General features: G+C 34.9%; 3 protein-coding genes across 4 annotated transcripts; 2 read left to right on the top strand and 1 right to left on the bottom strand.

Moving 5' to 3' along the window:
• Positions 1-13,588: 13,588 nt before the first annotated feature.
• LOC132274061 (sialyltransferase-like protein 2) lies at positions 13,589-24,117 on the top strand. 2 transcript variants are annotated; one of them, XM_059775217.1, is made up of 12 exons: positions 13,589-13,964; positions 14,096-14,166; positions 15,318-15,407; positions 15,839-15,916; positions 16,195-16,295; positions 16,822-17,014; positions 17,582-17,672; positions 17,743-17,807; positions 21,014-21,168; positions 21,275-21,356; positions 21,778-21,887; positions 23,482-24,117. In XM_059775217.1, exons 1-12 carry the CDS (start codon positions 13,877-13,879, stop codon positions 23,675-23,677), a joined length of 1,320 nt encoding a protein of 439 aa, XP_059631200.1. In that variant the 5' UTR covers positions 13,589-13,876; the 3' UTR covers positions 23,678-24,117. The 2 variants fall into 2 exon arrangements, with proteins under 2 accessions (XP_059631200.1, XP_059631201.1); XM_059775218.1 differs by lacking the exons at positions 13,589-13,964; positions 14,096-14,166 and having other exon boundaries at positions 15,855-15,916.
• A 22,396-nt stretch (positions 24,118-46,513) lies between these two features.
• LOC132274060 (amino acid permease 6-like) lies at positions 46,514-51,606 on the top strand. Its single transcript, XM_059775216.1, has 7 exons — positions 46,514-46,696; positions 46,802-47,035; positions 47,404-47,497; positions 47,646-47,860; positions 48,006-48,148; positions 50,296-50,523; positions 51,096-51,606. The coding sequence occupies exons 1-7, from the start codon at positions 46,594-46,596 to the stop codon at positions 51,516-51,518; spliced, it is 1,440 nt and encodes a 479-aa protein (XP_059631199.1). The 5' UTR covers positions 46,514-46,593; the 3' UTR covers positions 51,519-51,606.
• Positions 51,607-53,840: 2,234 nt separating this feature from the next.
• LOC132274059 (KH domain-containing protein HEN4-like) lies at positions 53,841-71,889 on the bottom strand. Its single transcript, XM_059775215.1, has 9 exons — positions 71,800-71,889; positions 68,037-68,782; positions 66,937-67,404; positions 66,554-66,805; positions 65,972-66,319; positions 65,630-65,706; positions 65,395-65,506; positions 54,319-54,476; positions 53,841-54,169 (listed from the first exon to the last, which is right to left on the bottom strand). The coding sequence occupies exons 2-8, from the start codon at positions 68,739-68,741 to the stop codon at positions 54,333-54,335; spliced, it is 2,106 nt and encodes a 701-aa protein (XP_059631198.1). The 5' UTR covers positions 68,742-68,782; positions 71,800-71,889; the 3' UTR covers positions 53,841-54,169; positions 54,319-54,332.
• Between the last annotated feature and the right edge of the window lie 200 nt (positions 71,890-72,089).

Raw genomic sequence — 72,089 nt, 5'->3', positions numbered from 1 at the left:
CCCCCAGTCATTTACCCTAAGGCCTACCTCAAAAACACCCAGTGACTACATTGAAAAACCAGTTCATGCCTTGTTTTACATTGAGCCCTCTCTTAGTCATATACAGGACCCCATTGAACTAGCCCGGTCCTTTTTTCCTCCTAATATTCATTACCTTTCCCGTCATCCCTTCAAGTCACTTCTATATTACAGAAATATTCTGTATTCCACCAAGTTCATCCGTATTAACAAAATTTTTGATAAAATTGATAAGACAAAGGTCCTCTACCATTCTCTCTATATACAAAAAATCATGTCCTTAGAAGAATGGGGTAGTCATCCTGCTCTCTGCAAACCCTTACCTGATAATGATTATGTGTTTAATTACCATGACTACATGAATGTCTGGTTCATCATCCTGCTTCACCAAAATGAGTCATTTTCACATTCTTGGTTTCTCAATTTTGATAACCAATTCAATTACAAAACTCCACTTCTAACCTGGTTTTTGAAATGGTGGTCTCAGTATGGCTCCATTCCAGAAATCTTACCCCTAACTCTTGCCAACCAAATTAAATATTTCCACACTGTGTACAAAGTCAGCAAACACAATTCTCAGTTCCCTATCCTCCTCCTGTTCTCCTGCAAATACAAAATTCCATGGATTTTCAAATGGCAATATGATATCCAAGGCACACTAGTTATCCGTCGTCATTACGTTAAATGGTGGGACGCATTCCAAATTGACAGAATCATTGGTTACATTGAGGGAGAATTTCCCCAGCAGTCACCAACACTAGTCACAGTGGTTTCACAACCACAACCAGTAACTCAACACAAACAGACCACCTGTTCTGCAACTAACTCCAAATCCAAGAAAACTCCCAAATCGGAGATTGAAGAACTCAAGAAAATGGCTGCTTCCTTAACTGATCGCCTCCAAGAGCTCTCCTTAGAAGAGGAAGAAGCTGATGATGTATCTTTTGAAGTTGAGTCTAGTCACCCAGTTAATTTATATGATGACTCAGTCTTCCAAGATAGTCAAAATCCCTATGATGATCCTTATTAAGGATTTTCAGGAAAAGTCAACGATACTACAGTAACAGGTCAAAATCACTATTTCTACAGTAACTGTCGGCAAAATCACTATTTCAACAGTGCTCCCGACAAAGAACTATTCATCTACAGTAACCGTCGGCATAAACGACAAGAACAGTAACTCACTATTCACCAACAGTTACAAGCAGTCCGAAAAGTCAAAAGTTACTTTTTGAAAGCCGGGAATCATGCCTCAGATGTCTCTAGCCTCACCTATAAATGCAGTGGTCAGTCCCATTGTAATCCAGACCATTATAAATGCAGGGGTTATTGAGATAGGAATATAAAGTGTTGAATTCTCAAGAATATTAATGTCATCTCTTTCGAAATGAAATTGTTCTAAGCATGCAACATATTACAGAATGGTGGTATACATGAGTTTACTTCTAAAATGAAATGGTAACTATAAAATGAAAAATTAGTTGCATAGTGTCCCCAATTTCAATTTAAGCACTGCTTTATATTGTTATTGTTATTATTATGCAAATGTTATCCTTTTGGCACTAGCTTTAATATTTCCTTTTTATCATGTAGGGCTTGACATACTTATGAATGGCTTGGAGAGAGGTTGGGAAAATGGTATGTTTGATATCAACTTATAGATGTGAATGCTATTTTGCTTTTCTTGTGAATTTTTATTGTGTTTATTTCCGATATCTAGAGCCTTAAAACGATTCATACACTTTTCATAGAGATACCACAAAGAAGTGGTTTTAGTTTTTCCAAAAGCCGCACATTCTTTATTACCTGGGTCTTTTAGATTTTAACCCGGTCGTGCTATCGTCTGCTATTAACTTAGAATGTGAATTTTTGAAATGGGGTGTGTTGTAGTATTGTTGGTGTATGATTTTAATGACATTGTTTTTAGTATTAAGATTTTATGGGTTTTATCATCTTTTTCTTTGAAAGATTTCTTTCTAGACGTGGGTGTCACTCGGTACCTGTGTTTGTAATTGTGATGTGTTAAGTAAAACCGAATACAATTTAAACATAATTTTGAAGTACCTTTCTATCAAATCTATCCCATAATACTTGTATTGTACACGGATCATTTTTTTTAGGGTATTATTAGTCTTGTAAAAGTATCAAGTTTAACATCATCAACTCATCAAGAGATTTTGTTGTGTCAGTTTCTTTATCTACCCTTGAAGATGCAGTGAAATCGCTCTCTGCTTCCGTCAGATACATATGAGGTAATGAGAATTTTACATATTTTGCAAGTTTTCCTTTAGTATTTTTAAACCACCCTCCACACTTACTTCCCTTTTTTTTTTCCTTCTTTATTCTTCTTTTATTTTATTTCTTTCTCCAATTTCTCTCTTTCAAGTATCAAACAAAAGAACACAAATTATTATCTTCCTTTCTTCTTTTGGCTTCTATCTTATCGCTATAAATTATATAAAATAGAACAAAAAATTGTTGGATCCGGCAAACTGAAACACGAACGTTTAACTACCGAAAGAAAACACATGAATTTTTCTGTTAGTAGCTTACTTAAACAAAATAGCACTAAATTTCCTAATTACTTTGTATCTTGAACAAACAAGGGAGTTGCATTCATGACAAACCCTAAACCCCCAAGTAGAGCAGTCACATATAAGAAGTTTGTATCCACAATCCATTTTCATGAATCTAAAAGCAAAAGATCTGAGAAGATAAGAGAGCTACGAAATACCTACCAAACTGAGACTGGAAGCCGAATATCTGAGAAGGCAGATACTGATCCGACCGAATTCATGAATCCATGAATTAGAGTCAGCGCAACGAGAGTCGCGAGACTGTGATTTAAGGCGAGTTCGAAGAGATTTCTGAGTTCTGAGAAGAATCAAAGATAGAGAGTAGTGACTTGAGATAGAAAGAGACTGAGAGGGAAAGGCTGAGAGGAGAGGAGGGGAGGCAAAGCCGCGGAGTAAGTTTGAGAGGTTATGTAAAGTGGTAAACTTAAGTTTAGGTTTGAGTTTTGAGTTTTGTGATTTTAATTTTTTATATTTTATCTAATATCTGTCTAGTGTCTGTCTGTTAAATTAATAATCTAAAATCTGAAAAAGCATAGCCTACATTCCTAACTCCACAGCCCAGCCCACAGCCCAGTATTAGTAGCCCACAAGTGTAATTATATAATATATATATATATATATATATATATATATATATATATATAGATATTGGTTCCGGTTTCAGAACTGAACCGTGAGCCAAGAACCGAAACCAGAACCAGTCTCAACGGTTCCTTATTTTAGGAACCGGAACGGAATACCGAAAATTCGGTTTCGGTTCCACAGTTCTTTTGTGCACCCCTACCCATCACCACACTCTTAATTTTTTCTTCACTCACTATTCTGTCAAAAGCCTCAACTTCTTCAGTCTGCAGCTTTTTAGTGGTGGTAATAACCTCTGGAAGCTCTTCAGTTTTCTTAGCAAAAAGATTCTGATAAAAGTCAATGAACTAGCTTCTGATCAAACTAAGGTCTCTAGTTTTCATTCATCGATGGTAAATTGGTAGTGTGTGTATTGATGCATGTATCACTTGCCTTTCGCGAAGCTAATATGACGTCACGTTCCTATATTTATACCCCTTATAAAAGTGTGTTTAATTTTTAATATTTTTTGTGAAGACCGCGTCTTCTTTTTCTTTTTTCCCTTCTTCCACATTCATTTTTTCTATTATTTATTTTATTTTATTTATTTATTTGTTTTATTTTTTTTTCAAGTTGCCTTAGGGTTTTGTCAAACCCGAGGTAGGGTTTGGTGTCCGGAACCGATTTTCGGCACGATGCGCATTACAATATTTTATTTTTTACAGTCAATGCATGATTTAATTTCAAAGAAGTATGCTCATTTAATTTTAAATTCTGGAGTTACGAATGCATAGTTTCTTCGAAAATATTTTCATTTTTCGGGGTTATTTGCGTAATTAAGTTTTTGAGATATTTTGTCTTGAGGATTTTTTTGCAATTATTCATTGAGATATTTAGAAGAGGGATTAACTTACAATTTTGAGAAAGCGTGACAAGTCATTGGCTCATTTGTTGACTTTCTTTTGGAACACTTGTTAGCCTAGGATTTTGATAAGTGTAAGATTGTGATTAAAGCCTTGTGAGGAGGCCTAGGATGGTGACAAGTGAAGGGTGGATGTGTATGTGTGTGTGTGAGGTAGTGTTAACGTAGTATATGTGACTTACAATGTGTTTAGTTAGTAGAAAAGTTAAAGAAAAGTTGTTGTCTTCTTTATCAAAACTCCATTGATGACATAAAACCTAGACCTCGTAGCTCATTTTCAAGCCTCTTCCCTTTGGCTTTTGGTCTTCCACTTTGAAGACAAAAGCTTCCTCACATCCATCTCTACCACAGCTCTGCTTGGTTTCCTATTTTGCATCCATTTCCTTGAGGTTTCTAGAGATACAATTCTCTAGTGAGGTAGGGGTTGCCTTATGTTTATATTCTTTGTGTATCTTGTGTTTTTTGAGGTTGATATACATTATGCTTGTTATATGAAGTTCCAAGATTGTATTTAGATGAATGTTGTTATATCTAACCTAAGGTTTCATTTTGTGCAGGATTTGTATATGATTAATCTCTTGTGTAGTTGTTGTTTCACTTAGTAGATAATTAAATTCTCTAGTGATTCTTGTGGGTTAAAAGTCCGAAACAACTACTTGTCTTGCGTTGTGAAGTTTATAACCGGACGCCGTTTCTAAGTTTTCCCTATTGTTTGATTTCGCGTTCAATCTATAAGTTGACATTACTTTGGATTTGTAACTTGTTGTATTTCATTGGAGATTCCAATATTGTTAAGTACATAATCTATCGTGGATTGCTTTCAAAATGTTTCAAATATAGCTTAAGATGATCCCTTACCTTTCTCCTTGAAACTAGACGTTAGGAGGCATGATCCACATGTGTTTGGTTTATATTACACTTACAAAAACCATTAAAACTTTAGGGTATACGCATACTTCATCCTACTGAGTAACTCTTTTACTTACCTTAGTTGATATTTGTTCTTCAGGCAGGGAGACTCTCTTTTTGGATGCTCAACATCCCTAGCTTGGCTTGAGTTTCATTTGGACTTCTTATATATTTTTGACATGCAAGTGTTGAGAAAAAGTTTTGTTGAAACCATTGAGACATTTTGTTTAGTCTTAAACAGTGGATTTTATTTAAATTATTTTAAACTCTTTAAATTTCTTCAATTTCTCTCAATTTGATTTTATTTCAAAACTTTATGTTAATGATTTTTCATTTAAGTTTGATAATGATGTTTATTAAAAAAATTCTAATTTGTGAGTTATGGTATTATTGTTGATGATTTCTGTAAATTCAAACTTGATAGTTTATTTATTAAAACCCTTTTGACCTTACATCATAATGTTAGAATTAAGCGTAACTCAATTAATCAAAATTCATTTATCTTGTGGCATAAAAGACTGGATAATATTCAGTGAAAGGTTAGGAAAATTAGTAAAAGATGTGATTCTTCTATATCTAAACTTTACTGATTTTGGTGTGTGTGTAGATTTTATTAAGGGTAGACAAACCAAACACACAAATAAATAAGTCACAAGAAGTATAGAGTTTCTTGAAATTATTCATACAGACATTTGTAAACCTTCTGATGTTCCATCTTTTGGTGGAGAAAAGTCTTTTATTGTCTTTGTAGTTGATTTTTCCACGTTCATGATATATATATTTGTTGCATGAAAAATTTCAAGCAGTGGGTACTCTTGAAGTATACATAAATGAGGTTGAAAAACAACTAGATAGAAAAGTGAAAATCATAAGATCATATAGAGGTGATGAATATTATGGAAAGTATGATGAAACGGGTTAATACTCTAACCGTTTGCTAAACTCCTTGAAATATATGGCATTTGTGCTCAAAACACTTTGCTATACATGCCATAGCAGAAGCGTGTAGCTAAAAGGCGTAATCGTACTCTTATGGTTATGGTTAGGAGTATGTTAAGTAATTCCTCGTTACCCATAATGTTGTTGATGTTAAGTAATTTAAAGTGTACAAATTTTACTATCCTAAACATAGTACGATAATTATTGAAACCGATAATGTCAGATTCATGAAGAATGGTGAAATCAGCGGGAGTGATAAAAATAAGAATATGATCATTCCAGAAGTTAGGGTACAAATCTCTTTACCCATAACTTCTAAGGAAATAATTGTTCCTTTAGTTGTTGAACCGTATAACAACAAAGAACAATTGAATGATCAACAACTCCATAATGAGATTGTCATCAATGAATAAATTGTAGAAAAATCATAAGGAATAACACTAAGATAATCTCAAAGAGAAAGGAGATCTGCTATTTCGGATGACTATGTCATATATCTGCAATAATCTGATTTTGATATATAATGAGATACATACGGATCTGGTTACATATTCACAAGCCATTAACAATAATGATTTTATTAAATGGATTAGTGTCATGAATGAAGAGATTATAAAGAAACATTCTCTACAGTATCTAAGAAGGAATCTTTTAAAATATCATGTCATTAGTAACTTATTATGATTTAGAGTTACATCAAATGAATGTGAATACAATTTTTATGAATAGGAGTTTATAAGAGGAAGTCAATATAGAACAACCTAAAGGCTTCACATTAGAGAGTAAAGAATTCATGGTCTATAAACTTAAGATGTCAATATATAGATTTAAATAAGCTTCCTAACAATGGTATATTAAGTTTAATGATACTAGTATTTCTTTTGGTTTTAAGGAAAACACTGTTGAACAGTATATCTACTAGAAGGTTAGTGGGAGTAAGTTTATATTTATGATTTTATATATTGAAGATATTTGGTTTGCTAGTAGTGATCTTAGTTTATTATATGAAACTAAAAGTTATCTATAAGAACTTTGAAATGAAATATATGAATTATGCATCCTACGTGATAGGAATAGAAATATTCCATGATAGATCACGTGAATTTTTAGGATTATCTCATAAAGCATATATTGAAAGAGTTCTAGAAAGATTTGATATGGACCATTGTTCAACCAGTATTGCTTCATACATAAAAGGGGATAAATTCAGCCTAATGCAATCCCAAATAATGAGTTAGCTAGAAGGTAAAGAAACGAAAAATATTCTTTATGCATATATTGTGGAGTTTGATGTATATATAAGTTGGTAGGAGATAAAAGATTATATGCTCACACTTAGAAGACATTTTTATGAATATGTGGATAATAATTAATTTACAATTGGTTATTTGTTCCTTTTGGCTAGAAGAACAATATTATGAAAAAATGCAAAGTAATTTATTTTTACTTTGACTATTATGAATTTTTTAATTTATAGTATGCTTTGAGGCTACAATTTATGATTGCAGAATTTATTTCAGGACTTGGAGTTTTGGGTACCATTTTCAAATTGCTGAAAATTTATTCTGCAATTGTTGATCTTCTTGTAAGAAAAATGATAAGTTTTCTAAAGTTAAAATACTTTATCATTAAAGAAGATGTTTAGAAACAACAAATGTATGTTAAACATATATGCACACAACTTATGATTGTAATCTATTAACGAATGGACTACCACCTAAGACATTTATGGAACATGTTGAAAGAATGGGTCTTAAATGTAGTCAATGTTGATTATTTTCTAATTGTGGATTGCTTAACAGTGCTTATATATATTTGACATTTTGCTCTTATTAAACGTGTTTATGATATTTCCTATTAATTAATGTACATGTACATATTGCTTTAATAAGTAGTAATAGGAATAGTCTTGGAAAAGACATTATTGTTAGATCATTATTGATACTTCTCCTTTATAGACTATGTTGAATAGGTTACTAGTGTTGTGGTACATGGAAGAGACTGTGTCATTTAGTAATATATAACTGCCATGACCTGCATTGGTAATTTATTTACCATTGTATTTATGATGACCAATTTAAGGACTCAATCTAATTTATGGTGCACACTAATAACTATTTTACTAAACCACTATAGAAGTTATCATATGGGCCAAGTGGGAGAATGTAAGATTATTTATTAATTGTGTGGCCCACATGTTTTGGACATGTGATATATTTCATTAATTAGTCGTTAAGTAAATAGGTATCAGATTAATATTATATTATTTGGTCAACTTATAAATTACCTTTATGGTAATTAATTATTGGAGAATTGTTTTCCTATTTATTCATTACTTTAATGGAAAGTGGAATTAAGGTTACTAAAAAGGAAAACTGGTCATCTCTCTGCCTTTATAAAAGTGCATATATCCCATCAATTATGTACGATAATGATACAACACGTAAAAGTTTTATGCGTGCAAAAAGTCAAGAGAGAGAAATCAGTTTCCACACTTTGACTTGCAGTTTATCACGTTGTTCGTTCTACAGAAAGGATCGTGACATTTGCCTTGATATCTACGATATTTGTAATCACAGATCGATCGAGGTATTTATATCTAACTATATTTATTTATGCATTATAGGTATGTGAGAATAATGAAGTTCTAAGATTTGGGATTCATGTTTATTTGTGATAAATAGTTTGCATGTATAAATTATAATTCACAAATGGTATTGTGATGTAAACGAGTCCGGATCCTCTTGTCGCAATTCCTCCGACTGTAGTCCATTTTAATACAGTGATTTTCAACAAGTACATGTAAAAGTGTTAGCTAATGGGTGGGCACTTGTCCATGAGCCTAAAAACTCAAGTTATTGGGGCAGTACTGTATATTCACCCATTTATATCTAATCACTTTCCCATTCGGATCCGATGTGGGACAAATGACCCTTATTATATTCTCCCCCACCCGAACCTATGCAATGCCCTTATTGCTGTCGGATCACCCTGCCTACCTGAGGTGAAAACCCGGACGCCTTTCGGGCCGGGCACTTGGCGCGACACTAGATCAAGGACCGGTTTGACTCTGATACTAACTGTAACGGGTGGGAACTTGCTCATTTACCTAAAAGCTCAAGTTATTGGGTAATGCTGCATACCCAACCATTTATACCCAATTACTTTCCCATCCGGATCTAATGTGGGACAAATGATCCTTGTTACATGTGAAACCCCTCTAATCCGAGACACGGGTTGATCAGGCCCAGGCCCGAACCCGAGGGAATATCAAATAATTAAAGTATTTAAAACGAACACAGATGACAAAATGAATTTAAAAAATAAAGTTTAAGCTGAAAGGAACTAAAATAAAATCCTTAAATAATAAAGATTAAATAATCCAACTCCAAAACCTCCAAGGGTACAACTCGGGAATCCATCTCTAGTGGACCCCTAATAATAATCCAAACAGTAATAAAACAACTGATAAGACATCCAGAAGTAAGCTACGAAGAGAAGTCCTACATCGTCAGTAGAGTGAATAAAATCTCTGCTCAGCACGAACACGTCTAAGTCTGGAACTGTTGTGTACCTGAAAAATAGAAGTGGGTCAGGCCCACGAACAAGTTCTATCCTACTACAATCCAAGCAGAGACTCGATACGCATGTACATTCTAACCAACTCAACAATAGCTAATAGTCCGTATGTATATATATAATCACACTAAAGGACTCTCACTGGACTACAGGCCGGTCTCAACCTGAATAGAGGCAACATGCAAAACACACACGAAGTGGGCATGTGTACCTAAACCTAAACAGGGTACACCTCTAACCATCGTAGCCAGCTATGCATCCCAATGCATATACGCTCCCTAACCAACGACTCTAAGACTCAGGCTCATATCGTGGTGCCATAAAAATATATTTAAAATCCTATCCTATCCATCCATAAGAAATCCAGTTGGTCATTCAGCTTGTGCAGCTTCTTTGACTCAACACAGTTAACAAGTAATCCAGCTAGTCATTCAGTTCGTGCAACTTCTTTGACGTAGTATAAATATAAGTAGGATTTATTTATAATCCATTCCCTTATTCCAATACAGGTTGGATTTAGTATTTTTGAAACTAAACCATCCCTGGTATGTCATCGTCTCATACCGGTGCATACAATCCAATCCATCCAGCAGTTGATAGAATAAATACGAATGATAACTACCAACTAATCCATAAAATCCACAATTGATAATAAAACATAGTAATTTAAACATCAATTGTTCCACAAGTGAGCACAATAAAGTTACGTATTTTAACATACTGGTATTACACTACTCAACCAAATAATCCAGCAATTGATAGTACAACAGTATATGCAAATATCAACTTATTCCCAGAATCCTTATAATTGAAAGAACATGATTGAAAGTCTATATCAATTAACTCCACAGCAAGTGTATTAAATCTTGACCAGTTATTGTGCTAATAATTTCAGTCCAACAATTGATGCGATAAATAAGACAATTTAAACACCAATCATTCCATAGCAAGCATAGGAAAAATATATCAATTTTAACATGCTTAATTTATATCACAAAAACATGATTAATAACTGATAATTATCCACAGAAAGTTTCTGCAACAATTTAAGCAATTTAATCCACCTGCATTCAAGAACAGTTTGCATATCTTGCTATAAACTGTTTACGGTTCAATCCTATGAACCCTAAGTAAACTGTTATTCCTTCCCACACCCTCTGGAGTCTTTATATGATCACAGAATTTATTTAATCTCTCATGTACAATCCCTGAATGTCCCAAACGGACCAAAAACTCAGCCCAGAAGCAAAATTCGTCGAAAATTGCATCAAAAGGGGAAGGAGCTGCCTCCACACACCCTAGAGCCGGCTCCACCTTGTGTGGAGCCGCCTCTTCCTCCTTTCTCCCTCTCTGCTTGTTTTCCTTTATCGTTTTCATCTTCGGCGACTTCCACCACCTCCGTCCTCCATGATTAGGGTTCCTAGATGTCTAAACTAGGTTCTAGAATGTCCATGGGACAACTTAACTCTTAATACAACTCCTAACATCAACATAAACATGCACTGTGTAAAAAGAATTTAATCCGAGAAATCTAGCATTACCGTAATCCCACTGTTTCAAACAACTCAACTATGCACCCAGATTTAATCTAGTGTTCTCCTAAGGTGTTCCAGAATAATAAATCTCCTTACACATCAATGGACATGAAATAGAACAAGAATTACGCAAGAAAGCATTTAAATCAATAATACAGAACTTGAAAACATGTCCTAGTTACAGTATCTTAAACATGCAACTTAGTTTAATTTTAATCCTTATATGTTCCTGGAGTTGTATTAGACCTGTAAAGAACATGAGCAAATGGGAGAGAGTTAGGTATAGAACTTGCCTTTAGCCTTGCACAGTCGTCTTCCTACGTTCTTCGGCAACGTCCTACTGAAATCCTCATCTGTTCTCTCTCTGCCTCCACTATCGTGAATAGTTTTTTTTCTAAAAACCCTAAGCAGACTTAATACTTATATTTATAGGTTTATGCAGAACCTAAAATCAAGCCAAACCCTACAATGAATCCTAACCGGCCCATAGAGAATCCTAATTAAAATCTACGTCGGCTACCAAGACTTAACTTCTAAAACAAAACCCTAAATTAAACCAATCAAGCATTTAAAAGAATTAAAATACCAAAAATACCATTAACTAAACAATTAAATTAATTAAAATACAATTCACTAAATAACAAGCAAATAAACCAATGATGTCAAATAAATTCAAATATTCAAATACACAAGCAAAATAAACAATTTAAATTATTAAAAATGAAATTAAATATTAACCAAAATATTAGGACTATCTTTTTAAAATTAGGAGTATTACATTACACCTAGTGTAACAGGTCGGCGCTTACCCATTTACCCTAAAATTTAAGTTGTTGAGTAGTGCTGCATACCCACCCATTTATACCCAATCACTCTTCCATCCGGATCCGATGTGGACAACTCTCCCCTTGTAACATTCTCCTCGACTCGAACTCGCAATGCCCTCGTTGCAGTCGGGCCACCCTGCCTACCCGAGTGACTCACCCGGACTCACCCAGACGCCTTCCCGGTCGGGTGCTTGCCGTGGCACCGAATTAAGGACTATGTTTGGCTCTGATACCAAATGTAACGGGTAAGCGCTTGCTCATTTATCCAAAAGTTTAAGCTGTTAAGTAATGATGTATACCCACTCATTTATACCCAATCACTCTTCCATTCGGATCCGATGTGGGACAAATCTCCCCTTGTAACATCTAATTGGTAGAGTACCTAGCTCCTTGACTGGGTGTGCTCATTTGCCAAAAAAAGAAAAAAAAAAAAAAAAATGTAAATGTGTTGAAAATAGGTGTAATGGTGTTAAAAAACCCAAAACACAAAAATTTATCATAAATAATCATTTTTCCCTAATTAGAGCAATTTTAACTCGGCTCGAAGATGCTTAGGGAGTTGGGGCGCTCTACCAACTAGACTATTGAGTGATGTCCATTAATCAAGTCATTAACAAATCTAAAAAGCAATATAATTTTGGGTGGTCCGCTGAGTAAGAGGGTACCCACTTCTTACCTGTCACCCAAACAACCTTGTGCTCCTTATCTTACACAAGAAAGGATACTGGATAAGGATAAATTTTTAAATGTGGTGGACTAATTCAGTTAAGACTCTCAGATTGATAAAATGACCATACATAAGTGTACATAAAGAAATATGAACAACGATCTGGATTGAATTGGTCCACCATGTGTCAAATGCTAGCACCATCTAATAATTTCTCATTGGATAAGTCACACATGCTCGTTTCACTTAATCAGAATACATCATTCAGATTAGAATTAGGGCTGCAAACGAACCGAGTCGAGCCGAGCCGAGCCGAGCTTTAGGCTGTTCAAGCTCGGGCTCGTGACTAGCTCAAAAATCTCAGCTTGGGCTCGGGCTCATCATTGTATTAAAGAGGAGTTCGGGCTCAACTCGGCTAGTTTAATAAATTAAATTAAACTAATGTTCAAAATTTGCCCAGGCTCATTTGCAAGCTCGCCGAGCTCATTTAGTAAATCATTACATTTTTATTTTATACTTCCAAAAATTAAAAATTTCCAACAAAAAATAAAAAAACAAATATAAACGAGCTTATTGTTCACGAACATATATAAACCTTATTATATGAACATATGTTTGCGAATATAAACGAACCTACACGAGCTCGTGTTTATGAGCCGAGCCTAACACTGATCGAACTCGGCTTATTTGTTTACCGAACAAGCCCGAGCATTCATTTGGAGCCCTAATTAGAGTACATATTCAAGTCGGTTGAAGAAATTATTTATTTAAATGGATCCATTTCATTGAATGGTACATTCTAATTAGGTGAGATGCTTGGTTCGGATGGTTTACACCGATGTTTGTATGAATCTGTTATATCAATTATGCCGTGAACTATGATACGATGTCGTATGAATCTGTTTGTATGAATCGTAATTTTAAAATACTTACGATTTTGTACGAATTTGAATATCAGCTCATCATCTTTGGAGTCGTTGAATTCTAAAATTTGGTAGCTCCATTGGCCCGTCACACGGTACAGGCGTTTTATGGAGCTGGAATTTAGAAGAAATTCGATGCTTTTGTGATGATGTCAACATGGGCCCACTGTCACTCTCCACCTACGCCGCCACGTTGTGTCGGTGAATGTAATCGGCTGATGAGTTCGGCTCAAAAAGCATTACTCGTCTGTAGATCGATGATTTGAAGATTCAGAAGACGATCACAATGGGCTTGTTTTCTCCAGATCCGTTGTGAGAGAAATTAGGGTTCTTAGTCCCTCCAGAACTTCCTGGTTGAAGAACTACCTCACGAAATAGGCTTTTCTGTATTGGATTCTCAACTTTTTGAATCACCATTAGATGAGGCTCTTACAGTTGGCTTTTCTAGTTGCGTTAGCATCTGGGGTAATGGCGATTCTCATCTACATTACTGGTGTATCTAGACTGTGTAAGTATATATCTACATATATATATGCATACATCTACAAATATATGAATCTATGTAGGGGCATCTCTTTATGTATAAATTGGTATTCTGTTGCTCACTTTCGGTTGATTTGATTATGATTTAACAAACAGATGGTACCCATATTTCGGATGAGGATTTTGAAGCATTGAAATCTCTGCAGAGTGATTTTCAGAAGTGTGTGGTGAGTTTAAGTAGGGAAATAATTCCATCCTTTGCTTACTATTATTAATTTTTTTATCAAATTGTTTCTTTTTTTCTGAAATGCAGTGATGGATATTTTAGTCATCTTAATCTATCAGCATGAGTACACTTCCATTCCTGATTTTGTAAGATTTGGATTCTTGGGCTTTTTGTTGCTTGACTGAAATCTCCACTCAATCAATTGTAATACAATTACCAGGCTTGGTTGCGGCCATTCTTTCAATTTTAAAAAACCAAAGAAATATAGAAGGAACATTATGTACTCTCTGCAACCGAATGCGGGATTAAGGCAATGCTATTGACAATGGTGAAACACTAAAGGGAGCTATGAAATGGTTGAAGAGTAAATTGAGTGATTCTGAATGTATCTATGCTTCTTATGCAAATCTAACTTCAGTTCACCCTACAGCTTTAGTATTCAGAAAGTCCTCTTCTGAATCTTTCTCTATATATTTAACTAAAATTTCTATAAACAAGCCCCAAAGGGAACTTAATTCATGTACTTGCAGGGTAGGATCGATCCTAAGCTCCCTTTGTACATCTCAAATATGATTTTTTTTTTTCAGATATCCCATGCTGAAGAGAATCTAGAAACAAATGCTTTAATTTGTAGCTTGACATATCCTCATCCTCAAAGTGCAACTATTCCTTTCAATTTGTAATCACCAATTGATACAATGGGAGCAGCCTGCCAAGCCTCCTGCACTTTCTTCCAAATACATCTCCAAAGTCAAGAAGCCAATAAGTCCCAAGTGACAATGAACATAACCCGGCAAACTCCAGAGAGAGAAAATAACATGCACCACATACTGAAGCCATTTCACAGTCATCGTCTGAATTTAATTAAATCAAATCCTCTTCATCTGAGTGATTGGTTATAGGAACATAATTACTATTTTTTTTGGTGGCTTTCTTGTTTATTATATTGTTTACCCAGAGCAGGCAGCATTTCTTATGATTAGTTATCCAAAAATTTAGTCATGTGGGTTTTCATATATGTTGTTGGACTCTTTAACGTGTTTGAATATGCAACATGCCACTATAACTTCAAACTTCAAAACTTTAGTACTGAAAAACATTGCTCTTTGTCTTAACAATTTAATGTGTTTGCTTTATTTTATAATGATGCAGGGAGCAAATGGGTTAGGTTTACAAGCTTTAAGTGGTAAAGATTATTGTGAAGTTACATTACAGTTTTCTAGCGACACAGACGCCAAATGGGTAGGTTACATATTCGGCAGTTTACATCTGATATATGATGATATTTGCATCCCTCCTTGTTTTTGGACAGTAACAATGTTGGATGGTGTTAGGAGATATACATAAGGTGTCATATATATATATATATATATATATATATATTTATTTATATAAAATCCTATAGAGTTCAATATGCATATTTCGTACACATATTTCTATGTTTTGCCATATAGAGTAAGGCTATCAAGAGTGCCCTCTCATGTCAAGAGTCATGAGTTTGTGGGTTCACAAATCACAAAAACCATCTCAATCCAGTGGTTAATAAAAAGAGCTCATGGCTCTTGTCACGAGAGGGTTCTCTTGGTAGCCTAACCGTAAAATACAATATTTATGTACATGTTTTAATAGGCTATTTACTTTTTATACTCATATGAAATCCGATACCTAAACAGCGAGATCCCAAAACAGGAGAACTGGAAGGCCTGTCATTCGATTTTAATCTTTGTGAAGCTGTGGCTACATGGGAACAAGTGAGCTTTCTACTTCTATGTTTTGTATACTGTCTAATGTCGTAGTGTTATCCAATTCCTGCACTAGTATTGGCTCGATGAGAAATGGATTCAGGCAAATTATACTTGGCACTTGTAGTTTCTGTGTCATCAGTGAACAGGAAAAACTATGATTGTCAAACAAATTCTTCTCCTTGCCTAGATTAGTGTCAAGCTTGGAAAAAGTATCCTTCTCTAATTTGCTTGTTTAGAATATTGCTTTACAATTCATTTGTTATTTAGTGAGCTGAATTGCTCAGGTGAGGAATAGTACTACAGTACTTACTAGGGAGTTCATTGATGCTTTACCAAATGGATGGGAGGAATATGCATGGCAGAGGATTAATAAAGGAATACTTCTGTAAGTACTTTACACATGATTGGTGCTATAATGATTAGGTTTTCTCCTCTTGGTCTTTGAGTGGTGTATTAGTGCTTGGTGTTTTGTGCTTCATGTTTATCTTTGTACTCTCATTTCTTCCGGATTTATAGAACTCAACTTACCTACCAGGGGAAAAAAATGACTGGTGTTATATTAATTAGTATTTGTTTTATGGATGTATAGGCAATCAAGTGGAAAAAATGATTTTGTACAACCATACCTACCTGTACATTGATCAAATTCAAAACGTATCCTTTGAGGAGTCCACAAATTGTCTAAAAACCCATAAAATCTTTGTGAAGTCCTATTTTCACATATATGCAATTTATTTTATTTCTTTCCAATTCCTGAAAATATCCACTGGTGGATAGTTGTAAATAAATATGTGGGTCCTGTCTGCAAGACTGCAACTGATATCCAACATTAATGAATAAATTGGTTAGTTAAAAAACTTGCTGAGCATTCTACGGCCATGTGTTCCCTGATGTATGTTTCTGTACTGCAGCAACCGCTGTGAAAATAAGACTCTCTGCATGGAGAAACTCTCTCTGGCTCTCCCTGAAACACCACCATATTTTCCGAGGCAGTTCAGCCAGTGTGCTGTAATTGGTAATTCAGGGGATCTTTTGAAAACAAGGTTTGGAAAGGAGATAGATGGTTATGATGCTGTTTTCAGAGAAAATGGCGCTCCAATCCAGGTTTTGGTTGCATCCACCATATATAAGATTTCAAGTACTATATAGTCTATAATGATTTTTTTTTTTTTTTTTTTTTCTCTCTTAATGAAACATATAAACTTAACAAAACCTTGTTCCAACTATTCAGTGTCGGATACATTTTTTTGGGTCATATTTTCTATTAAAATTCATACCTTCAGTTAAAAAAATGCTACATATTTTTCTTTATTGTCTTAAATCCACGTTAAAATTTTCTTCCTCTGACATTACCCTCAGCGTGAACAATATCACCGTTCCTTATTATTGTAGCAATTATGCTTCACTCCACATGGCCAAACCATCTTATTATTTCATTTTATGTCACTTTACTTCAATGAATGCTGCTTTGATTGTCTCATGAACGTATAGTGTTAGTTGGATCATTTCTTTTCCTACCACACTTTATTTCAACATCTGCATTTCAGATGCAGTTATTTATGAATAGGCTGTCTTTTACGCAACATTTTTCGATGAAGTAGCTGATCTAGTAGCTGTTTTATGATCTTCTGCATTTCTTCTCTTTTTCCCTCTCTTTTTTGTGTATGGCAGAATTATACAGACTATGTGGGTAAGAAAAGCACATTTCGGCTTCTTAATAGAGGGTCTGCCAAAGCACTCGATAAAGTTGCAGAGTTATATGGTAAGCGCCATTCTTGTTTTGAGTCCATTCTTTCTGCATTGGAAGCATACTAAACATTTGCAATCTGCAGATACTGGAAAGGAGGTCTTGATCATTAAAACAACAATTCATGACATCATGAACAAAATGATTCGGGTTTGTATAATGTCTTCCACTAGTAATTCCAATCGATAAAATTTTCTCCAAATGCATTTTTTTTTGCAACAGATATCATGGTGAAAGCTGGTAGCATTTCTTGTAGCTCAGAATTTTAACATACATATATTGTTTATTGTCGTTTCGACACAGTACGGTAGAGTACTACTTTTCTATAGCTTGGAATAAACCAAAAGGAAATTTCCTTTTCTTTTCCTTAAATTTAAAAATTATTGTTGTGGATTGACCATATTTGAATCACACACACACAGACACATTCATTTATCAACTGCATTCTTTAGTACTCACCTTAATGCTTTTATCACTTTTGAGGTTGAAATGCCATTAAAATGGATTTTTAGTTTATTTTTTTTAAATGATGATTATGAATATTAATTTTCTGTGCAAGCCTTAAGAGGTCAAGTAGCCTGACTTGGTGACTCTTCTAAAAAGTCTTCATGACGCTGTATTGTTTCCTTTTGTGGTTCTAGATTTGGATCCTTAAATCGATCTGTATATTTTCTAATCAGAAAATCTGAGTCTTTGTTTCAATCAAGGACCTAAATTTTGATATGATTTTAAGTACCTCCAAATGAAGTCTTTATAGACTGCAGTAACTTCCAACAAGGTGGATATTGGTGTTTTGCTCTATAGCAGAAGAAAATATAGAGCTCCATCCCCTTATATATCTTTCCTCTTAAGACTCCCTTTCTAGACTCGGTTTTGCATGGTGGATGGTCGTGGAAATATACTGTCTAGCCTCCATATGGTTTATTTAGATAGTAAGGAGTAATGAATAAAGGAATATTATTGGTTGTGCTTATGGGGTGTGGCAAGGATTAAGTTTATATGATCATTTACTTGTACACTATGATGTCCATGGTTCCAAAGCCCTACCATTGTCACTCAGAGACTAAAGGTGGAACCACACAAAAAATCATTTCACTGAGAATGGAGGCTCATTTAAGCATTATGTGAATCTAAATTTTAAGGGGCTCTCTTTGAAAATTTTAGATCAACTGAAAACTACTGGAAGATGGTGATGATAAGATTATCTCGCTTCTTTCTCATGGGAAGTGCCTGTTCTAATGTCATCAAATTGTTTGAGGATGTGATGGCTATTTGAAATATATCACTTTTGTAAGAGTTGCCAATTTGGCTAGCATTATGATACTCCCCCTATCCCAATGGAAATGTCCCCCTTTATGTTTAAGGATGTCCCAAAATAAATCTTCTCTTTTGAAAATAATGTACAAAGACCTTCCTAAATTATCCTTAAATTATGAAAACTTTCCCTAATTAACTATGTAATTTTTCATACTTTGGAGATTAATTGTGGATTTCAAAGGCAGACATGCATTCCCAGTGAAGGAGAGCTGTCTTCATGGGCCTCAGCAATCCTGGTGGAAATATCCAAAGTATGATGGACGGGTTCAAATTGAGTAGCTTGCTGTGGATATAGTTCTGCTAATTTGGTATGGATCCCTTTCCCTGTACACATCGATATTGGGGTTGGGAGCCTCTTCAACGGAAAGTTCTGCTTCTTCCCATGGGGGCTGATTGAGATCAACGTTAAATGCATGCCCCCTTGAAAAGTTGGAATCTTAAAAAGGATATGTAATTTTGAACAGAGGTATTATATTGTATCTACCAGCCTCTTTTTTTCAGTAAATTATAATTTATCTCACAGTTGCCTAAATCAACAAGTTCAGATACCCAGTATTGGAGTTCGTAAGGAAGATATGCCAACTTATGCAACTATATATCTTTTGATTAGTAAAAAACATGATTTCTTGAATTCCCCTTTTCCATTTTTTTCAATACAAATTCTATTAATGTTGCTTAAAGAGATTGAAAATGTGTGATAGGTGGGCTGGTATTAAGCTAACTACCTTACCTTCAAGAGGATGTTTGGCATTCTTCCCTCATTTTTTTCAATCCAAAATACCCCATGTATTAGCAAAATTTAGGGCCAGGACAAATTTTCACTTTATGCTTTTTTCAGCGTCTTTTTAAACATAAATCTACATTCAACTTATACTTGGACTCCATCTCCTCTCTCTATACAGGAAGCATTTTCTCCAAAACAGCTCTAGGTGCAGTTACAGAAATTGAAAATGAAATAGTTAGCAGACATACATTTTTGTTGTTTGTAATTTGGTCACAACAGAACTTGCAAATGTATTTACAGATTTATATTTCAAAATAATGCTCACCACTGTTTTCCATGCATAGACCTTGTTTGAGACTCCATTAGCTTGAAACATTGTTCAAAGATGTGGACACAGTGCCGCATCAAGTGTAATGTAACAGAATTGGTAATTTGGTCGTGAAATTTTATTGATCTTGCACACTATCAGATGTGCTGATTCAACGGAGTCCCTAGGGAGTAGGGACTCATTAGAGACTTGGCCAATTCCTTGGGGACTTGGATGAGACTTGGCGATTCCCGGGACTATATTATCCCGATTCCCATCGATATATTGATGGAACTCGTACTCAGATGGGACCAAGTCCGCTACAACTCGGCCGATACAAAGACTATAGTATGAAAACAATGGGACAGAATTGCAAGACTTGAAATATTAATATAAGTATTAATTGCTATTAAATAGAAAGGTATAGAGGAAGGCTGAAAACAGGGTGTAAATGCAACTATTATCTTGAGATCAGTTTCCTGATGGCAGTTGCTGAATTGGAGGCTGAATTCACAACTAAAATTATATGGGAAAAAAATAAGGTAAAATTCATGTAGATAAGTGGCAGCGAGTCAAGTAGGTCCTGCAGTATCTCAGCATGCTAAACAAATAGACGCCGCCTTGGTTTGCCAAATTTGCTGTCTTCCTTAACATGAAATGGTAAGGTCAGGAATGTGTAGGGATTCTTTTAAAATTGTTACCTTTTATAGGACTAAATGAGCAAGAAAATTAACCAAGGCCTGATTCTTTCCTATGTTTGCTAATAGTTTTAGGATTAAATTTGTTAATGCAATCTACTCCTAACAACTTTTCCTGATTGTGCTTTTCTCCCTTAGATGTTTGGCAGTGTCATTTATTTGATAACTGTCTGGAATTTTATGCAATTGCTGTTAGGGAATATCTGCATCATTTAAAATCGGGGATTTTTCCTCTTTGCTTTTCAAACTGCTCAAACATTTTCCTAATTGACTTTTTTCTTATTTATTTTTTATTTTTAATCTTTTGTAGGAAGTTCCAATACACAATCCTGTATATCTCATGTTAGGTGCATCTTTTGGTTCAGCAGCAAAAGGAACTGGGCTCAAGGCTCTTGAATTTGCTCTCTCCATTTGTGATACTGTTGACATGTATGGTTTCACCGTTGACCCTGGTTACAAAGAATGGTATGAGAGAATTGAAAAAAGTTTTGGCACTCAATTTCTTTAATGTAAATAATTTTAACAATTGTAATGCGTGTAACTTAGCAAGGCACCTTACATATTTTTTCAGGACTAGATATTTCTCAGAGTCTCGGAAAGGTCATACTCCTTTACAGGGTAGGGCTTACTACCAGATGATGGAATGTTTGGGAGTAAGTCTACAACTGCTCTGGTTTTCTTGTGCTGAAGCTGTATGTTAATTGAACTAATTTAACATCATGAAGGTGTTAGGAAGGTGCTCTCTTTTCCTTTATATGTGGTGCACATGAAGGAATACGAGCCGACAATTATTGAGGCCAGATGGAACTGAAAAGTTCAAATAGACAAGATTATTATGATCATTCTAATCATAAATCTTTTTTCCTGATACATTTTTCTTGTTTATTTCAGAATATCCTAAGTATGGTCATCTATGTTAATTTAGTTTTTCCTTTATTGTGGCAAAGAGAATGCTTCCATCCTCCATCTTATATGTCCTTGAAAATGATATTAGCCTTATCTTGTTATTACTTTCTAACTTCCATATTTTTTAACATAGTTTTTTATTTTTTGCTTCTCGTTTGTCCTATTAAGCTTATTAAGATTCATTCTCCAATGCGGGCTGATCCAAACCGTGTAGTAAAGTGGGTACCTGGCCGTGGTACTATTACTGCTGCAAGAATTGCATCAGAGAAATTGTTAAGGTAATTGATTTTCAGTTATATTTTCCTTTGCCTTTTAAATTAAAGCTTCCCTTCAGTCTGAATAAGAGATGATCAGGTTGCCATCATGGATTGAATTTTTTTTTTTTGGTTACTTATCTAATATGTGATGTTGTGGCCCAAATTTTGTTTTTGGGCCGGGTCGCAATGCAACCCGGTTGACCCGAAAAGTGAGGCCCTCGAGAAATTTTTTTGACCCGCCTTTTACTTGCGGGTCATGGACCCTATTTAGTACTCTCTTGTAGCCCGATATATAAGGGTGCTTAGGGTTTGGAGTGGGATAATGAGAGAACACTAAAAGTTGCTGGAAATAGAATGAGAGCGAGAGCTAGGGTTTGGGGACTAAAACTTGTAATCTCTTGATTTTCGCTTAGTGAGCCAAATCTTCACAGTGGGCGTAGGCACAACTTGTGTTGGTCCACGTAAATTCTTGTGTTTTTTGTGTGTGGCGTGTTTACTTTTTGATGTGATTTTCGTTTTGTTCTTGGTTTGCTGCGTTTGTCGTCCACATACGCATGTTTTAGTGCATCAAATGCTTGACATCTATAGACATCCCATTTTGCTATTACCCTAAAAGAGGAGGGTAGCAAAGTCCAAATTGCACACAACACAAAAATCTGAAATTAGCAATCCAATCTATGCTTGACAATTGTTGGGTAAGATTGAGAAGAAAATTGACTTGGACTTCACAATAGTTGCATCTTGTTCAAAATTCAAATATGTCCAAGTGCCCTTAATGGGTCTGTGCGTGCATATTATAGTGTTCAAATCCATGCCTTTGGTTCGAGTAGACTAATTATGGTGTGATTAATTAAAAAGGGCTTTTTAATAATTTAAATTATTTTTTTAATCAAAGTTGTTTTTCGAAACTTATTTCCTTTCCAGAGCTTGTTTTAGGTGACCAGACACAGTTCATTTATTCTTAATTAATCTACAAAAAGCTTGTTTTTTTCTTCGAATTTAACTAAAATTCTCCGACAAATGTAAGACTCTTTTAATGCTCAGCCTCACTTATGCTGTGTTTTAAACGTTTCTATAAGTAAATTTGCGGCATGATAACATGGATATTGTAGAGGCGGCAATTTATCAGCAAGGAAGATTCACTTCCATGTGGTACAGTGATGTGGGACATTTGCAGATAGGATGGACATCACTCTCTTCTGGTTTATGAGATGGTTTCATCAATATATTGAAAAATAATAATATTCTCGAGTTGAATAGGATTTCAATTGACATATTATCATTTGGCCGAGCTACTCTGATATGGCAAGTCCAAAGTACAGTCAAAAACTTTGGCGAATATTTCTACCACTACCTCCCTCCCCATGACTGGCAATGCCAAAAACATAAAAAAGGAAAAGACTAAAAAGTAATGGGGAGGGGGGAAAACATGTTTTGAAGGTGACTGGAAAAGACAAGCTTATCTGACTTTGCGTTGCATCACATGCTATTGTTTTGTTTTTTTTTTCCTTTCCCTTTTAGCATAGCTTATGTTTAATAATCATTCCTGTAAAAAACCTGGTCATTTGAGTGTCTGATATGATATGTATTTTGCTCCAATTCTTTATGGTTATAGGAGGGTCGGAGCAGGGTCTGGCGATCCACTGAGTGGATGTTCCATCATCAACAAGCAAGTTAAAGGCAAGCTTACAGGGGTTTCAGGGCTTCGAAAGGCTGCTGTTGAGCACCAAAAATATGTGAAAGGCACAACCATGTATCCATTGGAGCATAATCCTGGACATGGTTTACTCTGCACGGTGCCAACCAGTTGAATCTTTGGAAGTGAATTCAGGGCTCAAAATATACAAATACATGCAGATATGCTTCAAAAATTTGTTGCTGCCAGTCCATTGACTCAATTCTTCAGAAGCATCGAAAACATGCCCGGCTATCTAGGAAAAAATGTCTACACCTCTGTGAGTTTTTTCACGCCACCAAATATATTTTGAAGTTAGTTTTCCCCATTAAAGAAGGCACATGTAGATTAGGTGAGAAATGAAGCTTCCCAATCTTCCGGTGTAATTTTATTATTGATTCTCGTTGTTGGGAGTTCAACCATATTTTATGAGATTGATTTGTAACTTCCATATAGAACCTTGATCTTTCAATTTTGTCTATTTGACTGATCAAACCGAACCGTTGGATCTTACTTGATGCTGTATTTCTATGTGAGACCTGTGAGAATGCTGTGTGAAATACTAATTTAGCATTAGTATTCAGTGTTTTAGAACTTAAAAAATTTGCTCCACCATGGGATAGCTGGGCACGCTCTACTAATTAGGCCATTGGGCTCCAATTTTGCACCCGGTTTTGGCGGACAGGGTAATGTTACTGACATATATGGGATGAGGACTCGAACTTGGGCCATTTCGCCACAAGCACCAACACCTTACTACTGGGATATCACACACCCGCCTCTTGTTGTGTCTGCAATGCCAAAGGTCTTAACTGATAAATGTTGGTTATGAATTAATGGGCTAAGCCCAAAATGGTGGTCATGAACTAATGGGCTAAGCCCAATTTTTATTCTCATTCTTTCAAACATACAAATTCATAAATTTGTAGAACTCGTAATATGAAAATAAAAAATATGTAAAAACAAACTACATTATATTATTACTTGGATGATAGATACCTTCGGTATCTTTTTAATAATTACAAAGAAAAACTAAAATATTATTTATAAACAAAAAATCATAACCCATGCATGTATATCTATTTTTTTTCCTACTTAATTACAAAAATATATATATTTTTTGCATATAAATAATATATACATATAAATGGACAAAAAAAGTCTAAAAGTACATATATATATATATATATATATATATAGATCTGCTCAACCTTGTTCTAATAAGGTATTATGGTCCCTCTGTTTCTTGTATGGTTTCTTGTCTTCCAAACAGAGTTTTCTTAAGGCTTAAGTTTGAGTTGTTGTAGTTGGATAGACTGTAAATTTGGGCTTCTTTTCGGTTTTATTTTTTTGACGCCCTAATTGGGCCTATGTTTTTGTCTGCCTTTGGGTTTTCATCTGGGCTTATTCTAAAATTGTTCATATCTCCATCATATATTACATAACATGAAAAAAAAAAAAAAAGAGGTTCCCTTTATTATTTTATATGTTAATTATCAAATTCAACCAAAAAAAAAAATCTCTACCCAAATAATTCCATAACATGGGTATAATAAACAAATTCATCGTAAAAGTACCAATAGTTATGTAAAATCTTTGTTAAACGTTTTATCTATGTTTTTCATAATTTGGAATATTTTTTATGATGTTCTTCATAATAGATTTATTTAATTTAACAATTAGGTAGGTTGAATATGGTAAACCTCAAGAAATATATATTTCATTTTAATTTTTTTTATATATATTATTTAATTACTTAATTGGTAAAACGTCCACGCTCCAAGCGGGTGGGTCTGATAAAACAGAAAAAAATAAATAAATAAAAATTACCTATATAATAGGCTGTGAGTGAGTGTGTGTACGAGAGAGAGAGAGTATTTATGTTTGGATTGTTACATTTCTTTGCCGTTTAAGGTTGTAGAAAAGTGGGTATCGTTTTCATAGGGTTGATTGGACATTGAAAGAGTCCTTAATGTGATGATGAATCCAATCAGAGCAGTGACGTTTAAGGTACAACACCTACAACATCTCTGTCCACTTTTTGGCGGCTATTCCATTACTAACATTTATTGTTTGTCTTCGTTTTCTTTCTTAAATGATCCCCCAACCACCCATTTGCACTGTAGATCTCTCACACACACACACACACACACACACAGTTGTTTCAAAATATAATTAAAAACCCAAGAAAAGAAAAACTGAATCAACCCATTTCTCCTTTTGTTTTTCTTCTATTTTTGTTTTGTTGTTGCAGTCAAAATATATATATATACAAACAAATTTTCATTTTTCAATATACATTGTAAAGTGTGTCACACTTTATTACTAATTAAGAAAGTATTTAAACTTTCTTTACCTAATGCACCCATTTTTATTTTTATTTTTATTTTTATTTTGTTATAATATCTTCTATTTAACTATAACAACCACTAATAAATTGATTTCCATGTTTCAACTATGATTTCGTTGGACTGAGGTTTCAACGATATTTTGACATCCCAAATGTTAATATATATAAAATTGTGGGGTTCTTCGGATTATATGTTTGACTTATATATGTGGTTTTATATACGTTACGATATATATATATTATTATTTTCCGTACGTATCTATGGTCTGTTTGTTAAAAGGATGATCAAAGATCCATTGTTGAAGACAATCTTCCAAGTGTAATTTGGTTGCCACACGTGGACCATTTCAACACCCACAATGTTCACACAAGTTTAATAAAGTGCATTAAAATGTATAGGACATGAAAATTATAGGTAATAACCAAAATTTGCAAAACGTCAATTAACTTTAACTAGTATCATTGTTTTGTGTCGATCCGATGGATGAACGATGATCCATTCATATACAATTAAGACATGATCGTCACTAATGGTTGTGATTGATACCATCATAATCATTAGGCCTGAGAAAGTTTATATAATATCTCGAGATTTATTAGTCAACGATTGGGAGTCTCGAAGTTACATACCTCCGCAATATTGTAGACTTTTATTATTGAGCAAAACTATTACGTAGTGATACTAATTAAAACTATTAATTGAAGTACTAGGCAAAACCCGAGTTGCAATATATCAAAATGATCTATAATAAGACGTTAAAATTCGGATTATGTATCATTTTTCTATGTAAGATTACATGCAAGGGCCGTTGATCGCTTCATGATGTTACATCCAACAAAGAACTTGCAATCAACATACCATTAAAAGAAGTTGCGATGTGTAGTGGCTTTTGCAGTCCCTCAATAAGCAATGTGGCTTTTGATTTCTATCTTTGCTTAATTCAAACCAATGTTGATAACTTTGTAATGAATACATTAAAGTCACATGTTATTGAACCTTGACATCTGACAACTCAATGAAAGGTATTTATTTATTATTTAATGATAATTATGTACTTATTTAATGATATTTAATTGAGAAGTGGGAAAACCGAAAAAGGAAAAAGAAAAGGAAAAAAAAGGATATATGATAATATGAGAGATGAAATGTCAAATACAGCAACAATTAATTATCTATTTCCTTTGTTTTTATTGAGAGAAAACCATAGAAAAGGGGGGAAAGAGAAATAATATGAGGATGAAATTTTTTTATTAGTTGACTTTGTTAGTTTATGCAATCACCATTCTTCACTCTCGTCACCATTAAACTATAGTATTATTGCACTCCAAAATGTAAAATATTGTTCAAAATTCTTGAAGTTATCGTAAGTTAAATCTTACCATATTGACACGTATGCTTTTACTCAAATCTACGACATATAATACTTTATATTATGTTCTATTGTTTATTAATTTGTTGGAAGAGAAAAACAAGAATGAGGACAAACTGATCAAGAGTTTATGTATCAACATGGCTGATTCAATTAACAATTGCTCTGCTGCTGCGTTTGGGAACACCAAGTCAATACTTTGATTTTTGAATTAGAGAAAATTTAGTTCAAAATTTTAACTAAATTTCTTTTAATTTTGAATTCAAGCTGTGGATTCGGTACTCCCAAAGTATATTCAACTTACAATATCTAAATCAAAGGTCAAGGTACTCAATTTTTTTAAAATTCATATAACAAAAGAATTACGGTACTTATGTTTTCTTAAAGGAAAAAAGTAATTTAACCAAAGTTAGAGTACCAAATGGGAATTATGGGATGTGTTTGGTTCTCCATTGGGATTACCTTTGTTAAAATAAAAAACACATTTTTCTATCCAACAATAAGAGAGATATTAATAATGTTAGTCCATTAAACATATTTACAATGATCTTTAATATGGTCATTACACTTCTTGAAAAGAAGGATGGAGGTTGGAAATATTATAATAGTTTGTTGGGAGAGAAAAACAAGAATGGGGACAAACTAATCAAGAGTTTATGTATCAACACGGATGGTTAAATTAATAACAATTACTTTGATATTGTGTTTGGGAACACCGAATTAGTATTTTGATTTTTGAACTGAATAAAATTTAGTTTAAAGTTTTAACTAAATTTTTTTAATTCTAAATTCAAGTTGCTAATTCATACTCTCAAGCATAACAAGAAGGATTTTCAACGTTAAGGCACTCAATTTTTTTAAAATTCATGTAACAAAAGAATTACCATACTTGTGTTTTCTTAAAGGAAAATGGTAATTTAACCGAAATTAGAGTACCGAATGAGAATTATGGGAAGTGTTTGGCTCTCCATTGGGATTAACTTTATTAAAATAAAATTCACATTTTTTCTATCCAACTATGAGAGAGATATTAATAATATTAGTTCATTAAAAAATATTTACAATGATCTTTAGCATGGTCATTACACTCATTGAAAAAGGAGGACGGGGGTTGGAAATTAATATAGAAAAGGGGGTTCCACTGTAGTTGAATGTTTGATAACCCATCAAAATCAAACACATCACCACCACCAATGTCGAGTTTTCATCATTCCATCCATAGAAGAGGAAGTACAAGTGACCTTATAAAATGTTTCCCTTTCCATTTTAATAATGAGTTGATGATACAACTCCCCCTTATAGGGTCATATGTCACAATGTGGTAAGTAAGAGATGGAAACCAAGAAATAAAAAAATATTGAAAATTCTACAAATTAAAAATAGATTACAAATTATTAACAATCAACATTAAGAGTTATCTCATTTTTTTATTTACTCCCACAAAAATTTATAATTGACCACACTTGATTGTTACTCAGTTGTGTCATGTAAATTTTATAATTTTGTAAGACACCAGACTGTAAATTTTATGACTTTGTAACTTATAAGACACCAAACTAGGTATGTATCGATAGTTTATCGGTTTATATGACCAATAGTCTTTTCAGAATCTGATTAATTTGTAATTTTAAAATAAATAATTAAAATTTTGAAAATTTGGTTAACTATTTATATTTTACCTATCCACCTAATTTTGCTTTGAAACTAAATGTTTTAATGGATAGAAATATTCTAATTTCAATTGGAATATTAGATTTCTCATTTGAAATTAGAGAAGAATTATAATGCTACAATTCTTTTTCACTAAAAAGTGAAAGAAGTTATGTATGACATTAAAGGGTAGATTTGTAAATTTAGACTCAAACTAGAGACGGAGAACTCCGAAAGACGTTGCTAGGCCCAAGATCATTGGTCCCGACCATTCACAAATAAATAAATATGTCAAAAATGTGTAAACCTTTTAAAAAAAAAATTGTTACATTGTGCAAGAGTGATTGACCGGGGACTAATGGTCCCAGAACCATTTAAAAATTTCTCCATTTTCCCTAACATTGTACATAAATACAATTTTAGTGAGAAGCCAAAAATTAAGCAATTAAGGGGTGTCGGTGATCCCACAAACCTAGAGTGAGATTAGCATTCCTTTGATAATTAATGGTTTGTAAAAAGAAAGGATAGATTGGGTGAGAGAGAGATTCAGAGGAGAGACAAATCGGAGTGTCTTACCAGAAAAAGGAACAAAGAGAAAGTTGAAAACGGCCTTTCACCGGCCAACCCAAAACCAAAAGGCCCACTCAAAGGCCTGCCATTTCTTCCCCTAAAACTACTACTACTAACTACTACAAACCCATATCACCAATCACAATGCAATGCACCCAAACAAGCCTTTACTCCACTCCACCCCTCTCTCTCTCTCTTCATAAACTCCCTCACTCTCTCTCTCTCTCTCTCTAGAATCCCAGAAACCAGACAGCAGGAGTGAGACTTTGGGAGAGCTCTGCAATGGGTTTTGCTCAGGGGTCCATGTTGTTGTTCTTACAATACGGAAGTGCAGCCACCACCACCACCACTGCCGCTGCGTGCAATGCCCAATCTGCCCTTGTTTCGAAAGAGGTACCATCTGACCATGACTCAGTAAATCCGAGGTCGTTTTCGGGTATTCACAGATGGAGGCGTGCAATGTGGCTCCCCTCTCTGTGAAACTCACCATCTCATTGTGTCGAAAAAGGCAGACAGGATGGAGCCAGGCATTATATAAATCTATATATATAGGTTCACTTACAATACTCTCACACCCCTTTTGTTACTTTGATTTTTTTTCTTTTTTCTTTTTTCTTTTTTCTTTTTCTTGTTAACTTTATTCTGAAATTTTCCTGAGATGTTAGAGGAGGAGGAGGAGGAAAATTATTGGTAACTTGTCATGGTAAAGCCGAGGAGAGCAAAATGTATGTATGCAAAATGTCTTACTTGATGATGTTATGATGTATGCTTCTCTCCAATTTTCCAAAGATATATAAATGCATAGTTGGCCTAATTTAAATTTTGCCCATCTTGTTTTGTTTTATTTTGATGTTTATTTTTGTTGGTATTTTGCATTTTTGTGGGTATTTTGCATTTTCCTTGGTTCCTATACTTACCCATTTGGATTCAAATAAGGAGCTCATTAAATTAATCTATTTGGTTTCTTATACTGTTTTCTCTGTTTCTAAATATATCTAAGCAAATGAGCTTGATTATTTTCATATGGTGTTATTTAATTTAATTTATTTTATTTTTTCTGGTTAATGCGATTTGACTCATAATATGGGGTTCAGATTGTCCCTGCAGGCGGGCCTGCATGCTTATTAGACTAACATGGGATGAACAGTGAAGTTATTTTTTAATTATGATTTAGTGTATTTATCATCTTTTCATATCTTTGGCATGATTCGATAAAAAAAAAGACTGTCTATTTTACATACCTATCAATTTTTTTACTACAAAATGAAATCTAACCAAAAATGGCTAACTTCAATAATTCTTTATTTGATCTCTCTTTATCCATAATAAGAAAGATCTAATGTGGTAATGTTTATTTATATGTCTGGCTAATCATTCAAAGGCAAGAAGAATCTTCAATCCTCAAAGTATTTCAGATGAAAAATCTCTCTTTCTATTGACATAATTTTGCCTAGTACTTGACCAAGGGGTTGGAATAGTTGTTCAAGGACCAAGCTTGGCAAGGCAAAGGTCTTAGGTTTGATTCTCCCACCTTGAGGCTTGTCTCAGAAGGTTTTCCTTTAATTAAAATTGACGCATGGCACCAGGGCATTTCATGCGTTGGAGGGTTACAGTCCCACTCTAGAGGTGGGGACACCCCTCTAGGGAAAAAAAAGGCCTGCTACTTCATATTTGGTGCTCTTTCTACGGTCAATGTATTTATCGATCTTTATCTCTTGTGAAATAAGTTGCATTTGATCAAATCCCAAACTAGCCAACCCAAAAATATATCACATACTAAGCACTGCTGGACCTTTCATTTATGTTTCGTAAGTGTTATGTTTCACTCCCTCAAACATCCACATATAAATTTTACTTCAAGTTAACGAAGGTAAAATCTAAAGTGGTAATTTACACCCTGTATGAGTTAAGTGGTCTTAGTTCTGCGGACATTGAGAAACTTTCATGAATTAAATTCACATTTCATGAAGTTGAATTGTAAACCTTGAAATGAAAGAAGCCCCAAATTGGATTTGGTTGTAGCTATGGAGATGAAACAAGAACACTCTTTCCAATCTGAATATATTAGCTATTCATAATTTTATTTTACTTCATTTTATTTCATTTTTGTATATCAAAATGCTTAACTGGAATGCTAAAAGACAACCATTTTTGCCAAGTTATAGATTCAATAATAACCTTACGCTTAATGCTTCTGCTCCCGATCTTCATTGCTTAAGCATTCTCATTGATTTGAGTTTTTTGAGTTGGGATACCTGTCCTTTGTCAATTTCCAATCCACTTTAACCTGAAGCAGCATATGCGAACTGCTTTTTTATATCCTTTCTAATTGACAAAAGGCATTGGGGCCATGCATGGAGGTAAATCTGTTAGCGGGGATATGGTAGCCATAAATCATGGTAGCTATCATATCTCGGCTAATATGGTAAGTCACATCGCTTGATTTATGGCTACCATATCTCCGTTAACAAAATCCATATCTTCTTTATCTTGATTTATGAGGCTTTGGGAAGGTAATATCTGACATGGAGTAGTAAGATGTTTAAGTGAGGCCTTTTTGTACATCATATGAGTACTATTAGATGAGGTTAATACCCTGCATCATTTCTTGAAGAAAGATTACAATAATATGTGATTGAATTCCACTTCTTAAAATTAATGGTACAAAAAGCTTCACAGCCTTTTTGAAATAAAGCATCGTGTGAAGTTAACAGTCTTTATAGAGAATTTTACCCCATAATGTGTGCTTTATTTTTAATCTGTGCCTCTGGAAGGTGCCAAATTATGACAGGTCATTGTATGCTTGCATTTCCCTTATTTTATTATAATTTTAACCTTTCGCCATGTTTGTGTCAGATTCATGCAACGGCACAATTTCTGTGAATTGTTAAGGTCCATTTGCTGGTTAGCATCAAACCCCAGAATTTATTTTCTTTTGCTCCATTATGAAGAATTTGTTTGCATGTTGTTTTTTATGCATCTTCCAAGATATATTTTACGTGCATGCAGTTTCCTGCTTGATGTTGGGTAGAAATTGTTGAAAGATACAGAAATTCTATAGAAAATTCCGGTCTAGAAGCTTGTACATAAACTTTTTTTTACATAAAAAATATATATATATAATTTCAAACAGAATTACTTGAAAGTGCATTTGTTTTAGTGTTGGTTCTCATTTTACTCTTTTCTCATTTTGGCTACATTATACTTGTGAAAGTCATTCCTTGGTGAAAAGACGTAATTTTAAGTATTCATTGATAGGAACATAAGTTTTTGTTGGTACTGTTTTTTTAAATGTCGTGTTTTTACTATATAGGGAATCATTTAGGTTGGCTTGGATTTTCATGAAAATTTATCTCCATTGTGATTTACAGATGTAGCACTTGAACATTAAATTGATTTATTGCGAATGAGGGCATTGAAAGAAGAATTGCTGCCATCTCATAAATGGTGATAAAAAATCAAAAGAATTTCCCATCATGAAAAACAAATATTAATCGGTGCTGATGGCTATCAATTTCTTGCATAGCTCAGTCTGTGATAGTGGAATTGCATATTCAAAAGTGCAAAGTCTGTGTAAAACACAGTTAAGTCATTTAAATCCTGTGCAACAACCCGCCACACCCTTAGAATTTTTGTTTGAACTGTTTCCACTATTTTCTGATACTGCAAAAAGATGTAAATATGCATCATAAGAAGTATGTACAGTATATACATATTGCTATGTTTTACTACTCTCCTATCGACCTCTGTCAAGAAATAGTGCAAAATCTAACAGCTCTTGATTTTGTACTGCACTGTGCATCTAGGAATGGTTCTGCTGCAAACTTCATAATTACTATTTGCCTGATGAATGAACTTGTTTCCACATCATGGTGCATTTGAACTTTTGAATCTATTGCATCTTCATTTAGTTATTCTTCACTGATATGGTGGGAATTCCTTTTATGTCTAATAACAATTAGTATTCTGATATATTGTTGTTTGGGACATCATTACGATATATTCTTATTATACAATGGCTTTTTTATTGAAATATTATTTTCCTTGCAACGACATGAAGTGACTATAAATTTAAATTTATCTTTGAACTTGTTGCTATGGTCAGTAGGTTCCTTGCATTGATTTTGATCTTGAACTAGTTGAAGTGCTCTTTAATTTAGTTTGTTAATGAAAAACTGCCCGTTCATATAATGCAAAATCTTCCTAAACCTTCACTGTTGGAAGGCTACAAATAATTGAAACAGTTATCATTTATGCTATTTGTTTAGTTTATGCAAGGAAGATTATTCTACATTGTTATGTCAAGATCTATTTTCTTTATACACACATATTCCCACTTTTCTTCCTTGCTCTACTCAATTCTACTCAACTATTTGACATCAACTATATAAAACTTGTTTCGGCACTATGTTCTTTCTAAGGACATAGCTTCAGTTAAACTAAGTGCTATATCTTTCTGTCTCAATACTAGTTAATTGATCTTCCCCTTCCCCTTCCCCTTCCCCCATCTTTATCCTCAGTGTGTACTACTATTTCACTCTTCCTCGTGTACAAGGTTTGGTCCTCATTGGTCTTCACTGTACAATGCCAAACCATCCAAGTTGGTTTTCTCTCATTTTGTCTCTGGTGGGTATCACTTCTCATGAATGCATTATTCCTCATTTTATTTCTTCATGTTTTTACCAAGCATCGATCACAATATCTGCATTTTGGAAACACTCATGTTTTAACACGTTTCCTAGTAGTTAACATTATGTTCCATAAAATATTGACGGACGATAGTTAGTTTGATGTTTTTACTTTAAAGTCTATAAGTACAAGTCAGTCAAACCGTAGGTCCGTAGCTGATCACTCCTATGTACAACCCATCTTTCCTAAATTATATAAGTAATAACAACTCAAATTTTCCATCCATGTGAATAATTGAATCGAGGTAACGGAATTGTTTGCCTTTTGGTATTTCTTAATTCTCAATCTTCAATAAATTCCCATTCTATATTCCTATCTTTTCTACAATGTCGTATTATATATATATATATATATATATATATTCAGATTTATTCTTATTTATCATAAACCCTATTGACTCTAGGACTTCTCTTCAGACAACCAAGTTAATATTTGTCATGCTGTTTTAGTTTAATTAATTTAAAAATATTATCAACGAATAGCATACCTCATTTTCTACATTTCTACCTATTTCATAAGCTATAGTTATTGTAATTTCACTTGTTTCTCATCTTTTATCGTATCAATATATCTATTTTCTGACTTTTTTCCCCCTAAGAACTACTATGCTACATTTCTAGGGATTTTAATGCAGGTCTCTCCAACTCTGTAAAAACCATATTAAGATTTTCTTCTTTATTTTAAACATTTGTATAGTCTCGTTAATAAGTATATATCTTTTATTATTGACCTTTCCAGGTGTAAATCTAAATTGATTTTTCGATATTGTTTCTTGAATTATACATTAAAATAATCCATCAATTTTTTCCATAATTGTGCTTTAATGTATTTGTTAAAGGAAAATGTTATGGCAAGGGCATTCTCACTTGAGTCGCGCCCTCAACTCCTGGATCAAGTGCGCTTCGGTGTCATGCGCTAGATCTAACGGATGAGGGCAGCGAACTCTTAATGAAAGCGCCTTCATCATAGACTTGCTCTTTGTTTAACCTGACTTAGTTTGCGTAAGTGCTAACTACAATATCAATTTTCTCAACCAACAAAAGTTTATTTAGTATTATCCTGTCCATTTTTCTAGTAATAGTTAAATATTCTTCTTTTAAGTTTATATCATCACCACTCTTAATTCATTTCTCTTTGTATCTTTTTTGTATCTATAATTTTTTAACTTTATTTTTCAGCTGCTTAGTTTCTTGTAGGCATACAATAGCAACTCCCCTAATCATGGTGTCTGCCAGCTCTGCTCCTTAACATGTCAATATTGCTATATACTAATTCGGTAATCTAATCCTGCTATCTTTAAGTAGTTCTTTATCCACACTTGTCCTAAACAGCGCAAGACAGTTTTTCTATCTTTACCACATTTGGGAGTCTGGTAGTTGATGCAAATTGTCACTAATGGAATATCTGAGTAGTTAATGAAATATTATCAAGATCATGTCCATAAAGGGGTTGAGAAAAGTTTTAAGTTGACCGTCAATTACCTAATGCAACCATCCTCTTCTTTCTCGGGTGCAAAAAATTAGACACTTAGCGTGCACATGTTTGTCCTTGCATTTTTCTTCTTACTGCCTGTTGCACCTTGTTTGAACCAGGACAATTGACAAAGCTCCATTTTTTTGTTAAGGAGATAGGTATCTCACAGTAATGTCTAGCTACTTTTACAGCTCGTGATTGATTAACTAGTTACTGAGTTTTAGATTCATCATTACATGCTTAAATGATTCCTGGACTGATGTTGAGATGCTTTAAACTTCTTTAGTAAGTTTTGCTGAGTTTTGTAGTAGCGATAAATTGGTAAAGTAGATGTGTATATATGTTGTCAAAGTATAATAAAATTGTTTTGATATAGCCAGTTTGGTGCTCCTGATGAATCATCGTGTTCATGAACTATATATGTTTTCCCGGGATGGAAGCAAGACCTTCATGATATATGAGAATCAGCTTCATTTAGGCTAATTCTTCTTCTTCTTTTTAGGTTCTCTGCTCATTTAACAAGTTAATCATCGGGTCACATGAAAGCTGAAATTTGTTTCATTAAGAATGGTATTCCGAGATGGTGTCAGGTTTCTAATTCGTGTTGACGATGTTTTTAGCTCAAAATCTTTGGTTTTAATTCAGTTCTGTGCTTTTTCCAGTCAAAAGGGAAGCATGTATGTGTAGTACATATGCTAATCTGTAAAAGTAGTGTTATTGTTCTGTTATTTGGAATGATTATCAGACATGAAGTTATGTATCTTATGGTAATAATGCAGAATAGCTTTTTTTTCCCAGTCAAAAGGGTAGTATGGGTGTGAAATGCTTTATTGCTGGCTTTGTTCTTTGTTGCTTTCAGATCATGAACATAGTTTAGGACTGTTTGCTTTGTACTATTTGAGTTTTTGATAATTCTGGAAACTCATATGCAATGCTTCATGAACCATATGTGTTGGTTGAGACCAGAAAAAAGTGATTCCACTAAAAATATGTGCATGACATTATATGAAAGAACTCTGTTGAACACTTTGAATGGTTTGACATGATTTGATGCCTACGAGATGACAATGTCAGGTGGGGGATTTTGGATGGGGCGGCATGTATCTAAAAGATAACGTATGTGTCCTAAGATGAGCTCAACGACAGCCAAATTCACATCATTTGATTCTTGCACTATATAAGAATAAATTTGGACAAACTATCCTATATCTAGCATGCATTTTAATGTTAAGCCTGTAGAGACTATTATACTGTTTGTTGACAGCACTTGAATTTTTTTTGATAACGCAATTTAAATATCACTTAAGAAATAAGTTCTAAAAAAAAAAAAAAAATCATTGAAGGAGATTTAACTCACTGGATACTTTTAAATTCAAACTAATGTTAATAAAATTCTCAATTTAGAATTCACACTTAAAATTGAACAATTAAAAATTTCAGCAAATTTTGGTATTATTACGTAGCAACAAAAATTAGACCGCTGAATCCAAAGTGGTTTTGAGGCCAACATTACAAATATGTAATTGATAAAATTGGCACATGACTTTGGACCTTTTGTGCCTGCCATTTGAAATCAAAAAATAAATAAATAAAATAAAATAAAACACACACACACGCGCCCCTTGATTTTGCAATTTGTTATTAATCATCAAGAAATGTGTTGAACCACCACATGATGGGTTATTGAAGCATGGGTGTATGGTGGGTAGGGTTTGACAGATGCCTAGATTCTTTTTGGGCCCAGCCTGGCCCGGGGGTAGGGACATTCAAGGCTAGCTGCCATATGGTTTGGGTTGACATGGGCTGCCTTTCACCTACAAAATGCCGACATTTTTTAGAAGCTTGGCTGATAATATTTTTGAAGGCTAGCTTGGTTATAATTAGAGGTGGCAATATTTGACACGACACGCTAACATGATACGAACACAACACAAGATAAGCGGGTTAGGGTTTGGACTAATTGTTGTTCGTGTCATAATTGTGTCGAAACAGATTGACCCGCTAACTAAACGTGTCCTGTTCGTGTCTGACCTGTAAACACGATTATGACACGATTAACCCGATTAACTAAACGTGTCGTGTTCGTGTCAAAAATAACCCATTTAATAAAACGTGTAGAATAAATATGTCGTATTCGTGTCAAAAATGACTTAAACGTGTCTTTTCGTGTCATGTTAAGTCTTGACCCATTTATTAAACAGGTTATGCATGTCGTGTCGTGTTACACGTATAATAATCGTGTCGTGTTCGTGTCAAGGGTCTTAGACACGATTAATAATCGTGTCGTGTTCATGTCAACCATAATCGTGTCCGTGTCGTAATCGTGTCGACACGAACACGACACGCCAACACGAATTGCCACCCCTAGTTATAATTTGGCACCATGCCCCGTCATATGGGTTTGAAATCAGAAACAGTCTAGTCTCATCATGTAAAGATAAAATTACGTCAATCTGATCTTGCAATAAGAGTCTCGTGTACTGAGTTAACCCTAATCACGGCTCATGACGTAGGATCCACTTTGGCTGTTCTAAAATCTCAAAACTGTCAATTTGTTAGATGTGGCAGACCCAATAGGGAAATTCTATTTCAATCTATAAAGAAGTGGTCATAGATGCTTATTGGAATCATATTCTCCAAAATTAAAAAGACCTTAGGTATTGATTTTTCTACTTTTTCATTTTTTTTTATTGTATTTTTTTTAAAGAACTAAGTACTCTTTGTTTTAAAGTGATGTCAAAACAATGCATTAAGGATCTATATTATTGGGAATATCACATATTATTGAGAATATGACATGCTATTTAACAGTTAATCCGATTCTGTTTATTGTGCTTTTGTTTTCCAATTGTTGGTTTACAAATTAGTTCCTTTTGAAAGGATACTACTAAAGCAGCAATAGATTCTTTTTATATTTCATGGGACCAAGTTGAACCAACAACACATGTACAAAGCCATGATGTGAGCTCAACGCACTTTCCCTTTTTATTTGTTAAACAAAAGATTCTGGACCAATTTTGATCTAGCCTTTGTGATGTCAAGTTTTCTAGTTACATGTATGGCTAATAATCCTTCTGATCCCCAGACTTCCTTTTCAAAATTTGGACTCATATGTGTGTGTGTGTGTGTATTCACAATGACACCATGGATTGTCAAAATAATGGTCTTTTGATAAAAGGTGGACACACAAGTTTGATACACTAATAGAGAATGTAGTGCAGTACAACAACCGGCGCAGATCAATTCACACAGCAACTGTATAGTAGTGGACGCAGGGACGGACCAAACTCAAGAGAGGGGGGTAATACTGATTTTTTAAAATAATTTTAGGGAGGGCAAAGATAATATTTCATTAGTATATATATCATAATGACACAAATGGTAGAGCATAATAATAAAAATAATAATAATAAATTCGCCGCGGGGGGTGGGGCGTGGGGCAGGAGTCGGTATAACATAAGTCCGTCCCTAAGTGGACGACTGAGATCAATTCAATTCAGTATAAATTGATCCCAACCGTCTGTAACAATACAACACGTGTTGTATAAGAATCCCAACTCATAATACTATTAGTATGTATTATGTATATTTTTGTGAAATTCCAAATGTCCATAATTAGGAGGAGAAACCCTAGCCGATGCTATTGATCCCAGCCTTCTAGAGCAATAGAGGATCCCAACACATAATACTATTAGCTTGTATTATGTATATTTTTGTAAAATTTAAAATGTCCATAACTAAGAGGAGAAACCCTATCCAATGCTATCGTGAACCGTTGACAAGTGGAGCGACCAATGCTACCATGACTTGTTAACAAGTTTTTTGGTGAAGTGATGCTAGCCAAGCCTTCACTCAGTTGAGTCACTCAAATGATTGATGGATTTCATCACATAGTGGTGGTGGGATCCACCATTTTGGATCGATTCGGATCAGATAGCATTAAACCTTACTACAAATTAAGGCCGAATAGAGATTCCGACTTTGTATTGTGACTAGATAAGAGATGAGCACAATGCAAGAAGATAAAACTCTGAGATTATACTATTTTTGAACAAGCATACGATTCAAATGTACTAGTGAGTCAAATAAGGTAGACTCGTTTATTAATTTTCTTTAACATAAAGTTGACATGAAATTCAAACGAATAATAGAGGAATGAGACAGATTAGTACGAAGACTTTGGTCCCCTATAAACGATAGAGAAGAGAAGAGAAAACAAAAAACTGTTTAAGAAAATGAAATTGTTGTCTCTCATAAATGTCTTTGATTGGTCCTGAGAGATCTGTCTCAGGGCTCAAAGAGTGACTCGTGACCTCAAATGTTGCAGTCACTATCTGACCCTTGCGTAACAAGTTGGAGGGAGGGAGGACCCCATTGCCTCTCTCTCTCTCTAGAGAGGCCAAAATGTGTCTCATGGGCTGTTTGGACATATGGAAACATGGCTTCTCATGCTCATTCAATGTTGTTTGTCATCTTTCTGCCCGCTGTCATCCTTTGATAGATCAGATCAGTTCAGGATAAAATATAAACACCCTATGTAAGTAGGGTACATAAAACAAGGAAAGTAATTAAAAGATTAAAATACCTTTATGTATTTAAAAGAAGAAAAAAAATATAAAATAAAATTAATATAAAATAATCAAAGTACCCAGAGGGAAATAATGTTTATATGTAAATTAGTTATAAAGGCATTTTGGAAAGACTAAAAAGTCAGTTTAGAAAATTTGTTACTTAATATAGGCACGCGCAAGACACAACTCACATGACTACTTGAATATATTATACAAATTAAATCCTTATTTGTCCATTTTTTAAAACTTAATGAATTTATATACCCAAAATAAAAATTAGGGGTGTTATTTATTCAAATTTTAAACATTATAAGTGTTTTTTTCACTTTACTCTTGAGAAAAATAATCATAATACTACTTAAAAGTTGGAGAAATATGGTACTAAAATTATCTCTTCCAAAATAGTGTCTTGTCCCTTCTAATTAGCGATGCATGTTATAAAAATATTGTGATGTTTAGTCCCACGTCACAATATTTTAGTAACATACATCACTAACTCGGACGAATGGTACTACAGTTTTGTAATAGAAGATTTTGTTTTCTGTGTGCCAATGCAAATAGGAATGGAGGTTGAAATTTATTCTAGGGGAGAAAACTTTGGGTTTTTTCCATAGACTAGCTTAGGATCAAAAAATGGACCCAAACAGAGTTTCGAAAACTATTTCATTTTGAGTTTCATTCTTGGAGAGAGATTGAAAGCCTGTGAGAGAAAATTGTGTGGTTTGTCTTTGTATATTAGGTCATGATCACCAAAAGCAATGGTCCCTTACACTAGTAGTTCGAAAGGGTTGCTCTCGAATTGCGTATTTTTCCCCATCCTCTCATGGATGTTATATCAAATGCGTCTAGATCGATCATGTAGCGAGTTTCTTTTTACTGTAACTTGTTGTAATTTTTCAAATCATTAAATTTAGCTGCGCATTATATCATTGTTGGAATTACATCATGGTATAGTGCTTGCAGAGGATCCTGACTCATATGGAATATTTTCTCATACACTTGGAAAGACTCGAACTTTCTATATTTTCTCATACACTTGGAAAGACTCGAACTTTCTATATTTTCTCATACACTTGGAAAGACTCGAACTTTCTACTTGTATTTGAAGGTAAATGAAATACCATGTTGGCTCATTACAGACAAATATCATAATATAAGTTACTTGTATTTGAAAGGAAATGAAATACCATGTTGGCTCATTACAGACAAATATCATAATATAAGCTATTAGGTAATGTTTTTGGAGAAGTGGTAACTTTAGAATTTACTAAAACAAAACATATTCAAACACTAAATTTGAGACCAAGTCCCATGTGGCTCAATCATTCAATACAATGTAAGTGATTCTAAATGAAGTAATATGAAATGTAGTGGTAGCAATATATGTAGTGGAGAGAATTACAGACTAAACTTTTTGAGAATAAAGGGTAGAATTAAACTTCTCTCCACCTTCTTTTTTTTTATAAAAAAATAAAATAAAATCGCAATAATTGATATAAAAAAATATTCTTATCATCAATTACATAATAACCCCCAACAATATTTATTACTAGTTAACACTGCATGCGAGTCTGGACAAGTTAATTAATGTATTTGCTCATCATGTAACAAATTTTCAGACAGAATTACACCAATGCTTGCGCATATTGTTCAGAATATTTTTGTTTTTTTGTCATTCGATAAAGATAATGTCCGGTTGTTCTTACAACGGCCTCATTAAATTTTCATAGGGTCTATCGTCTACATGATTTAATAATAGCGACTACACTTAACATATCTCCACAATATGCAGATACAAGAAATAGTCAAGTAGTGACAGCAAAAAGGAATGTATTAGTGACAATAGTGGTTGGGATAGTGGCACGAGAATTGACTATACAGTGCAATGGTTAGATATAATTAGATCTGTAGTTCTACCACTAAGACCTAATTATGTCATTATCAATTTGGAAACACTAATTTCATTCATTTATTTATTATTATTATTTTATTGATGATTGAGATGTCGAATCTCTCGGAGTATATTAAAAATTATTATTAAATACGAAAAATCTTCAGTTTCATATATACATTATCCTAGCAAATTAGAAGTAGAAAGAACTCGATCACACTACCTTGCCCTGAGAGCTGGACACTTGCCTTTAAATAACTACTTCTGGCTCAAGATAGATTGTAAAGATAATGAAAGAATGATAATTAATAATATTGATTGAGTCATACATCTGACTTTGTTTGGTTCAAAAGGAATTGCATGTGATGTACTTTTGAGTTTCAACTTTCAACTTATTTTTTTTTTTTTTTTGCCTGAATTTCAACTTACTTGACCAGTAGTGAAAGTGAAATAAGAGGGTTCAAAAGGAATTGCATGTGATGTACTTTTGAGTTTCAACTTTCAACTTATTTTTTTTTTTTGCCTGAATTTCAACTTACTTGACCAGTAGTGAAAGTGAAATAAGAGAAATCAAATGTAACAAAGTTCATGGGGTCCATTATAGTTCAAATATAAATTAAAAAATGGAAATATAATAACACGAATTAGATAGAAATTAAAATATAGTAAAACATACATGTGTGTGTGTGTGTGTGTGTGTGTGTGGGGGTGTGTGTGTGTGTGTGTAGTTCTCTCATCGAGCTCCTAATGCCAGTCTTTGTCCAACCCAAAGGACAAGAGCAGTTAAACTTTGCCATGTGATGGTGAATTTTGATTGAAAAGTGGCAGATATTTCTTTGTTCATTGCCTACCCAAAGTCCAAAATGGCAACCTGTCTAAGAAAACACAGCTTGACTAAAGAAGTTTATGCGAATGTGTGTCGTGTGTGAGAGATAATAAAGTTGGTTCCGTGACTTAAAGTCAGGTCAAGCGAGAGTGAGAGTAATTTAAAAGCAGAAGTAGGGAGAATAATAAAATTAAATTAAAAATAATAAGAATGGAAGTGAAAACGTGAGCAGAGCACGAGTACGATAGCGTGTTCAGAGTGTAAAAACGACACTCAATGATGAGAATTATGTGATTTAGTTCTTAATTACATAGTCTCATTCCAGCTAATCACAACTCAATACATAAACAAAAAAATAAATAAATAAAGTTGTCTCAAGTTTTGATTGATTGGGATTGTGTACTCCCAGATCATTGATCCCAACCAATCACTTTTAAACACGTAAGCAAAAGAACTTAAAAGAATATACATATTTCTAACACAATTACTTACATGTTTAAAGATGATTAGCTCAATGCGAGAAATTCCGAAATCATGCAACAATTTCTATAAATATTTCTCCACGGAATATATAGTCAATGTTGTCTCTCTTTGTTTTTTATAACTTTTGAAATTAAGTGACTGGTTATGATATTAAAATGTTCCATTTTCAATGTCCATACTGAAAGTGGGGACCTTGTGGGTTCAAGAAGACCACAAACCCTAGCACCATCAATGGTTCAAAAACATATCAATGATTCAAATACCAAACCCATACACTAACCGTCCTCCATTATTAGACCTACAAATATTATATATATTATATATACACACACACACACACATATATATATATATAATTCGGGAACGATTATAATCCGTATATTGTGTGTGCGTGACTTTTTCTACTAACCCACTTATGCGTCAAACACCATTCTTTGACTCTAATGCCCACCTACCATTTATACTCATCAAAAACCCCACCATCAGACCCGCTCGAATCCAAAATTCTCACCGGCAACTTTTCTCCGCGGTTCTTTGTTGTGTAAAATTTCACCACTATAAATGATGGATTTCACCATGATCTAATTTCACCTATTTAACCTTTTCAAATATATATATATATATCACCTATTTTTACTTACTTATAATAAAAAATAAAATTCATTATTTTAAAATTTAAAAAATGGAAGAATTTATGATGTTAAAATCTATAAAAATTATGAAATTTGCGGTTTTAATTGTTGAAATTCACTATGGTAAAGTTTATGGTGGTGCAATTCTAAAGTAAATGAGATGAAAAGTTAATGGAGAGGATTCGTGTCCCGGGTGGTGTGAGGGAGCTAGAACTAAGTGACACTGAGGGTGCAGGAGCGGGAATAAATTCAAGAGTAAGAACATAAAAGCATTAAAATTTAAATCTCACATAATGGGATCGGAAGTAACAGCATGCACGGAAGTGTATGCCCCCAGTTTAGAATAATTACGTGACTTGGTTATAATCACAAATTTTTTCTTTTTAATAATGAATTTAATGTACCTATTTATGGCTATTAAATGTGGTTTATAAAGCAAGTGTCATGTTGCCAGAGTATATGGGTTGCTCCTCCTCTCCAGGAGCCTGTGTTTGAACCTTGCACCCTTTCTCTCTTTCTCTAAGGATGGCAAACGAGGCAGAGTTAGGGCGGGTTCATCACTAAATTCGCCTATGTTTTAAACCCACTTGGGGTTTTCAATTTTTTTATCATACCTATCCCAAACCCATTTAAAGGGTTACCTAATCCACCCCATTAGGAACGGGGCTAGGTGAAAACACGCGGGAAAATTTTCCATCCCTACCCCTCTAACCAATAACATTCTTGCCTTGAAAAAAAAAAAAAAAAAAAAAAAAAAAAAAAAAAAAAATGAGATTTGCAAATGAATTTACTTGCGCCACATTCAAATTCGCTCCCACTACGTAGGCTGGATAAAACTCGATAAGAAATTTTTACACTTAAGTGAGAGCCAACCTTAAACTTAATTCTACTATTTGAGTCAATCCCTTATGATTTTGTGCCCCCCATTCCAATTCCAATAAATTATTTTAGTCTTGCCTTTAAAAAAATCAAATCTAGTAAAAAAAAAAATGTGTTAATTATTATTACAATCATTGGTACAACATATAATTACTCTATTTATATAATACATATATATATGGACTATTTATATAATACATTTTTTTTCTGTTATTTATATAATATATATATATATATACACACACATATGAAAAATACTAAAAGATCAGGAAAGGACCGAATTGAGTGATTTTAGGATTTTTATTTTCGAAAAGAAGTAGCCAAATAATTAAGGTCAAATAATAAGAAAGAAAATATTTATTTTTGGAAAGAACTAATATATCTTGCAAATTGTTTTGTATTACTTATCTCTCAATCTAGGTTATTTATCGGTCTTGTCCATCTCTCACTCAATTTAAGGTTAGACTTTTATCTTTACACATAAGTTATGGCGATTGATATATATATAAGATGAATAATGACGTTGCAATTTGAAAGTAATTTAATTGAAAAGTTAAATGGTTTAAAATTTTAAAATAAATTCATACATCTATGTTGTCATTAAAGGTTGTCAGAAATTACTGCTAATGCCTTTAAATTCCTAAATGATTTTAGTCTTGCCTTTAAAGAGTCAAATCTAATAAAAATATATATTATTAATTATTACTATACTCGTTATAATCGTTGCTGCAACATATAACTGTTCAATAATAGCATACTTTTTAGTGGCGATAATCAACTCCTTATCATTTCCAGCCAACAAAGGAATACACATATATATATATATATATTGATATATCCCTTCAAATTCCAATTAAAATATGGTTTCATTTATCAGACAACTGATGTTCTCTCCATTTTTAACTCTCATATTATGTATACACGTGTTTTTAAAGAATACATTAAAAATGCGCAAAAAGCAAATTAGTTACAATTATTTAATTTTAAAATTTTAATTTTATATTACTAGTTAGCCCCCTAAATCAATATTTATGACTTTGACAGCCAATTGCACGATTGAAGACACACGATTTAACGGTAAGAGCACCCTCATCCTAGCACTGCCCAATGGCCTAACGTTCAACCAACACCTTAAAAATCTCCTCTTTAACCACTTCCACAAACCGAGACTCATTTCATTCATACGAATAATATTTGTCCAAGTTAATGTGGTCTAATAAATATAAAACGAGTGTTCAAAATTAAAAGTTAGGATTTAAAGTATATGTCTAAAAACAAAAGTAAGTAAGATTCCTAATTTAATTTAATTTTATTTTAATACTTGTTAACAATTTTATTAGGTCAGATTAGTAGGTTCATTTCATTCATACGAATAATATTTGTCCAAGTTAATGTGGTCTAATAAATATAAAACTAGTGTTCAAAATTAAAAGTTAGGATTTAAAGTATATGTCTAAAAACAAAAGTAAGTAAGATTCCTAATTTAAATTAATTTTATTTTAATACTTGTTAACAATTTTATTAGGTCACATTAGTAGGTTGGATAAAATTCATCCAATCCGAGTTGCACCAATGTATTATCCCATATATATATATATAGACTGAGGGAGTGAGAGACTCATTTATACAAAGACACACATATATAGACTGAGGGAGTGAGAGAGCAGAATGGCCAAGGAGAAGACCACCATGTTCATAGAACAACCCGGGATGCTAGAAAATGGTCATGTTGGCAAGAACTTCGACGACGACGGCCGTGACAAACGAACTGGTACTCATATACATACGTACATACATACATATATATATATATATGCATTGTTTTGTGTATGTATGGTGATGAATCTAAATTATCTAAATGGTGTGAATTATACAGGAACTGTGTTGACAGCGAGTGCACATATCATAACAGCTGTGATCGGGTCCGGGGTTCTGTCTCTGGCGTGGGCCATCGCCCAGTTGGGTTGGGTCGCCGGACCTGCAGTTCTCATGGCCTTCTCCTTCATCACATACTTCACCTCCACACTCCTCGCCGACTGTTACCGGTCGCCTGATCCGGTCACCGGCAAGAGAAACTACACTTACATGGAAGTTGTTAGAGCCCACTTAGGTACGCAATTAATGACCAATTCATTTATGTCAGTCAGTTCAAGCCGTATGATAAAGTCGAATTTATTCGATTACATTTAGGAGAGTGGGAAATGATGCTTAAATGCATTGAATATTAATATTAGTAGTCATTTTTCCATTTAAGGCTGTTCCATATTAATTGTCTTATTTAAAAAGTTAAAACAAAACAAGACTACAACTAGAACTAGGTGAATATTATTTTTGAAAAACAAAAAGAGTAATTTTATACATACATTAATATATTATGAAAAACAATAAATGAGGTTGTTTGATCTACCTAGATAGCTATTATTATTGAAAGCATCAAATATATATTAATGGTTTTTTGTGCTGTTTTTTTGTGCTTAGGAGGTGTGAAGGTCCAGCTATGTGGAATAGCTCAATATGGTAATCTCGTAGGGGTGACAATTGGATACACAATAACTGCATCTATCAGTATGGTGTAAGCAATCAATAATGGACCTATATATATATATATATATATATATATATATATATATTATAATTTTGAAATATCTGGACTACTAATTAATGTAATATATATAATACTGTTGAACTAATAAATTTTGTTTTTTTCTTTGATGAATCAGGGCCGTTAAAAGGTCAAACTGTTTTCACAAGAACGGGCATGATGTGAAGTGTTCAATATCAAATTATCCATTTATGAGCATCTTCGCGGTGATTCAGATCGTCCTGAGTCAAATACCAAACTTTCACAAGCTCTCATGGCTCTCTATTGTAGCAGCTATCATGTCTTTTGCTTACTCTTCTATTGGTCTTGGACTCTCCATAGCCAAAGTTGTAGGTACGTAATGTAATAAATATCATAAAACACACACTGACACACACACACACACATATGTATGTATATTTAATTGATGGTGTAGTTAGTGGTTTAGCATTAATATTGTAATTAATGTAGTTCGATGTGGTCCATGCATGTGGATTAGGAGGTGAGCCTGTAAGAACAAGCCTGACAGGCGTGGCAGTGGGCGTGGACGTGTCAGGCTCTGAAAAGGTTTGGAGAACATTCCAAGCCATTGGAGACATCGCATTTGCTTATGCTTACTCCACAGTCCTCATCGAGATACAGGCAAGCCAATATATATATATATAAATATATATGTACACACATACATACATATGCTAGCTCCACTTCATACGTGCATACATAGATATATTATTATTTTTGTATATATGTGTGTAGAATTGTATGAGCATATATATATATATATATATATATATATATATATATATATATATTTCAAAAATTAAGTGGTGAAAATAACTACTAATTGTTTTAGAGTAATGTTTTTTTTATCAAGATCATCAACCCTCCAAGAAATATGAATGCAAAACATCTATATATATAGATATATATATATATATATAATATTTATGTGTATACGTTAATAACATGCACTATGGATGGTGTATGTATGTCGGTGTATGTATGTCGGTCCCTAGTATGAGCAATATATATATATATATTTGATGGTATGATACATGATTGAAATGTGTGCCTCATTTCATTAATGTCGGCTTGGCATACTGTAACTTCCAATGCATCTAGTCCATATAATTAAATTGATTTTATCAACGTAACTTAGTTTAAGTCACATAAAGTGGGAACGAAAACGAAAGCTAAGAGCGTGAAAATAATAAAATTAAGTAATAAGTAGAGAGAATTTGAACGAAAACATGCTCGGAGTATGAGAACTCACTCAAAACGTGAGAACGACACTTATTAAAAAAGATTATATAACTTAGGTCTTATTATGTACTTTATATATATATATTGTAAGTAGCAGTAGTAGTATTGTACTAATATTTTGTAATTAATCCGATAAATATTAGTTTAGGTTAAGCTTTAAAAAAGTGTGTGGACTGATTTAACACCCTCAAATCAAATCAAGTTGCAATCAAACTATAAATAAATATATAAATAAAAGTTGCAATCAATTTGTCCTTTCAACCCATTTAATTTGTCTCATGAACTTGTTCCAAAGCAAAATAGACCATTTAATTGAATTCTAACAAAATCATGTATATATATTATGAATTCGATTGGACAATGATTAAGGTTTCATTATCATATTAAAATTGAACCCCCAATATATTCCCAAAAGAATAAATATGTTTAATCTCGATTAACGCACTACCACGTGCAGAAGAATAAATTCATCCTCATTCTATAGATTGAATACATGATACTGTCACACAATTAATCTAACAAATGAAAATTGGAGTTTATTATGTCTCGGTATTATTATTATTACTTTTTATAAATTTTATTATTATTATTTTTTTTCCATATTGTAAAGCATTGTGTTTCAAATGATTCCTTGTGGACCACTGAATTGATGGACCACAAAAGTTTAGAATTTGGGCCATTGAATGTGTTGGCAATTTCACAAAGAATTGAAAGCACATCGTTTAGTACCATACTTCTATCTTTTGTTGTCTACCATCCTTTTTCATCTTTTGTTCCATGCTGTCCAAATTACAAGATTGTCATGTCGGTCCCACCCAAAAGATATCATGATAAAAAGAAACTACCAACAGCCTAACACCATTCTTGGGGTCAATACTAACAACCCACCAAGGAAAGTTATTTTTTAATATAAAAGTATGACATCACTTCTTTTTTTTAAGAATATATATATATATATATATATATATATATATATATATATATATATATCATGACAAATTAGGGCACTCTAATATTGTAATATTTATTAATTTAATTCTCGAACATTACATTTAGACGACTTCAAATGTTATATGTTTAATTTAGTACGTGAATCTGTAATTACAAATGAACTTATTATCTGAATGGTATAACTTCTCATAAGAAAAATGAAGGTGCATTATGTTAGTAGGTTCAAATGAATCAGTAGTCGCGATGGATTTATAGTCTGAATGATATAACCTCTTATAAGAAAAACGAGGATTCTAGTCCCGATCTTAATATTCATTTATTCAAATATAATTATACCCATTTGCCCTTGTAAAGAGTTGAAACTCTACTAACGTTATCGTGGCCTAGTGATTGGGTTGCTTCCCATTATCCTAAGTAACCCGACTTAGAGCCTTACCACCCACTAATTTCTAATTTAACATTTCCTAAATTATATGTAATTAACATGTTTGAAAGTTATTTTTATTGCATCTACGTGCATGACTTGAATTGGAGTTCTAAATGGATTTGCATTGGGGTTCTAAATGGATTTACAGGACACACTGAAATCACATCCGGCTGAGAACAAAGTGATGAAAAGGGCCTCTCTCGCTGGAGTTACAACCACCACCTTCTTCTACATGCTATGCGGTTGCGTTGGCTATGGAGCATTCGGGAATAAAGCACCGGGAAATTTTCTCACCGGATTCGGTTTCTACGAACCCTTCTGGCTAATCGACTTTGCTAATGTCTGCATCGCGATCCACCTTATTGGCGCTTACCAGGTAAATCACCTGTCTTTTGTATGTTGTAAATCGATAATGCAACACATTATATCGAGGACTAAATACTTACGTAATATCAATCCAAACACTCATGCAACACATTTAATTTAAGTTATGTTTAAGAGTATCGAATTGATGTCTTAAATTTATTATAATTCATTTGTATTGTGTTCGATGATATGATATTAGTGTCATGAAATTTGTTATTAACAGGCACGGTACTATATGGTGCTGCCCCCACTAATTTTTTTTTTATTTACATTATGTACCTATAAATTTTATAAAATTTTGAAAATGCCTCCATCAAAACTATAAAAAATTTTCGATGGTGCCCCTCTCAACAAAAATTTGACGTCTAGAATCAAAGAAAATTTAATTCAAACTAACATCGTTATTGACAGGCACGGACCTATGTGGTGCTGCCCCCACTAATTTTTTTTTTTTATTTGCATTATGTACCTATAAATTTTGTAAAATTTTGAAAATGTCCCCCACTAAAATTATGAAAAAACTTCGATGGCGCCCCCTCTTAACAAAATTTATGGGTACTAATAATGGACTACCATGCACAGGTTTTCTGCCAGCCTATATTCGCATTCGTGGAGGGTCGCTGCCACAAGCGGTGGCCGGAGAGCAAATTGGTAACCTCAGAGTACGGCGTTGACATTCCGTTTTTGGGAGTTTTCCGCGTGAACTTCTTGAGGTTGGTGTGGAGAACGTCGTACGTGATAGTGACAGCGGTGGTGGCCATGATTTTTCCCTTCTTCAACGACTTCGTGGGACTGATCGGAGCAGCCTCATTCTATCCGTTGACGGTGTACTTCCCGATAGAGATGCACATTGCGCAGACGAAAATACCAAAGTACTCATTCACATGGATATGGCTGAAAATACTGAGCTGGACTTGCTTGGTGGTGTCGCTTGTTGCTGCTGCAGGCTCCATACAGGGACTCTCTCAGGATCTCAAGACATACAAGCCCTTCAATACTCAATGAGTTGTTTAAACCCTATTTTGTTGAAAAACAATGCAAAATGTAATATTTTTAATAAAAATGAATTTGTGTGTGGATGTATTTTATATCACCGAATGTGTGTGTGTGTGTTCTTGCAATATGTTTCTCCGGTCAGAGAATTGCAGTTTGCATGGAAACTCGGAATTATAGGAAATAAAATAGGGATTAGCACGTAAACATGGAGTTTATTTACCATTTTATGAATTCAAAGTCCTAATCTTTTGAAAAAATAGGATTTACCGAAATATACATATGTGGACATGAGAAAACATTGTTCACTTGCCCAAACTATCCTTACTATTTTCATATACCACTTTTGCAACAAGTAAATACAACTCTTGTTCACAAAAGTACCACATCTTGTGAACAATTTTTTTTTCATGTGCACTTCAGGTTTTTTGGTTAACTTCACTTTGTTTTTAAATATTACAACTTTGACTTCATGAAATAGTAAATAAAGATCCAAAGCTCTATGTATACCAAATAATCCCAATATATATATATATATATATATATATATATTGATGCCATGTTTGGCTATACCGAATTGACGCCTTGAATTTAGGATTAGAAAAACCATCAATTCAATACTTTGAAACATAAGATAAGGAGATTTTGGTCTATCTCCTCCCGACCATTGCTTCTGAAATTTCCCCGATTTTCTGGCATAAATTTTGGGAGAGTCTAACATAGCACAGTCCGATTCATTGAATTATATTTGTATGTACCCTTCCCGGGAATTGAGAATCGAATACAGCTCTGGTGTTTGTATTTCGATTGATTCATGCAACTCTCTGAAATATATTTTAGGGAAGTGTGACATAGCACAATCTCATTCATTCAACCACACTTGTATGTACCCTTAAACTAAAAACACAATACAAGTCTGTTGTTTGTATGCATTCTTTAATATCAACTAAAAATTGCAATCTAGATGACTGTGGATGAGTCACCGTGAATGAGATCTTCGTGTAAGTGGTGGGTCTGTCACTGTAAATTTGCAGCAGTGGTAAAGTAAGGATGTCTGGACGCAATTCCTCATTTGAATCTGAAATATGTAGGGCTTCCCACCATAACTTTCTAACGAGAAATTTTACAATGCATCGGGATTTCCCAGCCGTTGAATCATCCATCAAGTGAGAGAGAGTCCGGATATCGTAGAATTTTCCCAGTTATGGATTGCAGGCAGTTGTCATATCAATGCATTGACTTCAATCCATGCCACAAATTTCCTCCAGGACTGCATAGAAAAACAAATTCCAAATGCCCAAAAAGATTTTTTATTTATTTATTATTATTATTATTTTTTTTTAATTCTTTGCTCGACTAGAAAACACTTTGTCGAAGAAGTTGCAACATATTTTGGGTGGACATCAAAAGTAGTCATAGGACAGAAATTGAGAATAAGAAAATAAGCTCCCATTTATGGATGAAAACTCATTATGGAAGCACATAAACATTTATTTTATGTGCAACTGTGGACAATTCTTTTTCTTTGACCTGAGAGATTGCAGAGAGTTTATTCTAGGTAGAGTGTTTCAGACACTCTTCTGGGAGTCACGTTGTCCATAGAGAGGAAACTAGTTACTCCGTGAGGAAAAGAAAAAATTAATTATTCCACGAGATAGCTGCATTGACACAAGACCTATCGACATGATGCTGAAGTCTAGTATTCAACTTCGGAAAAGATCCGGCGGAGTTGAACTTACCCGGTTACTCTGTATTTTGGTGGTGTGAGAGCATCCGGAAGGAAATGATGATCTGAGAGAACATAAACAAACACCCTCCGCTACAACAACAAAAGAGCAGGCTTTAAACATGGTTACACACGCTTCAAAAATGACTCGTGATCTGGAGATTAGTTTACAAGTTTTTGAAACGGAGGATAATAAATGCAGAGTCCCAATGTTCAACCTGATATAGGACCATCCTTCATATACTGAAAGGCGGTGCAGAAACAAAACCAATCCAGAAGGGCCACCCATCAAGAAGGAAAAAAAAAACCTTCTAGTTTTGCCCCTATTTTGCTAGCCCAGAGAAGCTTCGTTTATATTTCAGCGGGAAGTCTTTCACAGAACATAAACGGAGAAGAAAATCAGAATCTCTATGCACGTTCTGGATCTTACTCGGTAAAAGATTTGTAAATAAAAAGAGAATTGAATAAGCTACAAACCGGAGTCCAGGGAATAAGTTAACAGGAAACCTAACACTCATAACACCATGAAGCCCCATCTTATGCTGTGCGCGAAAGTTTTCACATAGATGTATGGGCATGAACACAAATGACTTTAACAGGTGAGCATGTGAAAATGCAATTTCCCTTCCCATTGAATGCAATTTCCCTTCCCACTCAATAAGAATTCTTCACCCAGTCAAAATATACAAGTCAAAAGCATTCGTTTTTTAGAATTTCATGACCACCAAAGGTACAATTTGATTGCTCAGATAACTCATCAAATACAACAGATAACAATGCTTCCCATGAATGCTCAGATTACTCTGCAACTTGAGCCTGTCCCTACTAAATATCAATTACCTGGTACTCATTTAAACTGCAAAACAACAAGTACGGGTTTCTGGACACCACGATCTTCAGCTGAAGTCCTTCATTTCTCCATCATCGCAATCTTCAGCTGATGTAGCAAGTTTCAAACAAAAAATAAGTGGCACACTAAATTAAATTTTCTTGATAACTGTGTGATAATAGAAGTATTAGTTGCCCCTTCTAATTATAAAAGTGCCTTTAATATAGTGCAAAATAAAAAAGTACACTGAGCATTACCTCACAAAAATTTATCAAGCGCCCTCTCTCTCACTAATTACGAACGCTTGAATAAGAGACTGTGCAGCATGAGTTTGCTCGGGTGTCCCGGATATTATAATTGCAGTTTCTGTTGCTCCAGGGTTGGGATCAGTAATGGTAATTTTTGCATCGGAAATCTGAATAAATAAATAAAGAACCATATTAGTAGTGCTCACATTATTGGATAAGGATAAGGAGTATTCACAATAAAACATATGTGATACTCGTTCATCAGGTACATCAAACCTTTAAGTATATCTGTAATATTGTCTTCAAAATCAAAGCAACGTCTAGCTAGAAATGCAATGTGCCAGTGCACAACTGGGACCGATCCCCATAAGCCTATAAAGAATTGGAACTTTTGAAGAACTAAACAGATTAATGACTTATTGTGGTGGAAAGAAAGGACAAAAGAAATGCGTCAGTATAAGGTTACAATATTGTCCGTGAAAATCAGAAGTGCAAGGAGGAGGAGCGGGAGGGGGGGATGGAACCTGAAGACAAAAGTATTGCATTGATCGAAAAGATTGGGACTCCCAATCCTGGAAGAACTAAAAAGTTGGGAGAAGTCATTAACTTGTGTAGAAGTCATTAATGGTACAGGTTACGACTGCTTAAAAAGCTCTTCAAAACAAACTGTTTTTACAGTAGGGCTGTTCAAAATTCACTTTCTAGGATATCAACCGAATGAAAGATAAACCTTCGGTTTGGATGATATATATAAATAAATAAATAAAGATTGTAGGAATGAACATGCTAGACTTTAACATGGTCTAGATCGAGAGAGAGGAAAGGAGAGAAACGAGGAGGGAGAGCTTATCTCATGACTGTTCTAAACGAGGAATAAAATGAAAAGAATGGGATGGAATACGGAGAGCCTCATCCCTTGAATAGTGTTTTGGCTATCCTTTTAAAGTTGGAAAGACGTGGAAGCAGGAGATAAGAGAGTTACATTTACAAGTGAATTGATGTCCTACCCTTGCCACTTACAAATTAAAAACAACCATTTCCTTCTTTTGCCTACACTCTTTTTTACCAAGCACATTGAAGCCTTGTCACTATTTTTCCTTTTCTTTTCACTCCTTAATTAATAAAACATAAAAAGGAAGGTTAAAACTATTATTCACATATCAAAATAATAATAATAATAATAATAATAATAAACAAAAAGAAAACTATGAATTCGTTTTCTTCTTTACTTCATTACTAATGTTATCCTCTCATTTCCTTTCCCTTCTATCTGAACGCAGCATTGTAACTGTAGCTTAAAATTAAAATTCTTATAAAACTTTGAACAAAATTTAGATGAATTTTTAAATCTAAATATTGGAAAAAATCAAATACGTATTCCTAAACATGACATTGGTGCTGGGAGACTCCAAGTAGAGGCCAGGCGTAACGGGTGGGCGCTTGCCCGCTGATCCAAAAGCTTAAGGTATTGGGTAGTGTTGCTTACCCACCCATTATACCCATTATACCCATTTCAATTCTCATTCGGTCCAGATGTGGAACACCTCTAACATTCTCCCCCACCCAAACTCGCAACACCCTCGTTGCAATCGGGCCACCCTGCTACTACCGGGGTGGCAATCCAAACCCCTCTGTATGGATAAGGAAACTACAATTTTAATCCCAGTATGAGAACTACATTTGAATTGGGATTATATATATATATATATAGAGAGAGAGAGAGAGAGAGAGATAGAGTTTTCCACAAAGCCCTAAAGTTATACTACTAATCATCTTGCAATCTTAAGAGGGAGAATTAGAGGAGATGGAGAGAATTTGTAATGTTACCAGGTAAGTGATTTTACTAATTTACCAAGATTTTCATGTCTTAGTAATATGTAGAATTTAAATCTAAATAGTTTAATAAAGAGAAAAGCACTTTAAATTTGTATACGTGCAAAAAAATAATATGCATATATGGTTTTGTATAATATGATGAATATGAGATCTTTTTTTTTTTTTTCTTGGGCAACATGAGATCTGTATTAGAAATATATTTAAATAATTCATCGGTACATGTTAAAGTCAATTTCAGAATGTGAATATAATGATTTTCATGTATAACAGTGTATATATATGTATATGTATACAAGTGTAAATACATGTATAGCATATGAATTACATAAACCCTAGTGTGAAATCTTTATACATGGGATGAGTTTGGGGTAAATCGATGGTTGGGTTAGATGATTATAATGTCTAATAGTATGTACATGTGGATTAAATGCTTCTGATTGGTGTAATTTGTCGCGGATATTGTTGTGAGAAGGAAAACCCTAGAAAGCTTACATGAGTTGTGTGACTAAACTAGAGTATTGTTTTTTGAGGTTTTTACCCCTATAGATAGTTTGAGGCATGGGCAATTGAATAGAAAAAAGAAAGAAAGAGAAAAAAAAAATGGGGGTGGATTTGATGGACGAAAACTGGCGGAATCGCAAAAACCGGGTTGCTGGGTATGAAACTGAGGAAGATGATCTTCCCAGCTCATGTGCAAACCCGTGCCCGCTTGTGGCGCGTGAGACGGTTCTGGCGGGTGAGTCCACTCACCGAGCCCAACCGGTTGGTCCCACTTTTGGGCCCACCCGAAATAATTAAATAATTATTGTATGCATTTAATGGATAAAAATTAAGGAAATTAAGAATAAATATTTAAAAATTTCAGAAATTTCTAATTACGCTTCTTGTTTTAGATTTATGTATAAAAGGACAACCTAAAAGGAGAAAGAGAACCATAAACCCAAGGACTAGGTGGTGGAATTTAAGAAGGGAGAATGTAGAATTATTTACAAAATAGGATGTTAAAAGAAGCAACATGGGATGTAGAAAATGAAACAAACTTCATGTGGAATATATTAAAAGAGTAGCAAAAGAAGTCCGACGAGAATCAAAAGGAACGGGACCATTAATTAAAGACACTTGGTGGTGGAATGAACAAGAAACGGGAATGCAACCATATGGGAAGTCTAATCTTTTGGCAAAAAAAAATAAAAATAGTGAAACTTTTGGCAAATATAAAAAAGCAAATAAAGAAGTTAAGAAAGTAGTGAGGCAAAGCATAGAGCATATGACGATTTCGATTCTAAACTGGTCACAAAAGATGGGGAGAAGAAAATATATAAACTTGCTAATCTAAGGGAAAGGAAAACTATAGATTTTAGCCATATTAAATATATTAAGGGTGAAGTTTCACAGGTTTTAGTATAAGACAATGAAATTATAGAAAGATGGAAAAGTTATTTTGAGAAATTGCTAAATGACAACCATATGGGAAGTCTAATCTTAGAAGAATATGTTAGAGATAAAATATTTTCCCGTAGAGTGAAGGAGTGGGAGGTTAGGAATGCCATAAGGAAGATGAAATCGAGGAGGGCTTTAGGACCCGATGGTACTCCTATTGAGGTGTGGAAGTATTTTGGAGAAGTTGGCATGTCTTGGTTAACAAAACTGTTTAATAAGATAACAACTAAGAGGATGCCTGATGAGTGGCGCCAAAGTATTCCGGTACCTATATCTAAAAACAAAGGGGACATACAAAGTCATAATAATTACTGGGGTATTAAATTAATGAGTCACACCATGAAACTTTGGGAGAGAGTGAATGGCGACTAAGAAGAGAGATGGGAGTGTAGGAGAATAAATTTGGATTCATGCTGGCTAGGTCAATGATGGAGGCTGTCTACTTATTAAGGATACTAGTGGTTTTTATTGATTTGGATAAATCTATGATAGGGTAACTAGAAACCTAATATGGAGGGCTTTAGAAAAGAAAGGAGTCACCAAGGCACACATTTGCACAATAAAGGACATGTATGATGGTTGTGTGACTATATTTAGAACGCTTGTAAGAGAAACAAGTGAATTCCCAATTACTGTAGGCTTACAACAAGGGTCCGCGTTAAGTACATACCTTTTTGCCTTGGTTACGGATGAACTAACAAGGCATGTCCAAGATGAGATTCTGTGATGTATGTTATTTGCCAATGATATTGGGCTATTTGATGAGACTGGAGGAGGAGTTAATGCCAAATTGGAGATTTAGATAGAAGCTTTAGAACCAAAAGGGTTTAAGGTAAGTCGAAATAAAACTGCATATATGGAGTATAACTTTAATAAATCTATAAAGACAAATGAGGTTGTAGTGAGGATTAAGAATCAAGAGGTATTAATTAAGAAAGTGAATGTTTTCATTATTTAGGTTCAATTATTAATAATGAGGGAGAAATTGGAGATGACGTTAACCATAGAATCAAGGCAAGATGGGTTAAATGAAGTGCATCTAATATATTGTGTAATAGGTGTATTCCCTTACAATTGAAAGGGGAGTTCTATCGTACAGCCATTAAACAAGCCATACTTTATGGTATCAAATGTTCGGCAGGTACGAAACAACATTTTCATAAAGTGTGTGTGGCAGAAATGCAAATGTTGAGATGGATGTGCAGTAAGAGTAGAAAGCATAGAATTAGAAATGATCACATTCGAGAGATGATTGGAGTAGCAGCAAATGGAGAAAAAATGAGAGAAAATCGGGCAAGATGTTTGGACATGTGCAAAGAAAACCTTTAAGTGCATCCATTTTAGGAAAAGTGACATAGTCCACATTGATGGAAATACTAGGGGAAGAGGAAAGATCAAAGTTAATGTGGGTAGAGTTAGTAAAGAAAGATATGATGGCATGTGAATTGACTGAGGCTATGACCTCAAATAGAGATAAATGGAAACATGTAACCGACCCCAAGTATTGGGAATAGGCTTGGTTGTTATTGTATGAAAAATTGTAATTAAATAATATTAACTTATTTAAGTCAGAATACACATGAAAACCTAGGTTCCGATGACGTTTAGACTAGTTATCTATTTATTTAGTTTGAAAAGTAGCACTTTTAGGCACTAAACCCAAGAGTATGAATTATTCTTAAATAGCTCGGTCATGAAACCTATACCTAGCTAGATTAGATAGTTTACATCATCTAGGTACGATACTATCCTTAAATTAGGTTTATTGGTTAGAAATAGTATTTAGAATAGTTCTAGACTTATAGGGCACGCGCGCATGGGGGTGTGCATGTTGGGGTATGTGGGGTGGGGGTGTTTGTGGTCAATGGTTGAGATTTGTGGAATTAGACGGGTTGTGTACAAGTCCGAATTTCATTGGTGCGCCAATTCTACGAGCTGAGTGAACTCAAAGCAGTGGTTTTAGGGTAAGCGTCCCTTTGGGTTGAGATTGTGATCCACTCCAACTGCTGACAACGATTTTGGTTAAGGTTGTGATCCTTTCTATGAGCTGAGTAAGCTCAAGCAGTGGTTTTACGGTAAGCATCCCTTTGGGTTGAGATTGTGATCCACTCCAACTGCTGAAAATGATTTTGGTCAAGGTTGTGATCCTTTCCCACCACTGACAGTGAATTGGGTATAGTTGTGTATGAGCCCTATCACTGCGATATGTATTGAGTTGAGTTGTGATCTCTCCAGGCCACAGGAAGGAAGAACATGGGTTGAGTTAAGAGGTGTACCCATGGGTTAGGGTCTGGTGGTCTGGGTATGAGGTTAGGGGCAGCCCAAGTTTCCAACTTGCAACCAAATTGAAGCGGCTGAAGGGAGACATCAAGTCCTGGAATAAGGAAATGTTGGCAACCTTGAATGGCGTAAGAACAGACTTCTGGCTAAAATCTCAGATTTGGATAGGAAGAGGGTCGGAGGGGAGGATTGCAAGTCTGAGTTTGGAAATATAGCGGAGATGGAGGAAATATCATGGAGACAAAAATATAGAGCTTTGTGGCTTTAAGAAGGTGACCAGAATACAAAGTTTTTTCACCGGCTTGCAAATGCCCATAGAAGGGGAAATCACATTGGGAGAATCTGTTTTAATGGGGATATGGTAAACAGAGAGGACATTCAGAATGAGTTCGTGTCTTTTATGAGCAGCTCTTTACGAAGACTACTAGCTGGAGACCTTTGCTTGATGGTCTCGTGTTTACGACAATCTCAGGCAAGGATAGAGAGTGGCTTGAGGGACCTTTCGGGGAAGAGGAGGTGGTGGAAGCTTTGAGGAGTTGTGGGGACAAAGCACCTGGTCGGATGGGTTCATGATAGCTTTCTTCAAACAGAATTGGGAGGTGGTGAAGACACAGGTGATGGGAGCCATTGGTGCTTTCTTTTCTGAGGGATTGAGGCCCAAGGATTTCAGACCCATTAGCTTGATTAACTCCATGTACAAGATTATTGCAAAAGCCTTGGCCATTCGTCTCAGGAGGGTTTTGGATGGAGTGATCTTGGAGTCTCAAAATGCTTTTGTTGGTGGGCGCCAAAGTATGGATTCGGTGCTAATTGTTAGTGAGTGCATCGAGGGTAGATCCAGAAGCGGAGATCTGGGGATTGTGTGCAAATTGGACATCGAAAAAGCATATAACCATGTTTGTTGGAATTTCTTGATGTATTTGTTGGAGATGATGGGGCTTGGGCACTAATGGAGGACATGGATTTATCATTGTATTTTGACTGCACGCTTTCTGTCCTAGTGAACAGTGGGGTTCTTTGCTAGCTCTAGAGGATTACGCTAGGGAGATCCACTCTCACCTTTCTTGTTTATTATCGTTATGGAGGCTTTTAGTAGATTAATGAAAGGGGCGGAGGAGCCAGGCTTCATTCAAGGCTTTATGGTGGGAATATACCCCAATCAATTGGCCATTTCTCACTTGCTCTTTGCGGATGACACCATTGTTTTTTGTAATGCTAGTGTTGACCGGCTGAGACATTTGAGATGCATTCTGGCTTGCTTTCAAGTTGTTTCTGGGCTGAAGATAAATATAGGGAGAAGCACATTCATGAGTTAGCCGACATTTTGGGGTGTGGTGTCGGATTCTTCCCGATTTCATATTTGGGACGACCCTTGGGAGCATCAACAAGGAGGGTTTCGATTTGGAATCTGGTTGTAGATAGATTTCAGAGGAGGCTCACAGGTTGGAAGAAACAATACTTCTCAAAAGGGGGAAAGATTACTCTCATGAAAAGCACCCTTTCGAATCTTCCTACTTATTTTATGTCTCTCTTCCCAATGCCTACGACGATGGTTCGAAGACTCGAACAGATGCAGAGGAATTTCTTGTGGCCAGGCATGGGAGATGAATTCAAATACCACTTGGTCAACTGGGAGAGAGTCTGCACCCCTATTAAAAAGAGAGGTTTGGGGATCCAAAACCTGAAGCAGTTTAAGGCATTGTTGGGTAAATGGCTACAGAGATTTGGGGGGTGAAAGAACTAAGCACTGGAGGCGTGTCATTGCATGCCATTGTGGGGAATGAAATGAAGGATGGCAGTCTAGGGAGGTGAGATCGCCAGCTCTGGGTTCTTGGAAACGCATCCGAAAAGGATGGGATGAGTTCTCCAAACGTATTCAGTTCGGAGTGGGAGACGTGTCAGCTTTTGGGAGGACCATTGGTGTGGGGACTTTGTTATAGCTCATAGACTACCCCAACTTTTCAGAATTTCTGTGAACAAGCATGCTTTGGTTGCTGACCATTATTGACTTGGGATGTACAGTTTCGTAGAGAGTTCCATGATTGAGAGCTTTTGGAGGTCATAGACTTCCTTGGTTTGATCTATAGCTAGGTGGCGGCGGGCGTGGGTATGGACGAGATGGTGTGGGTGGGCAACTCGAGTGGGGTCTTTGAGGTCAGGTCCTTTTACCAAAGCCTTATGGATTATCTAGGTTCCACTTTCCCTTGGAAAGCTCTTAGGAGGACTAAAGCCCCTTTAAAGGTGGCTTTCTTCACTTGGTTTGTTGCTCTTGGTAGCATCCTCACTCTCGACAACCTAAGAAAGAGAATTTAAATCATGGTGAATTGGTGTTACATGTGTAAGAAGTCGGGAGAATCTGTGAACCATCTTTTGTTGCACTACCCCGTGGCAAGGGATGTATCGTCTATGTTCTTGGTTGCTTTTGGTGTGCATTGGGTTGCTTCAGGATCCACGGTTGATATGTTAGAGGCTTGGAAAGGGTGTTCAGTGGATAGCCGAGTAAGAGACATTTGGAGGGCCACTCCCTTTTGTCTATGGTGGGTTTTGTGGCATGAGAGGAATAAAAGATACTTTGAGGACGAGTAATCCCATATTTGGTCTCTCAAATTTAACATACTTTCTCCTCTTTTTATTGAGTAAGTGGGCCGAATCGTACATCTATGGATATTCTTTTGGATTTTGTGGAAAGTTTGAAATTATAGTGTCATTGTGGGCATCTTTTGTTCTTGGGAGCACTCCCCTCTTAAGCGCCTTTAATGAAATTTACTTTACTTGTAATAAAAAATAATTATTGAAGAGTTGTACCTGTGGTATTTAAAGACTAGTGTTCTCGTATTTGATGGATTATGGTTGTTGTGTACGACTTTAGAGGGAGGTTCTAATCAGTGTGAAGCTCAGAGTTAGCCATAGCGATGGACAGTTCATATTTTAGTTTATGTCTTGAACTTGCACTTAGACTGCATACTGCTAGTGATTAGTTGATTATACGATGTTGAATTGAGTACAGAATTTAAAGTGTTGATGGTTGATGACTTATCTCTGGTTGTTATAAACTTATACATATTCTTGTCACCATATTCATTAATAATAGAACTAATAAATTGTTCTATTTAAATAATTAATGTTTTAATATAAATATATTAACTACTGAGGTATAGGATTTTTGTCAGTTAGCTAGAAAGTTACTTACTGGGCTTTCCCAAGCTCACACCTCTCCTTTCTAACATTTCAAGTACACACCGAGTTGGTACGTGGAGAAGACACACAATGATCTAGAAACATTTAGTTTACCATTTTTGCTATTTTAGTTTTTTTCCTGGCATAAGCGATTACGTAGTGAGGATGGCCATGTAATAGAGATGAGATTTTGTTGGTTGATGTTGGTTTATTGTGGAATTCATAATAATGACTGATATTTCATATTGGAGATATTATTTATTTAATATATTTTGGTGGATGGAAATGGGAGTTGAATTGAGGTCATGCACTAACTTTAAGTGTAATTGTGTAGGGGCTAGATGACCCTGTATTTGAATTTTGGGGGCTTGACAGTATATATTTTGGGTTTCAACCATGCTGTTAGCAGAGCTCGTCAGAATTCTAGCTCTCAGCATTTTCCAGAAAGATCTTCGAGTGCAAAAAGCAAATCAGGTAAAAATTAGCATTCATTCAATGGTAACAACATCCGTCCTAAACATGGGTCGTCTAGTTAGAACAGTTCCTTGTTACCAAAAAGGAACCATTTATCCTACAAAAAATAAACTTCACAAGGTTCCGGGGTAAGTGGTAACAGTGTTTCAACAAGATATTTGAAGAAACACTTTCAAGACAGTGTTGTAACCTAAGTCGCATAATGCGGAAGCAAGAGCGGGAGCGGAAGAGCGGCAAAATCTAAAATTAGTTGAGAGCGGGAGCGCTGTGAGAGCGTCTGTATATTTATTTTTATGTAATTATTTCACTTAACATATTATCATTTTTAATTATTAAATATTATATTTTGTTATTTTTATTCTGAAATTATTCAAAAATAATCAAATTTTTAGTTATTATTACTTTGATTAAATAAATTTTATGGAGTAGTAAATATATTAAATAATTGTGTGCAATATAAAGTCTAACATCTTTAAAATATAAAATATATATATATATATATACTGGAAGATAAGCTGTAAAGCCTGTAATGTATTGATGAATTAAAAATATACACAGGGCAAAGCCCAGCCAAAATATGAACAAAAACAAAGGGCTGTGCCTAAAGCCCAACCCAAAACCCAGATGGTCATGCCAAAAGCCCACCCCAATCCACGGTTGGTCTAAGAGACAAAGACAATTACAGTATTATATAGTCTAGAAAACCCTAGGCTATAATTGGTTCAGTCAACTAAAGTTACTAAACAACATTCCAGACGAGAGAGGAAAAGCCTCCAACGCTCAATCCTGCTCCGGTGGATGAGTCTCCTTGTGAAGACAGATCCAATTGATAACGGTGAAAACGACTAGTTTGTTAGTTGAATTCTGCATATTTTGACCTCTCCAGTGGTGCGATGCTCAATTGATGAAGTTCTGCCAAGGAAGATGAGCGACCTGAAATCTGCATTTGGACTGCAAGAAAGCCCAAATCGGTCTAGTAAAGGGGCAAGAGCCACAAGAGAAGAACAAATATGATCATGCAGTTTCAAGAATTGAATTCGTGAATCAGAAAACGAGTTCGCAAATTCAGAAAAACGAGTTTGCAAACTGAGAAAAACAAGTTCGCGAATTTTGCACGATTTCGCTCCCAATCTGCCGATCTGCGTGCGGAGCTTGGGAGCGTGACCCTCAGACGCGAATTGTGTGACTACGGTTGTAACCTTGATATTGAAGGTTGTTCAATGTAATATTACCGATAACATATGCAGAGGAACAAACACAAGACTGCAGAAACCCAGAAGTTACAATGAATTCAATTACCACTATCTAAATAAACAAGCCACTACAGCAGCTGATGGATTAGCCAAGTACAACAGAACAAACACTCCAATATGCATTTCATAAGAAACACAGTTAGAATAAATTTACTATATTAAAATACATTAGAGGCGTTGCTTCCCCAAATGTACAAGAAGCTATTAATTGAAAGATATTCTCTTTTCAAGCGTGCTGTCACAGGTTGGTTTCCAACCCAAAAGCCACAGCTGATGGGAGGGGCCATACCGGATGCCCAGGACCATTCCAGTGCATGTCCGAGGGATTCTGATCCATGACAGGCTCTCCTGTCAGGTCCATTGCTCCCTTGCAAGGGGGACCCACACCTCCGCATGAGGCACATGCAACAGGGGACCAATGCCGCTGTGTGGCGCTGTGGGCTGGCTTTGATACCATGTATCATGGATTAATTTCCAACCCAAAAGCCACATTTGATGGGAAGAAGGGCCGTACCGGCTTATATGCCCAGAACCATCCAGTTCATGTCCGATGTGGGACTGCGAGTGCTTGACAGCGCACGAGAGAGAGAGAGAGAGAGAGAGATTATCATGTCAAAAGGTATACCTCACGAATTTGCTGCAGGCATCCACCATCCTCTCCATAAATTGCAGGAACAAGAGAACGAGGAACGACAACTTCCACAGTGGTGTTTGTGATAATAGCCTGATGACTTACCCTGCATATATATACGCACACACAAACATATGTATAATTAGAATGATGGTAATTCCTTCAGCTAACATTAAATATCAGGGACAGTAATAAATCAAAAACATATACAAGTCTAAGGAGTACGAACCCTCCAAGTCCAATTCTTCGTTGGGGAGCTCCTGCATAGTCCGGCAAGCCTATTGGACCACCACCTTCAATTAGCCCCTAAAAAACAGTTTTGAAAGCACAACTAAATTCATGACAATTCAAATAAAAAAACACCAGATTAATTGCTTCTTTATAGTCCATAAATTGCACAACATTCTCATCCTGTCCCAAAAGATGTTTCCGAATGCAACCATTAACCCAAGGAGAATATGGTCATAACTTGAAATAGAAACCAAATAGAAGCACTTAAGAGATACATGTATTGGCTAATAGTCAGAACTTGTAAATTTAGCTCCAAAAGAAACATATTAACAGGTTGAACCTGAGGACCCCACGGAGCTGAAGATGTTCTTTCAGATATATGAGGGGGGAAGCCTGGTCCATGAATATTGTGCATAAAAGGGCGCTCATCGTGTAGGTGGAAAGCACCATGTGGAGGCAGGCCACCAACAGCGTCAAACTTGTGAAATGATAGGCCTCGATTGGAAAACATTCCTGGAGGTGAAAATTCCCTTCTTCCCATGTATGAAGGAAATGAAGATACTTGATCTGGAAAGGCAGGGTTTGAAGGAAAATTGATAGAAGGAAATGCATCACGGAAGAAATGATTCCGCAACCTAGTTGTTATCTGCATAAGAGCCTCTTGAACTGTTTCAAATTCCCCATTTATCTGTCATAATAGATTTCTCGTAAGTATAAGAGACACAGCACGGAGAAACCAATACACAAGCAAAAATTCTACATTACATGGTCATACTAAACTAGGAACGTAAATTTAAAATGAATTATAATTCAATCAAGTAACCAACAATATTATAATGGTAATTAGGTATTTATAACATTTTTAGCCTCATCATGTTTACATAGAAGCACACTCTAAGGACCTGCACATGTAAGAACACACCTGAACTAGTTCTTCGTTTTCTGAAGCACCCTTAGGGAGCTGATCCTTCCCCAATATACGAATATGAGCCCCAGTTGACTTCCTCATCTCGGCTATAACACTACCTCCCTTGCCAAGAAGGCAACCAATTTGATTGGAGGAGACAAGAATTTTTGCTATAGGTTTCTCCTTGCTATCAGATGAAGCCCTAAATATCCTGGACTGCACACGAAGAACTGCATCTTGTGGGGCAGATACCCCATCATCCGGGTGCTGCATTAGTTTAATTTTATTGTCAGCATTGACATACTTTGGCTTGTATCAATAACTAAAATTGGTGAGCAAGAGAATACACAACAAGAAACCTCAGCATATCTAAGCAAGATCAAAGTGTCAAACTATACCACTGGACCAGATATGACAATAATGCGGTCCTCTGAATCAGATACACCATCCAGAACTTTGATCTCACAGCCAGTCTCATGCTGAAGTGATTTAACTATGGTTCCGCCCTTTCCAATTACACCACCGACCACCTCATCATGACACACTAACCGAAAGGTTAGGATATCTGGAGATAAATTTACACGGCCGGGAATGCCACTTTCATGAAATTTAGATATCAGTGGCGGGGTAGTTAAATGGTAATCAGCACCATTACGGGGCCCAGTACCATAAGGTGCTCCTTGAGCAGGGAAAGGATAATTTGGTGGTGGGTGTACTTCTGACCTAGAAAGAGGATTGCCATGGGAATGAGAGGATGGACCACTAGGATTGCCAGAAAACGTGTCATTGTCGCGAGGTGGATTCTCTAGAAGTTGTTGAGAAACAGATTGAAGCGCTTTCCGAACTGCATCTGGTGCACCAGTAACCTGCAAAAAATAAAATGAAATACAAAGGCACATAAAACCTTATGCAACAGCATTATAAATATAAAAGATGCCCACAAACAACAATCACATATATGATGAGGCCAGTGTAGCTTAGTTGTACACTTAAATATCCTCTGGGAGACTAAAGCTTGTAAGACTAAGAACAAGGCCACAACGAGGTGAGGATCTCAAAACAATGTTAACGAGCAGTCAGCCCAAGCAGGCAGCTGGTCAACCTAAAAGGTTAAAAGTGCATAAGTGATTGGTTTCCGTTTTCTATATTTTGATCATGTTCCCATCTTGCAGGTGGATCATGAACAAAGTAGTAGCAATTAGCAAAAAATACCGAGTTCTCATATTTAACAACGGGTATTATTTTCAGAACCTAGAGGACTACAAAGAGTCCCCCTCCCTTTTTGTCGGTGGTGGTGATGATGTAGCTGGAATTGCCATTGGAACCCAATTCATCACTACGGCATTTTCTCGAGTTATTGATAACATTTGCATATCAGAGCAACATAAAAAATGAAACACAATAATAACATAAATAATTGAAACACAGGTAATTAATGCTGATCACATTGCAAACAATGAATGATATTTGATCTTGAGGGTGCAGAAAACAAAATTACCTGAACCAGTTCATCAGCAGGAGATGCACATGAAGGTAGTTTGTCCCTGGGAAGAATCCGAATCTGTGCCCCACTTTCAGATGACATTTGCTTGATTACGCTGCCACCTTTTCCTAGAAGGCAGCCCACTTGACTAGAGAGCACAAGTAACCTCAAAACAAATGTTGAAGACCTATCACTTTCTTTATCCCCTCCGTCCGTCTCTAATTCTCCTTCAACTATTCTTTCAAAAACAAGAAAGAGAGCCTTCTCAACAGATGAAGTTCCTTTATCAGATCGCAAATTTTCTACAGGAACAGATTGCTTATCTTCATCATCCTCACCACGTTCTTTTGCATCATCAACCTCTTCAGCTGTATTAGTCTCTTCAGCATCCTCATTGCTCCGCTCACTGTCAACTTCATTCTCTTTGTCAGAACCCATAATAACGATTACTCTCTCATCACTTCCGCGGACATTTTCCTCAACTTTGACCTTTGCACCAGTTTCTCGACGTATTTGTGATATGATGCGGCCACCTTTTCCAATAACACCACCAATCTTGGAAGCAGGGCAGAGCACACGGAAAGCCGCGCTGCCAGGAGAGATTTTCAATGGTACATTCTGTGAAATAGAACCTGCTGATTTTTGCCACTTCCTTTTACCATTTGGCTCTTTAACGCTACGATCATGTGGTCTCTTGGAAGGAGTTAACTGAACTGACATCTTCACAGAAACTATAGCAAACCTGAACAAAACAGCTATTCCTGAAAAGAATGTTTAGAGAATGAGTTGAATATTCATGACCAGGTTTACAAGAATAAAGAAAAATAAGTATTTCACTCCTACTCACCAGAAACCCCATTTACTGAACAGACCAATCAACAATTAGAGCACAACAGTTTTCCAAAAAGGTATTTCATTGGCGAAATATTGATGCTTGAGATATGTTCCTTCTTTACGCAACATACCCAAAATGGTCAATGCAGGTTATAAAGCCGCAGTGGTCAATGCAGGTTAGACAGCAGCAACTTAAGTTTTCATCTATTTTTTATCTTCTCTAAATTTTAGAACATCCTAACTCGTCTTGGATATAAATGAATAGAAATAAGGTCACCATAAAAATACAAAGTGTTGCGAGGGGGGATGGACCCATCTTGTGGTGCATTGCTAACATTGATGTTGACCCCACTTCGTAGCACAGAGTTGACATGATTATGCATGATCCTTTATCGAAATATTTCATGTACTATGAACTGCTTAATCGATGATAAAGGTCAAAAATTAATTGATTAACTTGATCAAATAATGTTTTCTTTCATTCTGCACATCACAAGACTCTGCTACAGTTACATTTATTTTTTAAAAAAAAAAAAGCATATGTTTACATTTTAAGTCACTTTTTGTTTACCAAAATGGATAGTAATGTTCATTTATACTTTTTAGTTGCCTGACAAGTTTTCTTGAGTGTATAAAATACTGTACTATATTATTTAGCCGTAAAAGCGAGTTCAAGCCTAAAAGTAAACACTTTGTGAAATACCAAAAGTTGGGTTTGACTTGAGTTATATCCCTCCCAACCCTGCCTGGGTAATGCCCTTTATTTGTATGTCCATAAAATCTAGTGAGACAATGAAAAAATAATTGTAGCTGCCAAACCTCTTATATTCCAACTGAAAATCCATCTATGAACCATTATATATTCTACATTAATAAAACTTTACTGACTTTAGCCAACAAAAGAACCACTAAATTTTTTTTTTTTTTTTTTTTTTTTTTTTTTTAAGTAACAAAAGAACCACTATTGACAAGAGTACTCTAAATTTCTAATGTTTCGTGTATCATATGCCCTTATGGTGTCCCTAATGCCACCACACCCAGAAAGGAGAAAAAAAGGTTAAACCCATCTACAATTTTAATACTTTGTTTACCTTAATATCTTTGCAAAATTGAGTTCTCTATTGGTGTGAACTAAATGATTGCATAAAGTTACTGCTCTCAAACTAGATTTTGCATCTCAGTGCTTGTCAATTTTGAGTTGTTGCCATTGCATCAAGCAGTGACCCTCAAGTAGGGATACAAATAAGCCAAACTATTCATGAACAGCTCAGCCTAGGCTCATTAGAAGCTCAACTTGAACTTAAACAAGCCGAGTTCAAGCTCAAATTTTGAGCTTGTTGAATAAATGAGCCAATCTCAAACAATGTTCTGCTCAACTTGCTGGCTCGTGATCAAGCTTGTCTGCTCACGATTGGTTTTATTTTAGTATAAGATTAGTCAAATAAAAATAAAAAAGACTCATTAAAATCACATATATAAGCCCATATGTTAAAGATATTGTAAATACAATTACAAGCCCAACAAAAATGGCCTATGTTTCTTTCACCAATCCAACTAAAGACCCTATGCATCCACAACTAAGAAGTCATAATCCTATCCCGTTGTCATCTGTTGTGCTTTGGCCCCTCTCCTCATTTGTATATGTCGCTTCTCTGGCAGCCAACAACAGCCTTCTACCTCCAGTCCTTCATCTCTCATTCCTGATATCCTAATACTGATGACAGTCATTTGCATTTTCCTAGGGGAGATGTGATGGACAAATGGAGAAAGGTGGAGGATCCAAAAAAATTTCCAACTTTCAGGTATTTATATATGTAATTCTATACAAGAATTTCTTTGGATATATAGGTGCAGGTGTGCGTGTATTTATAATCTGTGTGTGCATGTATATGAAATTGACATCAAAATTATGAACTTCTGTATAGTATACAAAATAACTTTCCTATAACATATTACATCTTAATTGAGATTATATGTGTATAAAAAAAAAATAATAAATAAAAAGCTCGAGCAGAGCCCAAGCTTGCTAGATTACTAACGAGTCAAGCTCATTCTACCACAAGACGAGCACGAGCACCTCCCTTGCTTTGGCAAGCCAAGCTCAAACCTTCTAAAGCTCAACTCGGCTCGGCTCACTTTGTTTGCTGCCCTACTCCCAATGCCTGTACAAATTTACTTTTGAAAGGAATATGCTAGATCTCGCGATTAGGTTTGGAATGTCTAGTTTGTGGTTCAGATTTGGTATTTGAAAACCCGGAATGTTTTAATGAGGACGCATGTCAAGGATTTCGTCCGCTAATGCATGGATTTTGAAGTTGGAACCAAGGTTTGATTTGGTTTCGTTGAGTAAGTTGATTATTGTGAAATAGCAAAATTCTTGTTTCGCAGTTTGTATGATTATTCTTTTTGTTGAATTAGGGAAATTTTGGTCTGTGACCGTGCTTTTGAAACTATAAAGTCAGAAAACATCTTCTAGATCACCAGCTCTACACAGTTTTTTATCCTTTTTAATTGCTTTAACCGATAAATACTAAGTAAATGTAAGGACAATATGGAGATGTATCAAGTAAATGAAATGGACAATATGGAGATGTATCAAGTAAATGAAATAACTACATTGACTAAAGTAAATTGAACAACCCAATAGAAGTACAACCACAATAAAATCAAATTACAATAAAATCAAATTGGTAGATTTGCAAACGAAAACGCAAATACAAAATCATAGTATTGCATCACGTCATCCTCTAATACAGATTCCATCTACAATCATTTTTTATTCCTAGCTCAATTCTGATTGTGCAAAAAGAGCTTCGAGGACGACAACAGAGAAAATTAAGATTTTGATACTGCAACACACATACACGTGCATTTGTGCGTATATATATACATATATAGAAAGTGTGTGATATATATAGAGAGAGAGACATGTAAGATGGCTTACGGTTTCACTAGGTCACAGACTATTGTGATTGCTCTCGATCTCGATTGAGCCTTGCCTTCCTTCAGTTCGTCTCGCAAAAGAGAGGGAACTGTGAATGGAAGTTGGAACCCTTGAAGTTAGGGTTTTATATGAATACTCGGATTGAGCAGCGAACCGGGAAGGTTTTACTTTCCGGCCTACGCTAACCCGGTTCAAACGGTTCTTGCTTACTCGAAAATGAGTTTTATTCGTGATCTGAATTAATTTTATGCTTCGTAGAATGAAAAAAATAAAGGATAGATGAAAGTCTA

The sequence above is a fragment of the Cornus florida genome, unplaced genomic scaffold (assembly GCF_030987335.1).
Source record: "Cornus florida cultivar Cherokee Brave unplaced genomic scaffold, ASM3098733v1 CherokeeBrave_3.0.0_Hap2_Chr09, whole genome shotgun sequence".
In the NCBI taxonomy this organism is placed as follows: Eukaryota; Viridiplantae; Streptophyta; class Magnoliopsida; order Cornales; family Cornaceae; genus Cornus; species Cornus florida.
The sequence above is the reverse complement of the archived record's forward strand: the minus strand, read 5'-3'. Positions and strand labels throughout refer to the sequence as shown.

Bases quoted from the DNA above. Each gene is read 5' to 3' on its own strand.
- LOC132274060 (XM_059775216.1), top strand. From the start codon at position 46,594: ATGGCCAAGGAGAAGACCACCATGTTCATAGAACAACCCGGGATGCTA. The intron at 47,036-47,403 runs GTACGCAATTAA...TTTTGTGCTTAG, and splicing joins AGTTGTTAGAGCCCACTTAG to GAGGTGTGAAGGTCCAGCTA. The intron at 50,524-51,095 runs GTAAATCACCTG...TACCATGCACAG, and splicing joins ACCTTATTGGCGCTTACCAG to GTTTTCTGCCAGCCTATATT.
- LOC132274059 (XM_059775215.1), bottom strand. From the start codon at position 68,741: ATGTCAGTTCAGTTAACTCCTTCCAAGAGACCACATGATCGTAGCGTT. The intron at 66,806-66,936 runs GTATAGTTTGAC...AAACTAATGCAG, and splicing joins TTGTCATATCTGGTCCAGTG to CACCCGGATGATGGGGTATC. The intron at 54,477-65,394 runs GTATACCTTTTG...TTATTTATTCAG, and splicing joins GCCTGCAGCAAATTCGTGAG to ATTTCCGATGCAAAAATTAC.
- LOC132274061 (XM_059775217.1), top strand. From the start codon at position 13,877: ATGAGGCTCTTACAGTTGGCTTTTCTAGTTGCGTTAGCATCTGGGGTA. The intron at 17,808-21,013 runs GTTTGTATAATG...AATCTTTTGTAG, and splicing joins TCATGAACAAAATGATTCGG to GAAGTTCCAATACACAATCC. The intron at 21,357-21,777 runs GTAAGTCTACAA...TGTCCTATTAAG, and splicing joins AGATGATGGAATGTTTGGGA to CTTATTAAGATTCATTCTCC.